Source organism: Phocoena sinus, chromosome 9 (genome assembly GCF_008692025.1).
Source record: "Phocoena sinus isolate mPhoSin1 chromosome 9, mPhoSin1.pri, whole genome shotgun sequence".
NCBI lineage: Eukaryota > Metazoa > Chordata > Mammalia > Artiodactyla > Phocoenidae > Phocoena > Phocoena sinus.
Window position 1 is genome coordinate 102,324,417 of NC_045771.1, and position 72,089 is coordinate 102,396,505.

The window sequence follows — 72,089 nt, forward strand, 5'->3', positions numbered from 1 at the left end:
TGGCATGCAGTTATTGTTAAGGTTGTTGATTTTGTTCTCTAAACTTGCATTGTTCAATATGGTAGATTCTAGACAAATATGGTTATGTAAATTTAAATTAATTACAATTAAATCAAGTTAAATGTTTATTTTCTCAGTCACTGCTTGGCTCATTAAAAAAAAAAATGTCTTCAATGATAGCCTGCATAACCAGAGATTCTTCATCTCAATTCCACCAGAGATTTTTTAGCATGCTCTCTCGCATATATTGAGGCTGTTAACTCCTGACATATCATCTTGCTCATAGAATACTTATGACCCTCTTCCTGAAATAGACACCCGAGGGATTATTTTGTAACTTGGTTTGCGTTGAAAATCTATACTCTTTAACTTTTTGAAATATTAGCTTCCCAGGAGTGAAAATCAAAGTCATAAGGTATCTTAGGACAATGCGACTGAATATGTTCGAAACTGAAATGATCTCTTCTACAAGGTGGGAAAACCACCCTCACAATCACGTACGTGATTAAAGTCCTGCCTCTCCCTCATCCCCCCAACTAATCAATTTTCAGTTATTTTTCATTTTACTTCCAAATGCTTTCCCCCCCCGACCTGGTTTTGTGCTCCTAGAGTAGCTAACTTTCTAAGTTGTTACTTGTGTTTCCTGATTTACTTCTCTGCAAACACCTGCCAAGTGTGAGTTCAAGAACACTGCCACGTTTTAGCTGGCATATAAGCTAAGCTTACCTGCATCATTTTCATCTTCTGCTAATCCCCTTTTATCATATTATACTCTAGGGATGCTGGGCTGTGTGGGGCTTCTGTTCTATTTTCACTATGTTGTCTGCTCAGGACTCAACCTTGAAACACCCCTTATGCTCCTACTCTCCCAGTTGACTCTTAACCATTGTTCATGATCCAACTGTAACATGTGGTTGAGATCTTATCTTCCCAAAGCCCTTTCTGCAGACTCACCCCTAATCTTTCCAGTGTCCAAAGTGAGGCTACACAGAAAACCACATATCAAATTATTAAAATATTTAAAACTATCAACCAAACTAATAAAGTCTTAGTTAAAAAAGTATCCCACCCTACTAGAATAACCACAAATCCCTACATATAAAAAAAAATGAAAAATATGTGCAGATCTATACTTATGTCACCAAAAGTTGGAAAAAATGTTACACCTATTTATTATTTATTTATTTATTTATTTATTTATTTATTTATTTCATGTGTCTGGGTATTCTATTTTTGAACAGGAGATATTGGAGTGAATAGTAAAATAAATACCTACATAATTCATAAATGTATGTATGCTTATTTCATATAATTTTTTCTTGCTACCTCCACTGTAGCCAATTTACAAATTATGTTATTTTTATCAAGATGCTCATGTAATGTGTATTCTATTAAAACTAATGGCAAAAATAATTAAAAATGCAGATATAGTCCAAGTGTGCAAAATCTGGATATATCTTCAAAAATACAGCTGTTATAGACTTAAAATATTTTATATAGGTTTCCAAAGTCATTTTTTTCTAACATTCTAAATTATTTATTGTATAGAAAGGCAAATACACGTCTTAACTAACAAATATTTAAAATTAGAATTGAATGTAAATAAAGCTAATACTTTTTTATACTTTAATTAGATCTTATTAAGTATTTTATAAAAATAAAAATAGTCACATTCAATGTCAATGTGAAGTCTTGTAAACAATTGGTATGACCCTTCAAGCATGGTAAACGTGGAAACACATTTATACAAATTTAATAGTATACATATTATTATATTAAGTATATGTATTTATATTATTAAACAATAATCTTCAGGAGTATTTTTCACAAATACCATAAATGTACTAGGTTCTTAATAATGGATCATTTCAGAGGAAGGCACAGCACCCATTTTCATGCTTCTCTACACTTTCCTATTTGTGAGCTTCTAGAAACTCAGGAGTTGGTGTGGTCATCACAACAGTTGTGGTGAAACAGGATTTAACAAGTTAAATAATTTATCTTTCCTCTTAAACACACCTGCCATTCAAAGCTTCTCAGTGTTCTCACACTGCCCACTTTATGAGCCTGACATATATAGGTTTATAAAATTAATTGTAGGTTGACTAGACCTTCATGTTATCATCTATCTGTATTGGTACAGGCACAATGCCCAAACTTTTATGGCATTCTTTTTTCTTTAGGGGACATAGGGCACAAGATGTGGAGAAGCAATTACCTGGGGACTGAATGGTATTTCTCACTGAGCTAGCAGTGAGCATGAGATGCTGAGTAATGGTACTGCCTGTGAGTTCTATGTTATCTTATTATTTATTTACTGACTTATCCATTCTTTCACTTATTATTCATTTATTTATTTGCATGAGGAGTAATTGGTGGTGATTGGTGGATAAAGTGCTATCAAACAGCATTGCATTCTACAGAGAAATTATTTATGAAAGGACGAGTCAACTGATGTGCCAAACTTCTTTGCTGTCTTATTTTAAGAAATTGCTACAGCCACCCCAGCCTTCAGCTGGGGTGAACCCTGATCAGTTATCAGCCACCAGCATCAAGGCACAACCCTCCACCTGTAAAAAGATTACAACTCACTGAAAGCTCAGATGAAGGTTAGCATATTTTAGAAATGGTTGTAAATTTTAATTAAGGTATATGTATTCGTTTCTTAGATATAATGCTATTACACCCTTAATAGACTACAGTAGAGTGTGATCATAAATTTCATATGTACTGGGAAACCAAAAAAATTCATGTGACTCCCTTTATTACAATATTTGCCTTATTGTTATAGTCTGGAAATGAGCCAGCAATATCTTCAAGGTATGCCTATATTACCACAGTCCAAAAATAAATAAATAAATCTGTGTCCTGATGATGCTAGATAAATTCTGAAAAATATTATAACACCAGGAAAAGTAATTTATATACATACAACACACTGTCTTTATCCCACTGTTATCTAGAAGCTCTCAGCCTTTCAAAGAGCACATGCATTTTTAGGCTTTTGTTTATTGGTTTGAGAAATGATATCAACCATGATATATAAGTTCCAACCAGTCAAACTTATAGATGTTTCCTGTACACAATATATGGAATTTTTGTTCCATTGTTTATTAACTTTTTGTCTCAAGTGGTCTCTTATTTTTTCCTGCATGCCCTTCTGTGTCCTACTAATCTTTAGAGATTATTTCAATAAACTTTCACAAGATCATGAATTTTTGACTTTACATTGAACTATCCAATCTCAGAAAACCTATATTAATCTGATTTAATTTTAAAAGGTTATATGTTTATATCACATATATGTGTATATATACATATATAGGACTATGTATATATAAACACAATTCTATTATGTATATGTGATATTATATATACATTCAGGGAGCCAATAAGCAGATTTAACAAATGTTAAATTTATGTCAATTTTTTATTCAGATAAATTGATTTTAAGGAAATAAAAAATTACAGAGACATTAATGCTTTTTTGTACCCCTTCCTCATTTTACTCCTAATCTCAGTTCTCTGTACAAACTTTAGGTTTAGTTAACTGATTAACATAAATATTGTTATATTTTCTACATAATGTGATACACAACCAAATACTTATGTCACTATGCTATTAGATTATTAAACTTTTGTAAATAAAGTCATAGTTGACATGTCATCGGGAAATAATTGTTGAATGATAATGATATTTTCAAGATTTAAAGTTGACACAGACATAGTTTGTTATATTATACTACTCTATTGTAATACAATATTTTAATATTAACATTTAGAATTTTGCTAAATTTGCAATTGCTAGAATTGGAAGTTTGAGGTAATAGTTACTTTCATCTTAAAAACATTTATTAACTCTTGCCACATGGGTCTTCAAAATAGCCCTCCCAAATTACAGTCCTTTCCACAGAGTATATGAATTTCTACATGTCTGAATCTCTTCCAAACTTATGCATGTGGAATGGAACTGCTTTTTGCTATGTTTTCATTTTCTGACTACTATTAAGTTTAAGCATAATTTCATAGGTTTATTGGCCATATGGTTCTCCTTTCCTATAAATTATATGTGTAATAATAATCTCATTTTTCTAGAGATGGTATTTTTTCTTATTAGTGTCATTTTTTTCTTTATATATTCTGACTTCTTCATTATATAGATCATAATGATATTCTCATATTTTTTTCTAATATTTAAAAAGTTCACCAGATATTTATGTCATTAATTAGTCTATAACTCATTTTTTAAATTGTGTGAGGTAGGAATTATACTTCTTTTCTCCAAAGGATAAAATTTTCACAGAAAAAATGTATTTTACTCTCCATTTTTATCAGCAGTGCATATTTCAATATCTGGTAAAAAACAGCTTTCCATCGTTTTACTTATTTCTATGACAATTCCATGCTATTTTAATAATTAAAGCTACAAAATAAGTTTTATAATATTGTAGAACAATTTGTAATGATGGTACTTTTAGACTAAGCTTAATATGTGTGTGTGTGTGTGTAGATTTTAAATCTTTAATAGGTTTACTAATTATAAGTCTGCTTGATCTATAAATTACTAGGAAAGCAGATTTAAATTTCTGTTACATTTATTTATACATTTCTTTTCATTATTTTGAACATTATCTATTGCTTCTTTACATATGTGATTTGAGGAGGGTCTGGAAGCTTAGTCTGACCTGTTGCCTGATGTCTCACTCTTATCTTTTATACTAGATGTCTTGGCTCCAAATATGATATTATTGCTTTCCATATGTCTATAACTCTTTTCCCTAAATAAACATTTAATTTCTACAATTCTGGGGTCATATTATCACACTCATATTGCCCCAAAGTTTTGCATATACAAATTACAATTATATACTTATTATATGGTTAGATTACTTGAAATGTAGAACACAGAAATAAAACATTGGTCCAATTCCTGTTCTGTAAATATAGTATTGAATCTTCATTATTTTGTGTGGTATTCTACACAGTTAAATTCCATTGGGATATAATATAGCTATATGGATATCTGAATGTAAGCTTCATTATTAATTGCAAAATGAAGTGAATTGGTTTTGTGTACATCACACACATACTGGATATAAACTGTGATAAAGAAAAAAAAGTAAGGTGAGTAAATATTTCATTTAAGACAAATTAACACTCAGCACAATACTACAGAATCAAAATTTCAAAATAAAGAAGTTGTTTTCCCAGGAATTGGTAAAAAAGTGTTCTTATATTAATCTATTCTATTTAACTTGTGAATTGGTAGGAATAGGGGGAAATTATATTTTGCTTCCTCAGAGATGAAACTCCTCTATATAAAATTACCTTTACAGAACATTTCACTTTTCTTTTTTATCTTCTTTCATTCATCTAGCTGTGTTTTGCAAAGCTGATACAGTTGTGATTAAAACAAGCAAAGAAACAAAAATCTATTTCAAGCACATGCTTCAAATCTGTTAAAGACAACGAGTTAGAGAACAGATCCCTTGGCCTGGTATTTTGGGATCTGCAAACTTCATCTTCTAACACCATTGCTACAGATAATTTAGATTCCAACCCCACACTATCCTGACACATTGCAGGACACACTCCCAGGCCCGGGTGCACTTGGTGGTGATGAGTTTGCCAGGGTGAATTTTGTTCACCCTGTCACCCCAGAATGCACTCTAATAAGTAGTAAGGTATAGATTAACATCAAAGATTGCCATGAAAGGGGACACATGCCCACTGGAATGGCCAAAGGTGTGTCAGATGAAGAGAAATTCATCCTTTGCCAATTTTAAGCTCAGTGTTCCTCCTCTGGAGCCTTTTAATTGCTGTTGTCAGCCATGGACATGCCCATCACAGGCCCAGAATGCATGGGTTCCAGAGGGTTTGGCTGCCTCCACCTAGGTTTCAAGGGACAGGACAGCATGTGAGAGCAATGGGGTCCCAGCAATGAACATCGAGGTGGGCAGGGCCCAGGAAGAGAGCCTTCCCACTGAAATATGAGGGTGAGGTACCACCTTGGTAGGTCCAGAACATCCATGCAAAGAGGAATATTCTCAGGCCTTAATATTGTTTGCCTGTTAGGTTTTGAACTTATGTGGGAATTGTTACCTCTTTCTTCCTTCTTATTTCCCACTTTTGGAATAGATAGGTCTATCTCATATCTATTGCACCATTGTAATTTGGAAGCACATAACCTGTTTGGTTCACAGTGTCACAGTTGAAGAGGAATTTGCCTCAGGATAAATCACACCTCCAGTCTCACCCATACCTGATTTAGATGAGACTTTTGACTTAGACTTTAGAGTTGATGCTGGTACAAGGTAAGAATTTGGGGATTGTTGGGATAGAATGAATGCATTTTTCATGTGAGAATAACATGAATTTGAGGGTCTGGGGTGAAATGTTATAGACTGTGTCCACTCCCCTGAATTTATAATTCCCAGCATGGTGGTATCAAGAGGTAAGGACTTTGGAAGGTGTTCAGGTTCTGATGTTACAGCTCTCATGAAGGGGATTAGTGCCCTTACAAAAGAGACCCCAGAAAGCTCTCTTGCCCTTTTTCTTCTGTGTGAGGATACAAGGGAAGGCCTTGCATAATTTATTTATCCATCTATTCTGCAAAAGGGAGGGCATACTCTTATTGTACCCTTGAAAATAATTACATTGCCATGATGAGTAAGGAGACTTAGTAAAAGTCTTTGAATTCTGGAACAAGAGTGAGAATCAAGTCTCATTTTAAAATCAGTTATTTTAGTTTTCAAAAGTAGACCCTACTAAATTACTGTGGGTTACCACCAGTTTAAGAAGAAAAAGGGGTCTCTTATACCCAGAAAATAGAATCTTAAAACAAAATCAACTGTATTTCAAACAAATAAACATATTAAATTTATTTTATTCCTCAGTTCATTCAGACTTCCACAATTAATTCTTGCCCCACTGGATCTTGGATTAGTAATCTTCTATGAAAGCCCTGGAAAAACTCACTCAAAACCCACTGTTACAATGTGAAAGCTGTGTAAGCATACTGACTCCAATGTACTATTTGAAGGGCCAGTAGCTTGGAGTAGCTGGGACTGTCACCTTCCATGGGGCTCTGAGCTAGTACTTCGTTGAAGACAAAAAATCTAACCTATACTTTATAGCAGAGTGTGCAGGAAGCATCAGAGAAAATTAAAAAAAAAAAATTAAGTCCCATTCTCCCAGCTTATTAATGGAGGTAGTTTATTCATTACCATAACTTCAAATATTAAAACAAAGGAAAGTACAGTATCCTTTTGGGAATCAGAACATAACTATTCGTACAAGCTTTTATCTATAATTCACCTTGGGGCATAAACATGTTATAGATGGTGAGGATACTGAGAAATCTCTAGGGACTTCTCATGAAGCAGACAATCTCTGAAATATTCATGTTAGTAAAATTTTGCCTGTATAAAATTAGGGAGGGCTGAATATGTCTTCAAATTTAAAACTTCCTATGCATATCTTATACTAGTAACATGTAAAACAAAAAAGCCTAATTTTTGTAGCATCTCTTTCTATGAGGTGAAAGAACAAATCTTTGTTACATTTAGATGCCATCAGGGAAATCTCAAAGCTAACTTTAAAAAAGAAATCCAGAAAGTTATTATTGTTATTAATAATATTATTATTAGAATATGAAGATATTAACTGTCAAAGAACATGTGGGCAGTGGACTAAGAAAGGTTCACAGGTGCTAGAGAGAAAAATACTCTCACAAGTATTGAATCAATGTGACAATAAACAATTAAAATTAACATAGACTCAGATAAGACAGATTATGCTTTGCATTCCATAGGACAAATAGGTTTTTTGTCTGGTTGTTTGTTTGTTTCTATTTCAAAATAAAAACAGAACTGAAGAATTTAGAGTAAAGGTGAAAAGAAACTATGTGTTGGAAAATAAAATCCCTCTCTATACTATAATCTATATATAATATATGGAATATATTAATGTTCAACAATATTAAATATCCATGTTAATAGTATTTCTTAAATATGTGTATTTCTTTTCTTATTAGCCCAGTAAATAGTAAAATAAAATATGACCAATGGAAATAAAATATGAGCCACATATGCAATTTAAAATATTCTCATAAGAATGTTTTAACAAGTAAAAGGAAATGGAAAATTAGTTTTATGATATCTTTTTAAAGTTTATCCCAGTATATGCAAAAATATTACAATTTCAACAGTAGTTATAAAAATATAATAATAAAATATTTAACATATTTTGCACATCTCAATATTTGGTCTGTATAGAGATTTCATTGATTTTACAGTCGAAAAAGCAATTAGCATACCCAATTTTTTCCAAACATACTTCAAAGTTTTCCAGTAACTGAAATGAGTATTTGTTTTTAAATTTAAATTAACTAAAATGAGAAATTCAGTTCTTCAGTCACAATAGTGAATTTCAAATGTTCAGTAGCCACATGTACTGGTAGTTTCCTTTCTGGATGACCCTGAGCTGTGCTGACTTCCTTTCTCTGTGTCTCCTTTATCCCTCCCCAGCTGAATGCAGGGGCCAGGCTTCAACAATCTAAGAAAAACATTGTGAATGAAGCAGAGAGCATGGGAGAGAAGAAGGGAAAAAAACAAATCCGTCTAATCCACTTTAAATAGAATAAAACCCAGCTTTTTGCAAAGTCAGAGGATGGTGAGGGATTTTCAAATGTGGGTGTGAGTGGGCATGTGCGCTGTCCATGCTTACACTCTGGGAACTGCTTCAACACAGGCAACAACTCTACACGTGAGTCCATGGATGTGGGTTTGAAGCCCAGCCTGCCCCACTCTAGCTCTCTGACCTTGGGGAAATTAATTGTGCTTGTCTGAGCCTTAGGGCTCCTGTCTGTAAGTCGAGGACAATGATATCTAATTCTGTAGTTTGTTTTGACAATTAAATGTGATGATAATGACCTGGCTTTGTAAACTGTAAATGCCTCTACAATTTCGTTAATGCCTTTATAATCTCCTACTCCTTAGTCACTCTTTTTTGTGAATATACAAAGCTTTTGGGACAAAGTGACACCTCATGTCCCCCAAACTTCCCAATAATTTCTCACCTCTTTCAGCAGGACTTTTGATTCCAAAAGAATCCACACACCCCTTCAGTACAAATGCATAATTTCAGGTTCTTCAAAGGGAAGGGAGACTAGGAAAATTATACCATTTGTTGATTTAACTGTTCTTTCAGTCACTAGCTAATAGCACTTCCTAAATATCTCTCAAGGCTTTAGGAGACACTTAGAAAACAGACTCTTGTCTCCCCTCACTGAGGCCACTCATGCAGTGGAAAGAATTTGCATGTGTAAGGCATTGGGAGATCCTGGTCCGCAGGCTGTTTGTTCATGATTGACTTTGTGATTTAGTTCAAATAACTTAACCTCCTTGTGAAAACAAGCAGGACTCTGTGGGGCTCCTGCACATGGAAGCCTTTCAAACAGCTGCTAATCAAGGAAGGGAGGGGATGCAGAGAAAAAGGAGGAGCAGTCAAGAAACAATAGTGCAGCCTTGGGGCAGGGTCCTGGCTCCCCACAAAAGGATACACATAACCATATCTTTGAGCTATTCTGCAGAACTGAAACTCCCACCAAATGGAAAATGTTCCAGAGAGAAGGTCACAGTTTGCTAACCTTGACCACCAGCATCCAGGTTAAAGGAGTGCAGGCCCTGCACAAACCCTGATTCTTATCAGCAACCCCACCCTTGAACCATTGCTATAAAACTCCTCACCAAATCCAACCCGCCCCCCCGCACAGGTTGGGACACACTGTTTTCCAGGGCAGGAGTCCTCTGTGTTTCCCTTTGCCTGGCAAAGCAATAAATCTATTCTTCTCTACTTCACCCAAAACTCTCTCTCTGAGAACTGATTCAGCACTGGTGCACAGAGACTGAGTTTTCAGCATCACCTGGGCTGCAGCATTTGTTGTTCATATGTGGTGGTGGTGGTAGTATTTGTATATTAAGAAAAGTAACAACTGTCCTCTTTAACTCTAAGAAATAACATGAAAATCTGATAAGACGGTGGATAACAAAGTGTGTTGCCTGTTTGTAAAGCCCTCTTCAGGAGGACACTTTAAAAAAATTTTCATTTTAGTTGTATCAGAGGCTCCATGAGGGCACCCACTACGTCCCCAAACCAGACAGCCTCTTCTAAGACACAGTACAGACAATGAACAGAAGGTGGATTATAGCTCTACAGAATAAATCAACACAGGGCCTCTGTCCAAAGGAATTTCACAGCCTGCTCTAGGCTCTAGATCCTTATCCATATGCTTTTTTCCATGTAGCAATGAAATGAAAACTGCTGTCAAAAGCACTTCAATTGCAAATGGACTGCTACTTGAATTGTAATGCTTTGTTATAATTTTTTCAGAGCAAAACTTTATCTATTCAAATGTGTCTTTTATAAAAGTTCATCAGTGAAGATCATTATAGTCTCCTTAATTGAACCTTTAATTCGTCTGCAGAGATTATTTTAAATGTTTCCTTTGATTATGTGTTGAGTACTGTGACTTGTTGCCCTATAGAAATAGCAGAATTGACATTTCCTTCCTTATCTCCTTTAGAGCATTCAGATAAGGATAATTTCATTAGTTCCTGTCTAAATGATGTTTGGATCTAGGCCCTAGAACTAAGAAAATGATTTTTAATAGGCTGTACCATTTAATCTATTCATGTAGACAAATTGGATTAAGCACAACCTTTTTGAAAAGCCTCTAAAAATCCATAATTATGAACAATAAAAATTTTTTTTAGGTTTTCTTTGCAAAAGACTATCACATAAAGAAAAACAATTACAACTGACATTCAGAAGAAAAGTTTGAGTTCTTATCAATCTATAAAGAGTGTGCCAAGGGGAAATGTCAATTGCATGCTGTTTTTTTTATCTTTAGATAGTTGCTTCATTATCCACATAATCAATTATTTATTCTGTAGCTCAAACTAATTAGCCTTTTCATAAGAAAAGTATCTTGAAGTTGTAATATTCTTCTAATATTCATGTGATTATATCAAACATATCAAGCCTGCATGTGTTGGTGAAACATGGGAGGTTTTGCATTAAGTGATGAACAATTAAAAGTCTGTGAAATCCAGCTATCAAATTGCCTATGACACATTAAAGCAAATGTGTTCATTGAATTTTAATGAGTTGTAAAGCAAAAAGTAGAAAACGGTTTAATCTATTTTGCTTTATTTTGACTTAGGGGTGAATTGTTAATCATGAAATCAGGAGACATTCTGGGTTCAAGTTGTTATACAAAATATTTGAGTCAAGATATTTAACCACAAAACTTGTACTTAAAATTAGATGCCATGACTTAAAGACTTAAATATAAGACATGACACCATAAAACGCCTAGACGAGAACATAGACAAAATATTAGCTGACATAAATCATACCAATGATTTCTTAGGTCAGTCCCCCAAGGCAATAGAAATAAAAGCAAAAATGGAACCTAATTGAACTTATAAGTTTTTGTACACCAAAGGAAACCATAAACAAACAAGAAAAGAAAACCTATGGACTGGGAGAAAATATTTGCAAATGATGCCACCAGCAAGGGCTTAATTTCTAAAATATACAAACAGTTCATACAGCTCAATACAAAAAAACAAACAACCCAATCAAAAAATGGGCAGAAGACCTAAATAGACATTTCTCCAAAGACATGCAGATGGCCAACAGGCACATGAAAAGATGCTCAACATTGCTAATTATTAGAGAAATGCAAATCAAAACCATGATGAGGTACCACCTCACACCAGCCAGAATGGCTATCATTAAAAAGTCTACAGAAAACAAATGCTGGAGAGAGTGTAGAGAAAAGGAAGCCTTCATACACTGTTGGTGGGAATGTGAACTGGTGCAGCCACTATGGAAAACAGAAAAGATGTTTCTCAAAAAAGTAAGAGGTGCCATATAATCCTGCAATCTTATTCCTGGGCATATATCTGGAGAAAACTATAATTAGAAAAGATGCATACACCTCAGTGTTCATTGCAACACTATTTACAATAGCCATGCCACAAATGAATGGATAAAGAAGAAGTGGTATATATATATATATATATATATAGGAATATTACTCAGCCATAAAAAAATGAAATAATGTCATCTGTGGCAACATGGATTGACCTAGAGATTATTATACTAAGTGAAGTAACTCAGAAAGAGAAAGACAAATAAATACCATATGATATTACTTACATGTGGAACCTAAAAAATGACACAAATGAACTTACCTATGAAATGGAAACAGACTCACAGACATAGAGAAAACAATTGTGGTTACCAAGGGGAGTGGTGGTGGAGGGATGGATTGGGAGTTTGGGATTAACAGATGCAAACTATTATACAGAGAATGGATAAACAACAATGTCCTACTGTATAGCACAGGGAACTATATTCAATATCCTGTGATAAACCATAAAGGAAAATAATATGAAAAAGAGTATATATATAATGAATCACTTTGCCATACAGTTGAAGTTAACACAACATTGTAAATCAGCTATAATTCAATAAAATAAAATGAAAAAATCAAATGCCATTGTATATATATATATATATATATACATATATACATATATATGTGTATATATGTGTATTTATATAGCATATAAACATATGTTATATATATATTATATGTAACATACATAATTTTTATATATTAAATATATAGCATATAACACATATAAATAATATAATATATAATTATATATTGTATAATAATAATTATATGACCATATAACAATAATATAATTATTATTTTATATAATTATTATATAAAATATAGTTATTATATTAAAATATATCATAATATAATATATAATATAATAATTATATTTTATAATTATAATATATATATAATTATTGTATGTTACAATATACATACATTTTGAAATATGGGCATCTCTATAAGAAATAATTATAATAATATTTATACTAAAGTCATACAAGAGTAGGAAAGAAAGACGGAACAAAATAAAACATATCAATTTTCATAAGAAATATTGTTTCAAAATAGTAAAGAACAAAAGAGAGAGAGAGTGAGAGAGAGGGATAGAGAACAGAACCAGTTATGAACGAGTGAAGTTCTTCCAAGAGTGAATGGAAGTTTCAATATTAAGAAATCTGTTATTTTAATACAGTTAAAATCAAATATACCTAAAGATGCCCAAAGGTCTGTGACAAAATTAAACAAAGATCCCTGATTTAATTTTAAAAAATGTAAATACAATAAATATATTGTGTGCACATTGTTAAGGACAAATGGATATGCCCAAAACATGAAAGAATATACCTGTTAACCCAAAGCTAGTAATCTGCTTAATGGGGACACATTAAGCGAAGTCCCGTGAAAGTCAGAAAGAAGAATGAAACACTGATGCTGACCACAGCTATTGAATGTTCACTGGAAATTTTAGACAATCAAACTAGAAAAATGAAAGGTATTGGAGTATGAAAATTGCTGAAGATATGAGATTTTTTGCTTAAAAAGAAATTCAATAAAATGCTAATATTTAGTGAAAAACAGGGTACAAAATTAATGTATTTAAATCTATAGCTTTATCAATAGTAAGGTATCAAACAAATACAAATTATAATTCAAGAAAAGATTTTTAAAAAACTACTGAAGGATGAAAGTGAAATAAATTTAAATACATCATTTTGCATAAAAATTTCCTCTTTATAAAGATTAATTTGTAAATTCAGTAAAATCCCAATGTAGATAACAAAGGTATCTTAAAATTGGAACTAGAAAATCTTATCCTAAAATCTATATGGAAATATAAGTAGAAAAGAACAGTCAGAGAATTGTGAAAAAGAAGATCAATAACTAGGACTAACCCTATCATCTATGAAGACATATTAGTAAACAAACTGTCAAAAGAGTGTTGTACCCATGTACAAAAAGAGGCAAAGACCAACCAGATATAGCAAAACTGCAGAATTATACACAATTACTGATAGGAATTTATGGTATGATAATTGTGCATACAAAATCATTCAATACAAGACGTAAAGATAACCAGATAGTAATTTGGAAATTAAAACAAAGTGAGATTTATATATCATACCATGTAACAAAATAAATTCTTGACTGCATGAGCAATTTAAATATATAATATGAAGCCATCATATTGAGGAAAATTTGGGAAAACTTCTTTATGACATTGAAATGGGGAAAACTTTTCTACTATGACACACAAGTCCAGAAGCCATCAAAGAAAATGATGGCCCCATTAAAACAGAAAACATGAAAAAAAAACCCCCACAAACTTTCTATGTGTTAAAAACACTATTGACAAGAGACCTTCAAGATGGCGGAAGAGTAAGATGTGGAGATCATCTTCCTCCCCAACAGACATCAGAAATACATCTACACGTGGAACAGCTGCTACAGAACACCTACTGAACGCTGGCAGAAGACCTCAGACCTCTCAAAAGGCAAGAAACTCACCACGTACCTGGGTAGGGCAAAAGAAAAAAGAAAAAAACAGAGACAAAAGAATAGGGACGGGACCTGCACCAGTGGGAGGGAGCTGTGAAGGAGGAAAGGTTTCCACACACTAGAAGCCCCTTCGCGGGCGGAGACTGCGGGTGGCGGAGGGGGAAAGCTTCGGAGCCACGGAGGAGGGCACAGTAGCGGGGGTGCGGAGGGCAAAGCGGAGAGATTCCCGCACAGAGGATCGGTGCCGACCGGCACTCACCAGCCCGAGAGGCTTGTCTGCTCCCCCGCCGGGGCGGGCGGGGCTGGGAGCTGAGGCTCGGGCTTAGGTCGGAGCGCCGGGAGAGGTCTGGGGTTGGCGGCGTGAACACAGCCTGCAGGGGGTTAGTACACCACGGCTAGCCGGGAGGGAGTCCGGGGAAAAGTCTGGACCTGCCAAAGAGGCAAGAGACCATTGTTTCGGGGTACACGAGGAGAGGGGATTCAGTGCACCGCCTAAAAGAGCTCCAGAGACGGGCGCGAGCCGCGGCTATCAGCGCGGACCCCAGAGAAGGGCGTGGGACGCTAAGGCTGCTGCTGCCGCCACCAAGAAGCCTGTGTGCGAGCACAGGTCACTATCCACACCGCCCCTCCCGGGAGCCTGTGCAGCCCGCCACTGCCAGGGTCCCGTGATCCAGGGACAACTTCCCCGGGAGAACGCATGGCGCCTCAGACTGGTGAAACGTCACGCCGGCTTCTGCCGCGCTGGCTCGCCCCGCATCCGTGCCCCTTCCTCCCTGGGCCTGAGGTCTAGCCTTGCGGGTCTGCCGCCCACCCAGCCACAGGGACAGTGTCACCCCAGGGTGCAGATGCTCAGCTGGACTGCTGGATGCAGCCCCCCGCTGGGGCCTCGGGCAGTCTTCCAGAGCACTAGAGCGCACTCGCCGAAAGCATTTAGTTTAGCCCGAAGGACGCCTAGCCGGCTGGCCCCTTTGGCTCCCAAGACTCAGGACCCTGCTATCCACCTTCTGAGACTCAAGTCTACATATCTGTTCTCATCTTGCAGAACCCTTGTTCTACCCCAGCATGGGACTCTGACATTGCTGCAGCCCCCACACCGGCCAAATCCCCAGAACCCCAGTCCTTATTCTGCAGAGCCCACGCTGAGGTCGTTGATATCAAAACCCTTGCCTCCCCCTGCCTGCCCACTCCTTCCTGCCTCTCTTTCCTTTTCAGGAAGGAATACTTCATTTCTATATACTGAAAACAAACAAGGGGAAAGGAAAATAAAAGATGCAATACCATTTACAATTGACCCAAAGAATACAAAGTGCTTAAGTACATATGCCATTGACATATATACACTAACAAATAGCTAGCTAGTGGGAAGTAGCTGCATAGCACAGGGAGATCAGCTGGGTGCTTTGTGACCACCTAGAAGGGTGGTATAGGGAGTGTGGGAGGGAGATGCAAGAGGGAGGAGATATGGGGATATATGTATATGTATAGCTGATTCACTTTGTTATACAGCAGCAACTAACACACCATTGCAAAGCAATTACACTCCAATAAAGATGTTAAAAAAAAAAAAAAGAAAAAACACCATTGACAATATTAAGATAAAATGGCAAACTAAGGGGAAAATATGTTCAAATATATCACCAAGAGATGATTCCTGTTTAAAATATTAAGAGTTCTAGGGGGCTTCCCTGGTGGCGCAGTGGTTGAGAGTCTGCCTGCTGATGCAGGGGACACCGGTTCGTGCCCCGGTCCGGGAAGATCCCACATGCCGCGGAGCGGCTGGGCCCGTGAGCCATGGCCGCTGAGCCTGTGCGTCCGGAGCCTGTGCTCCACAATGGGAGAGGCCACAACAGTGAGAGGCCCGCATACAGCAAAAAAAAAAAAAAAAAAAAAAAAAAAAAAAAAAGAGTTCTAGGGAATCATCAGGAAAACAAATGCTCCAAAAGAAGATCAAGAAAAATACATGAAAACAGCTCACAAAGAGGTAAATAGCCATGATATTTAAATACAATATGATACTGATCTTACTACATAATAAGAGAGATGCACATTATGCTCACTCAAGGATATAAAGTGGAGGGTAAAATTGAAATATGTTGTTATGTGGTCAACAAATATTCTCATGCTTTGTTGTGGATGTAAAGTTTGGCATAATACCTGTAGAGAATGAGGGGATCAAAATTATAGGTTAATTTAATCTTTAGCTTAATAATCTAACACTTAGGAATTGACTTGGCGGAAATACATTAATGCAAGGAAAATGATATTTTGTTTAAGATCATTCCTTCACAACCTATTCTAATGGCAAAAGTTGGAAACAAAATATCTATCAAGCATTGATAGGTTAAACATTTTTTGTTCAGCCTTACAATAGAATAGGAGAATATGAAAGGTACAGTAAGGTTATGGAAACTCTCCTTGTAATGTGTGTTCTTGTTCACGTGTGTGTGTGTGTGTGTGTGTACCATGTTATAAATAAAAGGGTGTGAGTGTGAGCATATGTGGTACTGTGGGAGCTTTGTGAAGAATGCATTACAAGGAGGTGAGAGCAATCTGATTGGGACTCAGAATTGATTACTGAATTGAACAACACAGAAGTCATTTGGGAATATTATCACAAGAGGTTTCACTTGGTTATCCCAAAGCTTTAAGTGTAATGGCTTCAAGAGAAGTGAGGGAGAGGAATTACAGAAAACTGGTTAGACAGTCCTTGAGAGGAAACTGGCCAGAAAAAGAAGGAGAAAATGGGGCAGGGGCTGGAGAAGGAGGTGTGGACAAGACAGAGATTTTTATTTCATAAAAGACGTTTACATGCTGAAAGAAATGAATCAGTAGACAGAAAAAAAAGTGATGATGCAAGAGAGAAAGCTATCTATGTTTGGAGCAATGCCTTTGAGTCGGGGAGCTAGAATGTTATCACTAGATATCATTCCACTGAGTGGACTGGAGTGTAGAGGTTGGTCTTAGATTGGAACATTAGTAGCTCTCCTGAAGAAGCAGGAGGGAAGGCCAAGTTGATGAGCTCATATGCCTGTAGCGGATGATGGTGTGGTGGAAACTGTGGATTCCTCTTGTAATTGCTTCTGTTTTCTTGGTGTGATAAAATGTACAGTTTGCATCAAGAGGAGGAGATGAAGCAGAGAGCTTATCTCTATTATTTTGCTTCTTTCTGTACTGATTTATGGAAAATACACTTGAATTTTAATAAAAAGAAGATTTTCAATGAGAGAAAATAAGTCTAAAGATTTTCAATGTGAGAATTACATTCTGAAAAAATCTGGTATGGTTAGGTAATTGACATTTATTTTTAAACAAATTATCAGGATTTATTCTCACAAACCCTTCCACTGGCCCTAATTGTTTACTTATTTTTAAATAAATGAAACCCACACATCAATATAATTCTATTTCAATTAATAGCCCACCATTATTGTTAAGCTTTTACACTTAAAATAGTTAAAACATCTTTCAAGTTATCTTTACTGAGTCTATTAATAAAAGAAACTGTCAGTGTGCTGTGTTCCATTCTTCTTTCCATGTGGCAGATTCTCAACAGTAGACAGAGTTGTATAATATTTGAGAAGCTCTCTCTCCCTCTCCATTTCTGCAATCCTTTTCCCTTCTCTCCCTCTGTGTCTATCTCCCCAGTTTAATATTTCTTAATCTTTCAGCAAACAAGCTCTTCTCTAGCCAAGGTAGACCCTGAGTTAAGAACCATATCTCAAATAGCATATTACACAGAACACAAACTTGAATCCTCTGGGTCTTACTGAATACAGTTCTCACAATGGTGTGAGAACATCTTAGCAAACATTGTTTTTCCTTCAAGAATGCGTGTTCACGTGGACTCCGGAAAGGCACACAAACATCACCAGTGTAAAACATCATTAATGTAAAACATGATGGAGGGGAAACTGGATTTTGCTTAAAGTTTAACCAACTTAGCTAAAGAACTTAGGGAAAAATTAAATCTCAAAGTGGAAAATAATTTTATCTGAGCACTACCCTTATCAATTGATTTTATTGCATTTAATTTTACTTGATATTGAAATTAAATGTAAGAATTTCCTAGAAGACAATCTGACTGAGAATATTAGCTATTTTTACAAACCTTGTACTGTAAATTTGGGTTCAAAATTTAGAATATGTGATTTTGGTCTCTCTAAGTAATACAGGTAAAGCCCACTTTTTGAAAGTTTGCTTTATACCACCTCACTTTTATGAAAGACCTACTTTTATTAAAGTACCTGTTTTTGCTAAGGAGAATAAATCCAAAGAGGATTTCACTTTTATGAAAAAAGGTGAAAATAGCATTGTTCAGCTTTTCATGTGAAGCTGACACCTAGAGCAGCCAAGCTCCTTCCCTGGGAACTACACTCAGCATCTCAATATCCAGCCACCATTGCTTTGAATTGTGTGAGCATCTCTGCTTTATCTGAACTTATTTTGTGCATCCATTAGCAAAATGTGTCCTAAGGGAACTGCTTCTTTGCTTTACATCATTTGGGCTCATGAAAGTTCTCCCAGGAACACCCTACTTTCTGATCGCAGGGGAAACCTGTATGTTTAGTATTCTAGTTTTTAAAATACCAAAGAATTTGAAACAACATTTTAATTTAGAACTTAAAAACAATCAATGATTAAGAGTTAAATAAATACAATCTGAATTTCATTTTTCTATTTTGTATATTTCAATTTAGTTTCTATACGAATGAATGCATTTCAAATGTGTCCTTTTTTTTTTTCATTCTCAAATATCAGCATTGTTCTTTTGAAAACATAAAATAGCTTCTGGAACTTTTAGTCTATTGAGATAATGCTCAGTCTGACTCGTCATATTGTTTTTGACTATGTCACATATTATCTGTGTCATTTAGCAATCAAGTTGTGAACATAAGGGCTGTCTCCACAAAGATAAGAATTGTTATGGGTTATTTTAGTTTTTTCTACATTTTCAGAGTGCCCAGAATCTTGCCTTACTTTCTTTGCCATCTTAACTACCTTTTGCTTGCTTTATCATAGGCCCAATAACCATTTGGGTTTGCTTCTTGTTTTACTCCACTAGTATACTAACAATTTTTTTCAACTGAAAAGTGTTTTATTTTTAATTGAAATATCATTAGTTTCCAATGTTGTGTTAGTTTCAGGTGTATGGCAAAGTTATTCAGATATATATATATATATATATATATATATGCATATATGTATGTATATATGTGTGTGTGTGTATATATATAGTATAATTATCTCTAGGTCCATCCATGTTGCTGCAAAGGGCATTATTTCACTCTTTTTTATGGCTGAGTAATATTCCATTGTGTATATGTACCACATCTTCTTTATCCATTCATCTGTAGATGGACATTTAGGTTGCTTCCATGTCATGACTATTGTAATTAGGACTGCAATGAAGTCAACTGAAAAGTTTTAAATAATGCCCTGAGAACATATTCTGGACTTGCCTGTCTGCTTATATGAAGAATATAACGATTCATATAAAGAAACGGGACCAGAACATAAGGCACAAGTAGCATATATTCTGCTCACATGACCTAGCAGAAATCCCCTAGATACTTCCTAGCTGATACTATGAAAAGCCTTTGACTTAAAAAGAAACTAGGGGTTCATTTAATCCACCCAGAAGTAGCAATAGTTTGTATTTACATAAAGATGCTCCCTGCTCCCCACATCTTTTTCCAGGGACACATCCAACATTTCCTCTCCTCAAGAGACTAATTTTTACCAAGAGGGAAGAAGAGAGATAGGTATATGAGGGTGCCACCCCACTGAATTCATCCCAATGGTCCCTGAGCGTTCACCGAGCTTAGGCGCCTTCTTACTAATCCAGTCAGTTTGTGTTTGCATTTGAGCAATTAGATACATCATCAAAAAGAACATAGGGTAATAAATAGATCCCTACAAGGCAATCACAGTGTATACAAGAGACTAGAGAAAGAAAGACAAATACATTGCGAAACTGAGCAATGATCTGGGGGCATAGAGCCAAATCTCAAATCTAGTCCACTGAGTTTGAATTCCTACTAGACACTTACCCTTTACTCTTGCACAAGTTTCTTAACCTGTCTCAGAATCACGTTCCTTCTCTGTAAAGTGAGGAAGTTAATAAATACTGGTTTTGAGTGTTAAATAATTGTTTGTAAAAGTTTAGCACACTGTTAAAAAAAAGCTACTCAATAAAATACCACTTTGCTTTTTAATTCAAGGTTATTCACTCTGTCTGAAGTAAAGCTGATTATGCAGTGCCCCTGATAACGATGAACTCATTACACACAAAAAAATATTGACAAAAACTATGTAGAAATACATGTGTCAACTGGAGCACAAACTCTGTAAGAAGAGTAATTTGGGCTTATGCTGTATCCCCAGCACTCAGCCCTAACAAACACACAGTAGGGGCTCAATAAATATTTATGGTCTAAATGAAAGACTTGGCCTATGTAAAGGATCCACCAATTTGTCTTTGGCATTGGTACAGATACAAATTGGTATCTGTGCTCAAGCAAAGAGCTTTCAGAGACAAATTAAGCAAGTACATAGATTTGTCATTAAGAACTCTGCCAAAACAGGGACTAAAGGAATCCTTGGGTTGAACAGAGCAGAGGTTTGTAGGGATTATATGCCACAGAAATAAATTGCATTTACATCCCTAAAGAGACTAAGGCCAGCTGTTAGTCCTGGTTGCAACAAGAAATACCACTGCATTCTCTCTACATCAGGGATCTGCAGCAACACATTTCTCCCTCTCTGGCTCTGTCTTTCTCTCCTCCCTCAACTTTCTTCCATCTCCTTCCCTTTCCCTTCCCTCCCTCCCCCTTCCTTCCTTTCTTTGTTTTTCCTTTCCTCCCTTGCTCTCTCCCTCCCTCCCTCCCTTCCTCCCTCCTTCCCTTCCTTCTTTCCTTCTTTCCTTCCTTCCTTCCTTCCTTCCTTCCTTCCTTCCTTCCTTCCTTCCTTCCTTCCTTCTTTCCTTCCTTCCTTCCTTCCTTCCTCCCTAATTATAGTTTCCAGAGCTATAAGGTGTTGGGGGAACCAAGAGAGTGTGGCTGCCATAGCTGCTTTGGTGTTAGTGAAACTAGGAAACAGAAAATCCAAAAAGACCCTAAAGCACACCCAGGGAGGAAGTTTTCTGCATGTAGCAATATAATTTGTGTCAGTCGTCCTAAGATACTTAACTAGACAAAACAGACTCTAGCCTACAGGATAAGGCTTCCCAACTACAAGGGGAAAAAATAGGTAAGCAAATAAATACATAAAAGAGCTAATCTGTATGCTGGCTACAAATTTAGAGAGGTTTCATTCTGAAGCATCAAGAGAACTCATGCAAACAGGCTTTATATTTTCATCTTCTGAGCTTCTATAAGAAAGGGTATTCTTAATGTTTTAATCAGGAAAAATCTACAAAATTATGTGCCTATAACATAGTTTCTCTTCTACTAAATTTTTGTAATAAATAAAAAATAGAAAGTATAATAGATTTATTCTAAGATTTATATAATCATGTAAGCTCTCCCTTAAGTACATAAGTTTTAAGTTTCTTCATTTAATATACCTTCTTGATTTCTCATGTAGACGATTCCATGAAATATATACTTCTTTTAAGGACTTTAAAATAATCATTATATATTTTTTATAATATATATATTTATTTTTATAAATATATTTAATATACATATATATTACTTCATAATACATAATATAGAATATATAACATATATATAGTATATTAATATTAAAATTAATATGCATTATATGCAATATATGATGTAATATATAAAATTATACATATATTAATATATATTATATTATATATACACATATAATATGTATTATATATATTTTATATTTTAAATTATACATAATATGTATTATATAATGTATATATAATACATAATATAGGCATAATATACTATATACATATATAATATACATACATATAATATATGTATATTATATACATATATGCATATAGTATATACATACATATATAAAATATAATCTATGTATTTACATTATATGCATTTATATATATATTATGTGTATATCAATATATATTTGTATATTATGATATATAACATATTTATATATATTTCATATTATATTATGTATTATTTATATATAATATAACATAATATTAAGAATTATTATTATATAATGACATTACATTATATTACATTAAAATAATTATTATATTATATAATAATGAAAATTAGAAAATCAATCTTTAATAATGGAGATTAAGGATAAAAGGAAAGTTAAAATCGGTCAAAATGGTCTGGTTTTTAATAATTTGTTTAAAATCCTCTTCTAAAACATTTGGTCCTGCTGCTGCTTTTATGAAATAGATCTTAAAATATAGGTTGATTTACAGGATAATTTATATACATTCAATTTTTTTGAGGTAATTGCAAACTTACATGCATTTTTAAAATTAGTTTCCTATTGCTGATGTTACCAACTATCACAAACTTCCTAGTTTAAAACAACACAAAACTTACCATTCTACAGGTATGGAAATTAAAAGGTCAAAATGTATCTCGCAGTGTTTAAATTAGTCTATTCTGTCTATGATTGGTATAGCTAGCCAAGTTCTCTTCTGGTTACTACTTACATGAAATATCTTTTTCCAACCTTTCATTTTCAACCTATTTGTGTCTTTATATCTAAATTCAGTCTCTTGTAGACAGAATATATTTAGATCACTTTTTTTAATTTATTCTGTTAATATCTGCTTTTTTACTGGAAAGTTTAATCCATTTACATTTGAAGTACTTACTGATAAAGAAGAGCTTACTTCTGTCATTATGCCATTTGTTTTCTGTATGTCTTATAGTGTTTTTGTCCCTCATTTCTACCATTCTTGCCTACTTTTGTGGTTGATTACTTCTGTAGTGACATGTTTTGATTCCCTTATTATTTCCTTTAGTGTATATTCTGTAAAATTGTTTTGGTTACCATGGGGATTACATATAATATCCTGAAGTTATTACACTCTTATTTGAGTTGGCAGCAATAACATATTACAGTTAGAATAACTTTAAAAAAGTAGTAGTAACAGATGTTAATCTAAGGTATGATGTTCTGTGGGACTTTCTGTGAATCAAGAATACAGATGACAATTCATTTTAATGTTCTTACACAGTGTCCATGTGCAGCAAGTTATAATTCAGCTGCCTTAACTTCTGGGTGCATGTTTCTTCCATGACTAATCATCTCTTCTACATCATATCAAAAATTTTTCATTTGAACAAATGGGGAAAACATTGTTCTTCAGAATATAGAAAAATATAATGTGATAAAACAGATCTTTTCAACCTAAAAATTGTTATAGTTTTCTCCTTCCGTATGATTACATTTTGATGTCAAACACAAATTATCTCAACAAAACAGAAAGAAGAAAACGGTTGTACACTGTTGGGAGATAAATCTCTCGTTTTCTCAGAGCATTGGTTGCCTTTGCTCAACACTATATTTTCAAAAGTATTTGTATAGTGGAGAGCTTTAGAAAATAGAGATAGTGTCTTCCCCAGAGCAAAGGATAAGCATGAATAATGTCTAATATAATAAAGTTGACGTCTTCCTCCAAAGTGAAGGGTAGGCATGCTTAGTTCCCATAACAAATAATTCCAGTTGTTCTCCTGTAATATAATTTACTGTGGGTGAAGATGTCACTTGCTGTTCTTTATGTCACGGTGGGAGTGGGGGCTGGAAAACCAGTGCAAAGCAAAGAAAATATCTGGTGTTCTGGCTGTCACCATTACAGTAATAAAATCATTTGTCTCTGATACAGAACTCTTGTTTCTTCTAATAGCACCAATGAAACTGTGGCAGTTAATTTGTTAGCTTGAAAACAATATAAAACATCAAGGCTTTCGTAGGTCTTGACCCTTTTTTCAATAGAGGGCGGTGCTGAGAGAAACACGACTTCCTGGATAAGGAAGGATGAGCATCCAGTGGACATTTTCATAAAATTTGAGGAAAGACCATGGGAATCAATAGAAACAATGTAACCGAATTTTATGCCAAACTGGGTAATAAGTGATTCTCCCCTTATCGCCTCTTAATAAGAAAGAATGAGGAAGTGCTTGGAGCTAAACACAGGGGAATAGGTGCAAAGACAGCTGTCCTAACTTTGTCCTGGTTATTGTTCACCTACTCCTGGCAGGAGGACTTTATTACCAAGCTGGCAGCCAGACTCAGACTTGTCTTTAAGTAACAATTAGTGCTGAGAATTGCCCTGTGTGGGCAGTAGGTTTAGACTTCTTCCAGACAACAGTTTCTGAAATGCATACCACACTGAGCTTTAAAAAAAAAGAAAAGAAAAAGAAAAAAAAAAAGTTGTGGGGGAGTGGAAACTATCAGTAGAAATCAAGCAAATTGTTAGAACCTTGGTTTGCGGTTTGTTGACCTGGGAAATGATGGGCCAGGTCACAATGCTTGTTAAGGGAGAATGGCAATGCACGGGCCATCTTCAGCGCTTTCTCCCGTCCATCTTACAAACCTTAGATCTATTCAGATAAGACATCAATAATTCTCAGAGTTTTGTTATTATTGCTGATGTTGCAGTGGGTTTCAGCTGTAAGGGAGTTTGACCACGGCAGTGTGATTTTCCTGAAACAGACACTCAGCTGTGGGAAACCATACGTGAAGAAATGACTAGTCCTACTTGTTTACTTTATTATGATGCCTGTGCTTTAGATGTCAATCCAAAAATTTATTTTCAATACCCATGTCAAGGAGTTTTTTCTCGTTTCATCCTAGGAGTTTTATGCTTTCAGGTCTTACATTTTAGTTTTTGATCCATTTCAAGTTCATTTATATAAGTGGTATAAGATAGGGTCTAATTCCATTCTTTTGCATGTGAATATCCAATTTTACCAGCACCATTTTATCAAAGAGGCTGCCTTTTCTCCACTGAGTATTCTTGGATCCCTTGCCAAATAATAGCTGACCTTATATGCATGGGCTTATTTCTGCACTCTTGATTCTGTTCCAGTGATCTCTGTGTCTAGCTTTATGTCAGTACCATATTATCTTGATTACTATAGCTGTATAATATAGCTTGGACTCAGAAAGTGTGGTACTGCCAGCTTTGTTCTTCTTTCTCAGGATTGCCTTGATTATTTGGGGTTGTCAACTAGTTCTGAGCTCCCTGAATCTTAAGATGGGAAGGGAAGTAAAAAGACAGTTTTCAAAATCCTCACTCCATCTGTCCTTCAGCTTAAAGTCTATTTCAGTGTTTACAAATTCCAGGCTTCTTCCCCTCAAAGGCATTCTGGTCTAGCCAGAGGCAGACAGAGGCAATGGAAACCACATGCAGTTTGATTTCATCCTGATAGGCTGAGATCCCAGCTCTAACCTCACTGGCTACCTAAATGCTCGCATGGCTCAATTGGTTTACTAGAAAAGAGCAATGAACAGCAACGTAAGTATAAGTAAGTATTTAAGTATTATTTTATTTTATTTTTTTAACATGAAGGCAGCTACTTGATTTTGAACAAGAACATGGCATAATCAAGCAAGGGTCCCCCTAACACGCCAGTTCATCCCCCACGGCACCTCCACCCAGCTTCCTCCGTGTTTTGGGAGAAAAACATCTCTCTGCCCAGTCCTGTCATCCACAGTCACTCCTCTGCACAAAGCAGGCATGGCCTCGCCTAGTATCCGCTTAAAGTCCAAGAATCAGGTCCAGATGGGGGCAGCCAAGTGGCTCCGTTTGGGGAGCTGAAACTCACCAGGTCACAGCTGAAGCCACGAGCTGACACAGAGCCACTGACCACTGATCCTGAATCGGAGAAAATGAGCGGATTTGCCCAGATTTCCACAGGTGCTTCCATGTACAAACCAGTTCTATAGCTACTTCCATTAAAACGTATTCTGATCAAATAATCTTGCAGAGGAAAGCTCACCTAGCCTCAAGTCTACAAGACAAAAGCAAGGAGAATACGACAGATTTTCTGCTGCCATCACGTCCCGGACCTTCACAAGGAGGGCCAGGGTGCGCGATGCCCCAGGGCACCACTAGGCCGTCTGCGACAGAAACTCCAGGTACTGCTCAGGGGCCTTGAAGTGGTCAGCCAGCCAGTTAAACGCGGGCCACACAGGGTCTCCCACAACAGCCGCATGGCCTTCAGGTAGTTCTTCTCGTCCAGCATGAAGCGGTGGTATATGCCGGCGAGGAGAGAGGTCATGTCTCCTTTCTCCCTGAAGATCCGGATCCACCTGTCCTCTTTATCCCTCACGTCGAGGTACCCACTGGCGTCCAGGATGCAGCGAATCTCGTCATCCAGGTGTAAATGCTCCTTGTAAAACATCTTAATCTTTTCTTCATAATTTGGTAGTTTGTCTTTGCATATGGTTATTATGTCCATCCAGGAGTAGTTTCTCTCTTTTCGGATCTTTTCTAAAATTCCGACAGGGCGCGCAGGCTGCGCGTGGTGGAGCCACCGTGAGTTGTCGGCTGACTCAACCAAGTACCAGGACTGCACTACGGTCGGGCCGGGGATGCCGCGCCTGACGCCGGACCTGCTCCGGCCGGTCTGACCCTGGGACCCGCGCAGGCCCCCCCGACCCAACGTACTATTTCAATATTATGTGAACAATAGCTAATAATAGTAAGTCTAAGTATTTACTGATTATTATGTGTGAAGTACTGTGTCAAGCATGCGTTGCACCTTAGGAGATCAGTAGACTATTTCCTCAATTTTGTATTTTAATCATTTAAGTAACTTTTCTAAGGTAAGAGGATAATTTTGGGGGGATAGCATGGACTTGAGTTCCGGGTCTGTCGAGACGTGGAGCGCCTCTGTGCCCTGCCTCTCACAGGGCATTTGACACAGGTGTTTGAGACATGGCATCTTCACCTCCTTCCTGCCCTTCAAGATACTTTGACTTAACTCTGAAATACATCAAATCAGAAGAACATTATGCTACTTTTTTCACAGTATTATCTGAACAGAAAAATGAGATATTATGTCCAAGTCTGTAAAGGTGTCTGATTTTGTTTTTAAATTTTCTCTTAAGGAAAGTATTGTTTTTGTTGTCTATTACCCATATACATGGATCCAATAACACTATCCTTTCAGAAGATACTTATATTTCCTGATAAGGTAATGTTCTTCCCTATGATTCAAAAAACGCTGAATAATATTGATGGTTATCTCTAATATTACCTATTAATCCTAAGTAAGGTAAACTTATACATTGACAAAAGCCATAGACTTCACATCAAGCATACAGAACTGAGAAATACTGTCTTTGAATTGAAAACATGGTTCTCTCTTTAGCTCTGTGTGCATGCATGCGTGTGTGTGTAAATTTAACGAACCGAAAAAACGCTCCCATCCTAGGCATGCTCCCCTAACCTTTTATAGGTGCTGTGTTGGTGTCTTTTATTATTAATTTAACATAATGGGTTATCTTCCTTATGAGCACAGGCTTTAAAGCACTGCACTGAACCTTGACATGTTGGCACTGACACATGACTTGTGCCTCAAAATGTCCAGTAACAGAGAAATGCACCCAAATATCTCAAGGACATCACATAAAGAAGGTTAAGTGATTCTTTTTGGTTAGTTTTGGAAGAGAAGAATGTAATGAACAAAGACATTCAAAACATTAAAGAGTCAAGGAATTTCTAGTACAAGGTGCTAGAGGAACTAAGCCATGCAACATGACACTGTGCTTTAGAACATAAAGCCCAGCACCCAGTCAGGCAGGTGGGGAAAATTTGGTTGGGGCCCTCCAGAAAATTTAGAGGTTGTCCCTGTCCCACGAATAAACAGCTTCACTTTTTTACATTCCTGGAGAATAGCCATGGGTTTCTAGCAAAGTTTGGCAGCTAAGAACAGTACAAAAAGATTCATTTTCACAAGTCCACTTGGATTTTTTTCAGCATCAGTGATTTCTGCAATCCTGTGGAATCCTAATGCTGATTCCGACAGCAGTTATGCAGGTATCTAGGATGAATTTCCTCCAAGGGAGGGAGTTACTGAGTGATATGAGATACACGTCACTTTTCCTTAATTTGTCATATACATGCATATACTAATCCTTTAGTGAATGCATTTTCAGTGTTAATAATAAAGGGAATACAAAAATGAGGTTGATAGGATGGAATTTTTAAAGTGTGCTGTTTTGTGAAAAGGAAGTGCATTCAAACAGGGGACTGCTATTTTATACTCCCTTTGGTTCATAATGGTCACTCACTGACTTATCTCTTCCCAGGTTTCTTCTAATATCAAACTGAAGCCACAGGACACCACTTCACTGGCCAATGAGAATTCTCTCATATTAGTTGTGTGTGCTTAGATGTGTATAATTACCTACTTCTTATCATAATAATATCAATTTGGGAAATTTTATGGGAAACTTTACTAAGAAAATAAAGAACGACTTTGATACTCAAACTTCCTGGTCTAAGGGTGTATCCTAAGTAATCAGATAAATGCACAAATATGTGTTTGGGATGTCTAACACAAGAATGGTAAATGGATAAAATGAAATGCTAAATAGGCATAAAATACAATTGTATGCAGCAATACTTACAGGAAATGAATCAACAATGTACTGAAAGGTAAGAAAGGTAGTCTATAAATTATTATGTATTGAGTCTCTATAATTGTTAAAATTATATATGTATATACATATATAGTGATAGAGATTGAAAAAAAAATACTCACCAAAATGTTAAGAGTTGGTAATAGAATTATGGATGATTTTTAAAAGTTCTCCATTACACTTTTAATGTACTATTAGAATTATAATAAGAATACATTAGCTTTGTAATCAGAAAATTAGAACTATTTTCATTTTCCAAAGCCAAAAAATAAAGAAAATAAAAGTAAAGAAAATAGGTATAAAAAGATAACCACTGAGTAAAAATTATGATCTTTAGAGTCAAAGACATCAAAATCTCTTCTCAAGTTGAACTAATACCCACAGATATTGATGTCATTTCCACGGTGTTTCTGGTACTATATAAAGTACTTGTACAAGGATGAATTGAAATTGTGTATTGTAATGGGTTTTCTAACATGAACTTGGGAAACAGAGCATTGTTCCCTTATTTACCTGCCATGTGGGATCCTGATCTGTACTTTTAAGCCTGAAAACCTCTCACTATGGTGATGACCAGTCTCCTTACCTCCTCCCAAGTCCAGATGACAATTCTGGGTCTTCTGGCCTTTCCTGATTACCCCTGTTCCTATTATCTTTGGAGACAAACTTTCATAACCACCCTAAGCGGTCCACGCTTGAACTTGATGTCACATTTGACCATGACTTCCAATGTACCTAAGAACTCAGAGGGTCTTGAGCTTGCGCTCAAGTTCTTGTGAAACAAGAACTCAGACAAAGGTTTCCAAAAGGAATGGAGGTTTCCAGAGAATCAGGAACAAAAGTAAAAGTAAAATTCCAAAATGAGGATCAGTTATGCACATATTTAATCATAATTTTGGACCATTTTCCAGGGTCTGGAGAACAGATGCTAAGTGAAATTTGAAGGGAATTTTTTCTGATGATATTTGGATCCATTGGCTAATTATTAAAGAAATATTTTTAAAAAAACTCTAACTTTCTAGTTTGCCTCAGATCCCTACCTGCAGCTTCCAGGGAGAATCAACTGGTCCTCATGAAGTAATAAGTGTGAGAATAAGGAAAGGGTGGTATGATGATCTTAATTAACTGCCTTGATTGGGAGAGTCCCCCAGATAAGCTCAGAAACCCCTGGAAATGTTGAAGCAGGGCTGCAGAGCAGGGCAGGCACTTGTCAGTCAAATATTCAGCAGCCATCAGAGAGAAGCTGGTCCCCTTGGCCATGCATACAGGGCTAAAATACGCCTCCCATTTATTCTATTCTGGCTCAAATGGAGGATTGCAAAGTGAAAAGCCCTCCCAACATTAGATATTTAGAGGAAATATCAGTGTCACAGAGGATTGTCAAACTCATTACTTCATTTTAAATGATCAAAATTACTAATGACTAGAACTTTGATAATTCATTCTTTGTAGAGTTAAAAATAAAGAAAATATACAATATCAAAATTACAGAAGGAAGCTTTATTTTAAATCCCAATGCTTAATAAAATAATATTTTGTCTTTCCCTACCATTTTGATATGCTTATCTCAGTAGCCTAATAAAATGTCTTTGGAAGCTCTTTACCTGTGATGCATATTTATACTTCAATAATATCTTCACATTTCACATGTGCAAATTAGAACAGGTACAAGAATTGTTGATTAGAATGTCAAATGGGCTAGTGATAATATCCTATATGGTGCATTGTCTCTGTTAATACCTTAATTACTTATGCAAAATAAAGCTCTGAAATACACAAAGTAGCATAAGTGCTTCTTTAGCTTTAGTGTGTGTGAGAACCAACAAGGAAGCATGTTTTCTAGGCTGCACTCTGAGATGCTCAATTGGCAAATCTACATGAAGATCCTGCAATCTGCAACTGTAGCAGCACCTTTAGGTAATTCTAAGATGGGAATTCAGAAACCAAAGTTTGAGAAATGTTGTTATATAGATTGATATATGATTCCTTTCTTGAATGTATCCACAGAGAAACTTTTATTAAAATGACATGCAGGGCTTCCCTGGTGGCGCAGTGGTTGGGGGTCTGCCTGCCAATGCAGGGGACATGGGTTCGTGCCCCGGTCCGGGAGGATCCCACATGCCGTGGAGCGGCTGGTCCCGTGAGCCATGGCCGCTGAGCCTGTGCGTCCGGATTCTGTGCTCCACAACGGGAGAGGCCACAGCAGTGAGAGGCCCGCGTACCGCAAAAAAAAAAAAAAAAATTTAGGTACATATTATGAGCAAGGCATTGTGTGGGAATCTGGAAGAAATACAAGGAGAAAGTCTTAACTATCTAAATTACTCTGTGTAACTTATAAGTTAGTGCACACACTATAAGGTTTTATGAGTACAGTCAGTTATAGAATAAATGCCATGGAGATTTAGAGATTGGTTAATTCCACTTGATTAGGAAATAATGGCTCCCTGTAAGAAAGAACACCAGATGAGACCTTCATTCATGGAGGTTGGATTAAATTTTGTGGAAGAGATAAAGTAGGTGAAGAAGAATGCAGAGACTGAAATTTCAGGGCGGGTGTGGGAACTGGATGTAGTCAATTGTGTCAAAGTTATATTTAGAGAGTGGGTTTAACTGTGATTTGTAACAAGTGTCTAAAAGAACTTTAAATGCAATATTCAAGAATATAAAATTTATAGCTTAGAAAGTGCGAAAATATCAGATATTTCTTAGCAGGAAGGTGAAAGATTCCATGTTGTGAGATTTCTCATGTGAGAAGAAGATTTCTCACATGTGTGTAAGAGGGATTAGAAAATAGAAAGACGAGATCACAAGTGGAAAGGGGCTGGTGGCGGCAGTAAGTGTGGGGATAAAAAAGGGAAAATAAACATCGGTATTCAATTCTGAAGCAGAGTTGAGGCATGCTGTGACTGATTGAATGTGAAAAACATGCAAATTTGGCAATTAAGATATACTCTTAAGTTTCTATCTTAAGTTTTAGAAAAGATGTGTATGCCATTACTCTAAATAAGGGAGCATTAGGGGGATTTGGAGGCATGATGACAAACACAGTGGGGCATGCTGCCTTTTGACCTCATGCCTTTTGCACTATTGCAACTCTATCATGTGTAACTGAGCATCATTTCATTATTCAAGACCCAAGCTGAAGGATCCTCTCCTCTCTGGAACCTTTGTTATCCTTGCATATCTTGATTGAAAACCTGGATATCAGTGCACTTACAGAGCAGAAATAAACTTTATAATAAACTCTATGGAAGAGGATACCATGTAATGAATGCTGAGGATTTGTATACCTCAAAATCATCACATGAAATATTTTTCTCATCTTTGCAAAAACTAAAGAAATGAGAACTGTTAGGCATGGTTATTGTGTATATCTCTTATAAGTAGTTTCTCTAATTAGAAAAACACAAATTGCATATGTATACAGTTATAAAAACTTACTGTTAGTTTCCCATCTTCTGAAAAGTAAGAAGATGTCTATGAAGATTTTTTTTTTTTTCATTTTTAAGTTTCTTATATTGCTGTGACTTTGATGTCAATATCCAGTAAAGCACCTTCTGGTGCGTGTGATATGAAAATGTGATTGCTATTGAACATTAGACAAGGGATGCTGGTAATTTTATGACAATTACGTTTTAGCTTTCCATACAAAAACAATGGTAATCAAATCTCATGCTTGAGAACTTTAGCTGATTGTCACAGGGAGAAGCATCCTGCCACCAATGGTGTAATTATAGAGCAACATTAACGGGATATTTCACCTTCCTTTGAAGGGTAGGGTGAATCATTGTAACCGGTATAATGCAGCTATGGGCGGATAGGCTGATGTAGCTTATCAAATCTTGTACTCAGATGTGCTGGCATTATATTCCATTTAAATGTCATGTATTATAATTAAGTTACATTTCCATGTTTAAGAAAATGAGCTTGATACTCCCATCTGCTACAGAGTAGATGCATCTTCTGAGAATAGAATATAAATACTTTTGTGTGCCATTCACATTTCCTTGGAGTGAGACTTGCTGTCATGTACGTAGGATTCTAATCAAAATGTCTGCTTGTATTGCTTTTCCTCACCTCTCATGCCAATAGAATTCTTAAACCCAGCTCACTGGAGAAGAGAGACCTTTTCTGTTGTCCAATAAATGCTTCAGATCCTGCCGAGACACTGAACATGTGTGAAAGCTGTGTAGGAATCAACACCATACAACCCAGAGGTTACCACAGAATCTATTTTTATAATAGAACAAAAATAAAGCATGCAAGAAACCATTTGCCAAGGCTTGGCCTGCATCTTAAGTGTCCCCATGAGCCCATGTACACCCTTGTGACAGCAGGGCATGAAACTTGGCAGTGCACCTGAACAAAACAACTGGGATTCTTGTGTCAAATTTTAAAGGTGATTTCAGCCAGAGAAGATTTCAACTAGTGAGTAAAAGGAAGGTTGCACCATACATACACACATGTCTCAGACTTTAAGCAAAAAATTTTAAACAATAGATCTATATAGTGCAAAAACATGTCTAATCTTACCACACTTGTCTTTAAAATGTTAGAGGTAAAATGAAGGGCAAACACAGTGAAAACCTTATTTGGAATGATTCAATACCTAAACTAAAATACTGAGGCTCCTCTGCTGTTTCTTGCTTTTCTTCTATAGGTTAGATTTTCATGAACCCAGGTGATTCCAAGGTACACAGAAGTGAGGACCCATAAATTAGGATTAGTAGTCATTATAAATGGCAGCTCTTGCCCTATGCATCTTAGAAGGAAAGGAAGACCATATTCTATCAGTACACTTATATTCTTTGGCTAAACAGTGGAGAGTAATTATTAGGAAAAAGAAAGAAACTGGATACACCTGAGTGCTAACTTTAGCAAAGGAATTAAAAAACTCTCAAGAAAAATAATCCTAATAGCTAAGATTTAAGAATTTGCAATGTATCGTACAATTGACATCATTGTATTGACATTACAATACATTATCTCATGAAATGACCCTATGAATCCTATGAGATAATTATTATTTGTACCCATTCTATAGATATAGGAGCTGAGGCTCACAGAGGGATTAGTAATGTGATGAAGTTCATTCAGCTTATGTGGACAGGACTCAACCACAAGCCTGTCTCACTCACTGGTATAATGCAAAGTTAGTAACAACTCTCTCAAAAAATATCTTTTTTATAGGCTTTTGCCAATTTCTATGGTGTAAACACTCTTACCATGACCAATGAAAATAAGGAAGAATTGCACAAAATCAGCTCTCCCAAACTTTGAGTCAGTCCTTACACCATTGAACCCTGACTCCAAAATCCCTAATCTCCACCATTAGGTTATAGCATGAGTCATAAAAGAAACACGACAAAAGACAGAAACAGCGAAAGAAAAAAAGGGTAAACTCTTAGGTGGACTTCTGGCCATGTTTCTCCTCACACTAACCATTTGGGTTACAATCCTTAAGAATTAATATATATTGTAGAAAAATATGTCCATTTATTAAAGATAAACACATATAGGAGATAAAAAAGTGGGTCAGTGAAAAAGAAAGGAATAAAACTTGAGAAAGCCTTCCTAGAAAATTATCTATGATCGGGTTAGAAATGTTTGAGCATCGGGGATGTAAAGGTGATATTTAACTGATGCCACTATTTATTGTAGGCCCTTTATATTGATTAGATAATATTTAAGGTATATATTATGATACCGAACTTTATAGAGAAACAAAATGAGGCTTAAGGTTATAGACTTAGGAAAGTAGCAGAGACTGTCTCAGATTTGCCTTAATCCTCAACAGTGTGCATTGTAAACCTAACAAAACCCAAAGAATCTGTCCAGTTTGTGTTGTGTTGCGTCCACACTCTACATTCGCCCACATCTACTTCTTTCCGGTTGCTAGTTTACATTTTTTACCTCTTGATGCAACTTGGTCCCAAGGTTTATGTAAGGTTATCTCCATTCCTTTTCAGAGAAACCTTGTGTTATAGCATTCTTCTATTTTCCAATTAATAAAATGAGTAAAAAGTACATGGAAAATGTACAACTATATTCATTAAGGTGGATGATTTTCTCCACTCTGGTCTTCATTCCATCAGTCTTCAAAGTAATAGAATTTAATCTTTCCAATTACAAATTCCTTTCTATTTGTACAGCATCATAGTCTATTGTAACATCTGTAACAACATGCTCTCATTTATCTGATGAGATTTTGGTCTCCTGTGCTGTTAGCCTGACCTCATTACTCTTCCTCTCCATCCCTATCCCCCATCTTAGAGTCTGTAAATATATATACAGAATGTGCTAAACAAATGTCACCTGGTCAATATGAGACTAATGATTAAACATTGAAGAGAGGACGGCAAAACTATTAAAATGCAGTGTATTTTAATGGAATCATAGAACATGCTCTGTCAAGGCAAATGGAGAAAGCCTGTTTTAAACTTTTCATTGAATATTGAGGAAATGGAGAACAGGGAAGGTTTTCTTGCTACAAATTAATTTTAAGAATATATTGCAAAGGATTAAAGATTTCAAGAGGGAACTTTTAAAAGAGAACACAAATACATATAATTAAGAAAACACATTTTTCTGAGATTATATGTATTTGGGAACAAAATGAGATAATGATCTATATGTGAAATGTATTGAGACTTTATTATTTGCCAGACACAGGATGGGTCCTTTAAAGGAAGTGCTACTATTTTAGAGTACGTCTGCTGGCAACACATTCTCTTAGTTTTCCTTCATTTGAGAATATCTTGATTTCCTTTTCACTCCTGAAACACATGAAGTATTATTTTACCTTCACAACATGGTGGATACGGTTATTATCCCTTCCTTTAAAATGCAGACACTGAAGCTTAGAGAGATTGACTAAACCCCCAGTGATTAACCAGATCATAACTGGCAAAGCAGGTATATAAATCCTCATCTGACCTCCAATCCCTGATTTTGAGCACTTGTTAAAGTTGCTACATTTTGTTTGTTTTAACTACATTTGTCTGAATTCCAGCATCAGTTAAGTTCTTTCTAGATGATTCTGGGTGGCTCCAGGAATATGCCTACCTGGAGCTTTGGTCTTGACCCTGTTCCCTATCCCCAGATTCTCTGATAACATCTCTTGCTAAAGTGAGTGCTAATGTCAGAAGTGTTAAGTGTGTCATCCGTGCCCACAGATGGGTCCTCACCAACACAGACTCTGTTAGAACCCTACGCAGGTAGCCAATCCTCATGGTCTAGAGGCAGCCGATGCCCCGTACTCTTCTAAGGGTGATGAGAAGTTTGCCTCCAAGCTTTGCCCAGCAGTCTTCCCGGGAAGAAGCCAATCTCCCTACTGCAGCCTTGGGGTACAGAGTCAGTTTATTACAGTGTTCTTGTAGTCAAGGACTCAGGAGCCCCTGGACCTACTCTGCTGGTACACATACCTGCGTTCCAAACCCAGGCAGCTCCCTTCGGAGGCCTTCTTATTGGGGGCTCAGCTGGGACAATTTGCTTCATCCTGACTTAGCACTTTTCCACCCCTGGGTCTTCTTCTCTCCTTCTTCTTGGCCCCCCACCCATAAAAAGGCCTTTTGTTGGGGTCTCCCTCTGCAGTGAGATAATCCCCGACTACATCATGTGTCACCCATCAGGTGCTGTCCACGGAGAGCAGTGGGACACCGGAGAGCAGCACTTCCCCTCTGGCCTCTCCCTGCACCACACTGTCTGCAGTACGGGATGGGGGCTTGACTGATGCTCTCAGTTTAGCTTGTACTAATTGACACCTGAGGCTCTACAGGTGACACCACCGTTGCCCACACCTGCTATCTATGCCTAGGATTTGCCACCTGTGTCTTCAACGCTTTTGACATGAGTGCTTTTGAAAGCTTTTTCTTCTCCATATCCTACGACAGTTCAGGGAAAATCTCTTTCTATTTTACTGACTGTTTTATTGGTCACCTTCCTCACCCTGAGACTCTCAGGACCGGCGGCTGGAGCAGAGGCCAATCTGTTTGGCAGATCCAGTTTTGTGTTTGAACCACCCCTTTGCTCTGGCCCTCTTTTTCTTGAATTTATGTGTGCTTTTAGCATTTTCCTCCCTTTGGAAGTGCTGTGGCCAAGAGTTTTCATAGGAAAGATGTATTCAGGATCGTCTGCTTCATTTGGATTCAACAGTTCTCCTGTTGGGTTCATCCTAGATCCAGGGGAAAATTAGCTCTGTGCAAAACCCGGATCCTTACTACATTAATTAATCAAATTAGTATGTTCTTATATAGCTTTGCCATTTGTTTATAAAGCTCTTTTCTACCGTTTTCTCGTTCAGCTTTTAAAACAACTCTGCAAGGGAGGTAGGAAAATATAATTTTCTATAAAATTGCAGAAGGTAGGACCAGGCTCAGTGCTGTTAGCACATTGCTTATAGCCTCACAGTTTGTGAATAACGAGCCATGGGTTTGAATTCGGTTCTGTTGAATAAAAGCCCATTTTTATTCCATTTCAACCATGCCATGCTGTTTTCAAAATGCATAGTTCCCCAACCTGAAATGAGCAGCAGAGCTAATTTTTTTAAAATGATAGATTTGAGAAGTATGAGGTAGCAGGAAAGGACTGTGTAAAATAGTATTTTCTAGCTAATCTTTAGAGACCCTGTGCAGAACACTAGGGAGACTTACACAGCAAGTGGAAGATATGATTTCATTTTCAAATGGTAAAAGAAATGCCGAAAAGTAAAACACGGAGTGAACTCCAGCTATTGGAACATACAATTGCACCCGTGTTAATGCTCATTGACTGATGGACACTTTGAGGAATTGGATTGTAGGTAACAAGTGCAGCTCAACGTGCACATTGAGATCAAAAGGAATAATTTTGATTTTCCAACTCTTTCTTGTTCCCACAGCTCATGTCCTAGGAAGAAGAGTAAATTGGTAGACGTTGAGAGTGTCTGAGGACACCTCTTCCAAGCTAAGTTCTAGCAACTCCCTCTGTCATTTCTTGGTTAACCTAGAATACCAATACATTATTCTCAGTAATACACATTAAATCAAGTCACTCTTTTGTTCCTTATGAATATAGTAAAAATGCAAAAGGGACATTGTGAAATAAAATCACGTGAAATTAACCTTAGCTTTAAATTGTCTACATTTTACCTTGCAATCACATTTTAAAAATATGTCCAATGAAACACATTATCAAAAATGGTGAACTACTTGGGGGTCCTTAAGGGTAGATGTTTTGTAAAGTTTCCTTAACAAAGCACCTATTTTAAACATTAATTGTCCTTCTTTCTGGCAGATTAAATGATGTATTAGACCACTGAAGGCTATAAAAAATTGTCAGAGATATCAACTCATAAAACTAACTAGAATAAATGTTTTCTAGCATCTGTTCATTTTTCTCCCTACTCCTCCCATACCAAGCTTAGACATATGAGCCATCTAAACTCTTTTATTGTATAAAAAATACAAGTTTTAAGGAGGAAGAAGCATCTGTTGCTATTATTCTGTGACTGTGTTAAACAGATTTAACTAAATAAACTATCTCTAGTTTTCAGGGAGCCAACTTATTAAATAGTTCTCAGTAACAACAGGCTGGATTATTTAAACCGTAAGGTAGATAGCTAGTGGGAAGCAGCCGCATAGCACAGGGAGATCAGCTCGGTGCTTTGTGAACGCCTGGAGGAGTGGGATAGGGAGGGTGGGAGGGAGGGAGACTCAAGAAGGAAGAGATATGGGAACATATGTATATGTATAACTGATTCACTTTGTTATAAAACGGAAACTAACACACCATTGTAAAGCAATTATACTCCAATAAAGATGTAAAAAAAATAAATAAACACTGTATATACTGCTATTCCCATCATGCCAGACACCAGACATTTTTTCCCCAACTTTTTAGTTTGGTATACTGCAGACCTGAAAAACAAGATTTTAGCTTTAATACAAAATGATAGAATCTGAACAGGGAAACAAAATGATGAATACATAATTTGTTTTATCAATTCATGCTTTGAATGTCTTTTATGTCCCCCAAATTTACTTGCCCAAGTTTATAATTTCTCTAAGTTTAAATACTCAGAAAAGTCAACAAAAATATTACAATGAGCTCATACTTACCCTTCAAACATACACTAATTATTTTTTTCTCTTTCTCTTAGATATTGAAAGACTTTATTTTCTGCATACTTTAGGCTTTATATTTTAAGAATAAGTATACCCTCCTACATAACCATGTAAGATTCATAGGGAGTGGCAAAAACCTATCGTCTCATGAACCCTTCGCCCAACTTCTCCCCAATGGTGACATCTTGTATAACTGAAGTTGAATATTAAAGCCAGGAAATGGACAATACTGTTATGACACTGGTATAATACTATTAATGAGCTTACAGACCTCATTCACTTTTCCCCAGATTTTACATGCAAACATTTCTGCACATGTGTGTAGTTCTATGCATTTGCTTCCATGTATAGATTTATGTAAACACCACAAACATCAAGTCACATATCTGTCCCATCCCCACAGTAGAATTCCCTCATATTATGACAGCTCTGTACCCTGGCAAGCAATAGTAGTTCTTCATCTCTATGGTTTTGCTCACTTAAAAAAAAATGTTATATGAATGTTATATGAAAAAAAAAATGTTCCATGTCACACTGCATGGAAATTTTTGAGATTGGCCTTTTTTTTTTAACTAAGCATAATGCCCGTCCAAGTTATTGCATGGATTAATAGTTTACTTCATTTTATTGCTAAGTATTATTTCATTCTATGACTTTTTTAATATTTGGATTGTGTCCACTTTGAGGCAATTACAGCAAAATCTGCTATGAACATTCATGTACTGGTTTTGGTGTGAATATAAGTTTTCATTTCTTCAGGATAAATACCAAAGAATTTGATTGCTGTTTATATAGTAAGTACAGGTTTAGTTTTATTTTAAAGAAAAAGGAAAGCCTCCCAAACTATTTTCCAATGTCACTTTTACATTCCCACCAGCAGTGTATAAGATATTTAGTTTCTCCACATACTTGCCAGCATTTATTATAATTTTTAAAAAACATTCTAATGTAGTGATATTTCATTGTGGTTTTAAGCTCGATTCCCCTAATAGCAATGTGCTTATTTGCTATCTGTATACTCTCTCAAATGAGGCGCCTGTTCATATCCTTTGTCCATTTTCTAAATGAGTCATTGCTCATTTTTTAACTGTTGGTGCTGAGAGTATCTATGAATCTAAGATTTGCCCTTTGTCAGATAAATGATTTGAAAATGTTTTCTAGTCTGTAGTTTGTCTTTTTATCCTGTTAACCATATATTTTTCTTAGACCAAAATTATTAATCATTATGCTTTATCAATTTTTTTTTTAGTGATTATGCTGTTGGTGTTATGTCTAAGAAGTTTTCATCTCTCACTTTAGGTTCTAAAATTTTCTTCTCTATTATTTCTAAAAGTTTTACAGTATGATCCATGTTGAATTACTTTTTGTATGAGTGATTTTTTTTTTTTTTTTTTTTTTTTTTTTTGCCTATAGATGCCCAATTGTTCCAGCACCATTTATTGAAAAGATTATACTTCCTCTGAGTTGCATTTGTATCTTTGTCAAAAATCAGTTGGGCAGGCTTCCCTGGTGGCGCAGTGGTTGAGAGTCCGCCTGCTGATGCAGGGAACACGGGTTTGTGCCCCGGTCCAGGAAGATCCCACATGCCGCGGAGCGGCTGGGCCCGTGAGCCATGGCCACTGAGCCTGTGTGTCTGGAGCCTGTGCTCCGCAACGGGAGAGGCCACAGCAGTGAGAGGCCCGCGTATCAGCTGGGCATATTTATATGGTTCTATCTCTGGCTTTCTCTTTCATTGACCTATGTATCTATTCATTCATCAGTACCATACAGTGTTGATTACTGTAACTATGATAAGTCTTAATACCAGTTGAATGATTTTTCCCTATTTATTCCTTTTTCCAAAATTATTTAGCTATTTAATTCCTTTGCTTGTCCATATACTTTTAGAGAAGCATGTCTATATCTGAAAAAAAAAACCTTTCAAGGATTTTTAAAAATCTATGTAAATTTTAGATTAATTTTGGGAGAATTAACTGTATTATCATGTTGATTTTTCAAACCATGATTCTCTAACCCATTTATATAGTTATATAAGCTCTTTCATGTGTGTTTTATAGCATAAAAGTCTTGTACAATTTTAGTTAGATTTATACATAAGTTTTTATTGGGGGAACTATTTTAAATGATACTGTATTTTTAATTTCAGTTTCCACATGTTCACTGTTAATATAGAGAAATAGAAATGATTTTGTGCACTGTTTCATGTGTTGGTTTGTTACCTCGTTGAATTCATTTATTATAAATTTTCTTTCATTTTTTGGAAGATTTCTTGAGACCTTATACATACACAAATATGTCATCTGTTCACAGGGACAGTTTGTTTCTTCCTTTTCAATCTGCGGGCAATTTATTTCTTTTTCTTGCCCTATTGCCTTGACTATTACTTGCAGTATTATGTTGAGTAGGAGTGGTAACAACATACATTCTTGCTTTGTCTTGCCATCAGTGAATGGGGAGATGCATTTATTCTTCCATCACTCTGAATTATGTTAGCTGTATATTTGTGCAGATGTTTTTTATTAAGGTGAGGGAATCATCCTCTATTTCCAGTTTGCTGACAGTTTTTAACATGAATCAGTATCGAAATGATGGGTTTTATGATCTGATCATGTGTTTTTCTGCTTTAGCCTATGAGTATGGAGGATCATATTGACTGACTTTCAAATACTTGAAAGGCTTGAATACCTGGGAGACAACCCCACTGATTGTGGTTTATAACTATTTTTTGAACTGATGAGTTTTATCTGTTAATTATTTGTTGAGAATTTGTGTGTCTAGGTTTTTGAGAGTTATTGGTTTGTAATTTTCTTCTGTGTATGTATGCAGTCTTTGTCTGGTTATGGTAGCTTCATAAAATTATTGGGAAATTAATATTTCCTCATATTTTCTGGAAGAGACTGTGTGGAATTGACATTAATTATTCTTTTAAGTTTTTGGTTGGATTGAATTTCTTTAATAGTTATAGAGCTGTTTACATTACCTACTACATATTTAGTGAAATTTGGTATATATCAGGCATTGGTTCATTTCATTCTACCTGTCACATATATGCATATAGAGCTGTTTATAATATTCTAGTACTATCATTTGAATAACTAAAGGACATGTTGTAATATTTCCTATTTCATTTCTGATATTGATAAATTGTGTCATTTCTCTTTTAATCCTTGTCAGTCTTGGTAGAACTTTATCAATTGTAACTGAGCATTTCAAAGCATCACTTTGTTATTATCTTTTCTATTATTTTCTGTTTTCAGTTTAACTTATTTCTTCTCTTATTTTATTATTCCCTTTCTTCTGTTTGCTTTGAGTTTATTTTGCTCTTCTTTTTCTATTTCCTTCAGGTAGACACTTACACAATTGATATGAGACTTTGCCCCTTTATCTGGTATAAGCATTTAGTGTACAAACTTCTCTCTTTTTCCCTTTTTTTAACGGCATCCCACAAATTTTGTGTTTTATTTTTATTCATTACTATGCATTTTTCCTTTATTTAAATTATTTTTTTGACTTATCGTTAACTTTAAGATTCTTTATATATTCTCAATACAAATCTAGATGCAGAGATAAAAAACACTACATATACTGTAACATCTCTTACAACTGCAAATATTCTAATCCCTGTAATAAATCCTTAAATCTAAATCACTCATAGTGGCTCTTCTCTGATGAAACTGTTAATGATATGTCATATTTTCTTCAGACACCATTCAAGTTTTGCTAGTTTTCCAAATAGTACTCTTTAAAAACAAAAACAGAAACAAAAAAACACACTCCAGAATCACATATAGTTTTTGAATTATCCTGAAAATGTATTCTCCACACAGGTTGGAATAGTTCTATGATGTTTCCACAAATTTCAAAGCTGTGTTAGTTTGTATGCTGTGTAACAAATTACCGCAATGCTCAAATTACCATAATGCTCACTCATCATGACATGACAGTTTCCATTGGTCTGGCATGGAGTAACTAGGTTCTCTGCTCAGGGTCTAGCAAGCTCGATTCTCAGTGTTGTGTGGGCCATGCTCTCACAGGACCCTGGGATCTTATCCTAGGCCTATTCTTGGTAGAATTTAGCTCCTTGTCCTGTTTATAGGATAGAGGTCCCTGCTTTCATGCTGCCTGTTGACCCAGGGCTGCTCTCAGCTCCTAGAAATCATACAGGTCCTAGTCACATGGTCTTCTGTGACCATGTGACACATGGCCACTTCTTTAAAGTTAGCAGGGGAATTTATTTTTTAAAGTCTTTCACATATTTAGGTCAGACCCACTCAGGATTCTCCCTCTTTTGATGAACCCAAGTCCACCTAGTAGGAACCCAATACATCTGTAAAATCTCTTTATGTTTGTCATATTCTCTTTGCTAAAGACCAATCACAGGTTCTGTCTGCACTCAAGAGCAGGGGATTATATTAGGCTGTGGCTCACAGGGAGCCCCCTTAGGGTATATCTGTCATGATAACCCTGAGTCTTCTTAAGATTTCAGGCCTGCTACCCTTCTATTTACCTCTTTCCTCTCACATTTTACTATAAGCAGTAAGAAGAAAGAAAGCCACTTCTTCACAATTTGCTTACAAACCTCCTAAACTAAATACCTAGTTTCATCACTCACAGCTTCTACCTTTCAAAGAAAAAGGCTAGAACACAGTTCAGGCAAGTTTGTTGACACTTTATTACAAGAATCATCCTTTCTCTATTGTCCAATAACATGTTCTTCATTTCTGAGGGCTCACAAAAAAGCATCTTTAATATTCATATTTTATCAGTGTTCTACTTAAGATTATTTATTTCATCTCAAGAAAACAGAGCTTTCTCTCCAACTCTCCTTTTTTTTTCTGAGCCTTCAACAGAATTGCCTTTAATGTCCATATTTCTACCAACTGTCCATTCGAGATAACTAGGCTCTTTCCAGCATGTACCTTGAAACGCCTTCATCCTCCACTGTTACACAGTTCCAAAGATACTTCAACATTTCTGGGTGCATGGTGCAGTCACATCGGGAGGAAGTAGAGACTGGAGCTTCACCATGTGAATTTTGGGGGGACATGATTCAGCCCATTGCCATCACGTTTAAAACACTTAAACATTTAAAAAAAAATAAATGGAGAAGATAAGTTTGGTTTTTGTTTTGATTTTCTCTGAAGAGACCTAGCCTTGCCTACAGAGAGTCATTCAATTACAAGAGGGCAATCTAAACAAGCACACTAACCTGAAAGTGAAGGTTCAGGAAGAAGATGTGGTTATCAATAAATGAAACAAATATATAATATATTCTAATTTAGTACAGTAAATCCTTTTTTTTTAATTTTATATTGGAGTAGAGTTGATTAACAATGTTGTGTTTGTTTTAGGTATACAGCAAAGTGATTCAGTTATACATATACATGCATCTATTCTGTTTCAAATTATTTTCCCATTTAGGTTATATATTTAAAATAACCAACAGAACCTACTATATAACACAAGGAACTCTGCTCAATATTCTGTAGTAACCTAAATGGGAAAAGGATAGTAAATTCTGATGTGATTACTTAAAGAAGATAACCATCTCTCTGGCATGTAGATAAAAGTATGTGCCCTCACACATGCAGAATACAAACACACATGCACAACAGCTAATGATCCAGATCTGTAATCTAAGCAGCCTGGGTGCTTAGAATGGAGGACAGGAATGTGGATGGGAACCTTTTACTTGCGCATTGTTTTATTTTTTCATGTATGTATTATTTATATTATTAAAAACTGGTTTATGTTTTAAAATTTTCGATCATGTATCATCTTCAGAGCACATATATTTTTATTTTTAAATAAACAATATTTCTTATGAATAATTAATATTAAATGATTTATAAGCAGTTATTACCAACTATTTTATTTAGTTGTTTCAATATTTGTTTCCATTTTTTAGAAAGTATAATTACATGGCACAATCATGTGATGGTTCCTTCGCTGGTTATTCATGGGGTAGTACTCAACAGTTTTCAACCTGTTCATTCACAATTATGATCCACACATGATGTTATTAGGTTCCTGAGGCTGCTGTAACAAATGACCTCAGACTCAGTGACTTAGAACAACAAAAAAGTGTTTTCTTAAAGTTCCAGAGGCCAGAAGTCTAAACTCAGTTTCAATGGGTGGAGTCAAAGTCTGGCAGGGCCTTGCTCCCTCCATAGGTTCTGGGGGAAAATTCAGCTGCCCAAGGAGGTCAACAGGACTCTCTTGGCTAGAGGTTAAATCACTCCAATTTCTGCCTCAGTGGATACACTGCCTTTTCCTCCTCTTTATGTGTCAAATCTCCCTTTGCCTCTCCTATAAGAACTCTGTGATGGGGTTTGAAGCCCACCTAGGTAATCTGAAATAGTCTCCCCATCTCAAAATCCTTAATGTAATTGCATTTGCAAAGACTCTAGTTCCTCCTAAGCTAACGTGTACAAGTTGGAGGGATTATAACCTAATGTCTTCAGGTGGTTATTATTCAGCCTACTACAGTGGCTGACTGAGTAACCAGAAGAAAGCCAACCTTGACAGTAAGAGGCAAATACTCTGTCAAGAACTCAGTCACACAACTATCTAATAACATACATGATTATGACTGGAGCGAATTCCCCAAACAAAAATTTTCGCTTTGGCAGAGAGGACTATAGAGAACTCACATCTAACTGTAACTTAAAAGCAATAATTTTGTTGTTCTTAAATATTACCTACATGATTATCCTTGTTTTCAGTATTTGGGGGAAAAATAGTTCTTCAATAAAAGCTAAAATTCTGAATAGTACTATCAATTATTAACCAAACATTTTATAATATTTTATATAATTAAATTAAGTACTTCAATTTAATATAAATCTTATCTATACAGCATAAAAAAGAAAATTGAAATTTTCATGAAATTTTTTTTCCTTAATTTTTCTTGACCCCAGAAAAATTCAAGAATTTCCACACCATTATATAATTTCCAGCCAAAAGTACTTAATACATATTGTTACTGATAACTAGTTTGGCAAATTTTATTTTCAGGGAAGAGTTTATGATCAAAAAAGAATATCAATTATTTTATAGTTTCCAGAAAAAGAATAAATGGTAATACAAAGAGTATACTTACTCATAATTTTTGACCTACTTATCTTAGATCAGAGACCTGTCTTTACATTTTTACTTATAAATTTATACATTTTAGTGGCCAACATTTAATCAGTACATTGGAAGCAAACTCCAAGAACTAATGTTAGGGTAATTAGAAATGATGTGTGCTATAACATTCTGAGGTCCCCAGGTTTGAACTCATAATGGATCAATGATTGTTACCAAGCATTACCAAGATGGAGCTAACAATAGCACTTTTAAAAGCAGATAATAGATGCTGAAGCTGAAACTAAATTATAAACCTTTCTTTGGAAACTCTCTGTGGGACATTAATACTGAGCCGTTGTACAATAACCCAGTGAGCAAAAGAACAGCAAACAATACGTTTGTGTAGTTGCTAAGGGGCCCCCCTATTCCATATCCATATATATAAGTTCTTCCAAGGGCCAGACCCTCGTAGAAAAATTATTGCATTTTTCTTCTCAGGTAACTCTAAATAAAAAGTAATTAACCTCATAAATAAAAGCCATGTACAGAAGAGAAATGTCTTCATATATAAAGTAACAGGAAAGGCAAAAATATCTTGTCAATTAATATAGATCAATACTGTCTTAAAATATCTACTAGGATTCAGATGTTTGCATGGTAATATTAATAACTTCAACCATCTTTCTTACTAGACAGCAAATAACAATTTCATTTCTCATTTTAATATTTGATTGTTATCTATCAGAAATATAAGATAATTTTTTATTTCCCCCCCTTCTATCCTTTCCCTGTGGCCTGGCATGTAAACACTGGATAAATTCATGTAGATGCCCAGTCTAAACAGGCATTGAAACCGAACCCTCAAGAGTGAGGTTTTTCACTTTCACTCCTTTTCCTGCTTATGTGTCCAAGGATTTGCTTGTTATTAGTTTTTGTGCATGGCAGCTTCATGAGAGAAAAGACTTTTCTGTGGATGCTAGACAATGACTACAAGTTTGGGGACTGGAAAGCCTCCTGGTGATGCTGCCAGCAGGTGATTATGTTGTTACGGAGGAGAAGACAGAGCACACAGTTGGGTGAGAGAGGCTGAGAAAAGACAACCACACAGGTTGTGCTGTGTGAATGAAAGCAGCCAATCACATGCAGCTGAAGTCAGGGATGTTATTTACAAATGGTATTCATTAACTTGAGGGTCTGAATTCATCCAAAATTTCAGGAAGTGCTTCATTCTTGGAGGAAAAATAGGTGTGAATGGGCTGGATTTTCATGTCCTGCATGGTTGTAATCTGCTTTTTTTTCCTCCTTCTCCTTCCTATTCTCCTCTTCCTCCTCCTCCTCCTCCTCCTCCTCCTCCTCCTCCTCCTCCTCCTCCTCCTCCTCCTCCTTCTTCTTCTTCTTCTTCTTCTTCTTCTTCTTCTTCTTCTTCTTCTTCTTCTTCTTCTTCTTCTTCTTCTTCTTCTTCTTCTTCTTCTTCTTCTTCTTCTCCTTCTTCTTCTCCTTCTTCTCCTTCCCCTTCTCCTTCTTTTTCTTCTTCTCTTCTTTTCCAAAGGATTGAGTTGAGCTAAAAATAATAGTTGTTGAACATAAGAGCCATAATTCCTTTTTGAGCCACAGCTATTTGAAGATAACAGCACATACCTATGGCAGTGGTTGCCTAACTTTAATAATAAGATAATACGTCATTAATTAATTTTCAAGGGAACTAAAATTTGCTCCACTGTAAGTGGAAAATAAAGAGTGGGTAAATAGTTTACCCAGTTTTTGGAATAAATGGGTGAATCTATCACTAAATTAACTATGATTCCATGATAGCTGGTGAGAAGTCAGAGCAGACATCTTTAGTTACGAATGGGAGTAGGGATTTTGGGGAAATAATCACATGTGAGAAATAAAAGTCATTACAAAAATACTTTCCCAAATACATTTTAACAATTCAAGTTTTGAGAACCCAGTTTGAAAACTGTTTGAACTACTTCACTGTCCTGTGAAGCCTGAAAACACCCTGGATAATTTAAGGTGATCTGGCACTCTCACTCCTGCTCCACTTCTAAAACTAAAGGAGATCAAACAAAAACAAAGACCAGATTTGTATCATCTCTCTGGACCTGTTACACTACGTGTGGTATCTGTGGCCATAACAGTCTGAATCTTCAGAGCAAAGCTGTGAGACTAAGAAACATCGTGCCCTTATTGGCCACAACAAATAAGCTCTAATTTTAGGCATGAAAGAAGCCAAAGTGAGCTACAATAATGCATACAAAGTAATGCAATGATTTATGTTCCTTTCATAAGCATCAGCATCAGTCTCAATCAAGAGTCATGACCACAGTACATATTCTATTTGCAGCCTTAATTTTATCATGAAACAGTTGGACTAATTGTCACAATAATCATAGGCTGTAATTAAAGATGCAAATGCTTTCTTCTGGACTTGAGAAATTTAGTCAAGTTGAATTATCAGAGTGTTGGACACCATTGCCAAGAGTGGGAGACAGTTCAAAAGGGACATAGAAAACCAAATTTGGAACAGGCTCAAAGCATTAGAAATTTCACACATTTTCGAGGGTAAACTTAACGTTGTTGATAGAAAAAATATCAGTGAATCTCTTATAATAGGTAATGAAACAAACTATACAATCTCTTCATGTTACAGCTAAAAGAACTCAGGGATGTCCTCTTCGGTAGCCTTAATTCCTTATGAAAATATGGAAGAATAACACCTCCACTTTTTTGTGTCAACATTTTCAGGGGAAAGTAAATCAAGTTGAACAGAATGTAACAGGTGCAAGTGTTTTATGACTTTGGAAACTCGTTTGGTACTGCTTACAACCTTATTTGACTAAAATTCCAGTAGTAATTCAATGATATCTCTAGAGAAAAATAATTCATTGTAATATAAAAGAAATTTTCAGGCATGCTTCTCCTGTTAACTATAAGTTCACCTAAATGAGGTAGGTGTAAACTCACTTATTTGTCATTATATTTTAGATGCCTCCTTTTAGAAGGATATAAAATATTTGTACCTAATAACAATAGTAATTATATTAATAAAAGTCCTTAGAGGCCAATAACGCAGGGTGATTTTGCATGTGTTACCTCTGATCTCTCAAACAGTCCTGTGAAATACATATTATGATTAAGAAATCATCATTAATCATAATTAATGATATCTTGGTTATTTTTCTTTACAAAAAGAGTCCCGGGCTTCCCTGGTGGCGCAGTGGTTGAGAGTCTGCCTGCCGATGCAGGGGACACGGGTTCGTGCCCCGGTCTGGGAGGATCCCGCATGCCGCGGAGCGGCTGGGCCCGTGAGCCGTGGCCGCTGGGCCTGCGCGTCCGGAGCCTGTCCTCCGCAACGGGAGGGGCCACAGCAGTGAGAGGCCCGCGTAACGCATAAAAAAAAAAAAAAAAAAAAAAAAAAAAAGAGTCCCATTCTTCAGAGGTAAATACTGACACATTTACAAATAAAATTAAAAACTTATTTATAACTCATTTTACACAAGTGAGGAGACAGAAGTTCAGAGAGATAGAACAACACTTCCAAAATTTAATGTGTCAATGACACGATTTTCCATCATTTTATCTACATTCCTATACCACAGTATTTACACATCGTCAGACAAGAGTTATTTACAATATTTTTCTATCTTCTAAGAGAATTTTTCCTAAAGCCCATTTTCTTTGTTCAATTGAGTTCAGGATTAGCATGGATTATGCAAAATAACTGTGTATTCAAACTTTATTCTCTGCAAAAATAATAGGTGAAATTCAGAATCAGGGAATTCAGAGACAGATAAACACAACTTGGGAGAAGTCTGAAGATTTCCAGATAGTAGCTACCACGTAGTATGCCAGGCAATATTCTAAAATTTTACACACAACTTATGAAAACTTTAAAAAGACCCTGTAAGTTGCCTTACTTCCATTTAATAGATGAGAAAACAGAATTGGAAGTTGAACAAATTGCCCAAAGTCTCAGCGGGCAGGACCAGGAGCTCAGTTTGCATTTTGAAGGACTGATGTCTCCTTTATGATACATAATAGCATGAAGGCTGCTCCTTCATTTAGATCGGAGTCCTCCTGACCTCACATACAGGTGTTCTTTCCCACCCACCCTTCATGTAAGTCACATGCTTATGTCAGAGAAGTTCCTGAGATCATACAGGTCCAGAGCCCTTTACACCATCTTATAATCAGTTTCCTCTTTGTACATTAGGAAAATTATTAGATTTTAGCCATTGCTTTTACATAGGATAAACCAATGATGTGATGGAGCTGGTTCATACCAGATCACAAGAGATAACTGACAAAATTTCAAGAATTTTGGAAGTCAGATTTTAAACATAGTCATTATCAAAAAGCAAATCAATATAAAATGAAATAAATTATACTAAAATCAAAGGTAATGAATGATTAAGACTTATTACCTCCTAATTTTTGTACAGCATTTTACTACATATATGCTCCTGAGGGTAGAGATTAGAGACTACTTACGTCTACCGTCTCTGTATTATGAAAACCCTATAGAATGGTGTGCTGCTTGGAAAATTCCCACCTCCACATTAAGTAAGGCCATGTCAGTCACACGAAATCAGCCGTCATGAGTGTGTTTTATCACAGAGACCTTCAAATGCTAAAAATCAAGTGTTAATTCATTGTTTTGTTGATTTCTGGACTTGAAAGAATGAAAGAGAAAATATTAATAATACTGAGTAAACTTAAAATTGTATCATGTCAAGCAATTACATTGTGTCTATAGTTCAAAGAAGTGAGAAAATATTATACTAATATTTGAAAACTACTATCTTATTCAACAAAGAAGTCTCTCTTGTCATAGACAAGCAAATGAAGTTCTGACATACACCCACCTGCTTCACTTTCATCACACTTGTTAACATAAACAAAGGATTCATGTCAGGATTATACCCATTCGTTGATGACATAAGTAACTTCTTTGCTGAACCAGTTAGTAATCAATCATTTATTTGTATTCTAATTTTATCAAATAATGGTTATATTGCACCATAGATGGTTACAAACACAGGAGTTCAGACAAAATCAGTGAAAGCCTTCAATAAGAATTAATTGGCTATAAGAATTTACAATAAAAGTTATTATATATATTTATGATTATTTGTAAACTGAGTGCTATACATTCTTAATATCTGTAAAATTTATAATAAACTGCTTTATAATAACACACACACTTTTTTTTTTTTTTCTGGAGAGTCAGTTGTTAAGCATTTGTCACCACAAAGCTGGATATCTACCTCATATTGCCTGAAGAGGGAAAATTCTCATTTAATTAGATTCAGTGCATGTGTGTGTGTGTGTGTGTGTGTGTGTGTTTGTGTGGGGCTTATCAATTTATACCACAGATAAGGCAAAAATAAGTTGTAATTGAATTTCAGTAACTCTACCCTTCTAAGAATAATAGTTATCCAGAAGTCTCTGCACTGATATTGCCAGTAACTTGATGTAGATTGCCAGCAAGCTCACTCTTCAACTCCACTCACATAGAGAACAATGGCAGCTCCAGAGTTGAGAAACGTACCAGCTAATGTATATCACCAGCTCAGGTATGGCTCAATATTGCTTAGTCATTGCATTTAATAGAGACCAAATTTTTAGAAGATTGAAAAACTCTGTCTCATTGTTTTCACAAAAATGAAGGAATCATTGTTATGTCAGGCCAAGAAAAGGGAGAAACGAAAACATCAGCTATTCTCTACCATAGCCTGATCACATCAACATAACAATTGTGCCAGGAATTATGTGCTTCTTTTTTCCTTTTTTTAGAAAACAAAAATATAGTTGACATACAATATTATGTTAGTTTCAGGTGTACCACATAGTGTTTCGATACTTGCACACATTATGAAATAATCACCACAATAATTCTAGTAACCATCTGTCCCCATACAAAGTTTCTACAACATTATTGACTATATTCCTTATGCTGTATATTACATTTCTGTGGCTTACTTATTTTATAACAGGAGGTTTGTACTTCTTAATACCCTTCAACTATTTCACTCAAACCCTCATCCTACTCCCCTCTGGCAACCAGTTGTTTGTTCTCGCTATCTATGACACTGTTTTGCTTGTTTTGTTTTTTACATTCCACACATAAGTGAGATCACACAGTATTTGTCTTTCTTTGTCTGACTTATTTCACTTAGCATGATACATTCCAGATCCATCCATGTTGTTGCAGATGACAATATTTCTTTAATAGCTGAGTAATAGTACATTGTATATATACACCGCATCTTCTTTATCCATTTATATATCTATGGATGGACACAAATTAGAAAACTCTTTTGTTGAGAAGCCTCCAGCACTCTCTCACATGGAGGTAGCAGCTCTTGCTATGAATGGGCTCCTACAATAGACTTCATCTTCCATTTAGAGACATATGACATTACTTTATCATGTAAACTGCTTATTTAATTCTGTTTTCCCTCAAGACCACAAACAGCATTACAGTCTCTTTTATCAACTTCACTGTCTACAATACTTAGCATAAAACCTTGAACATAAAATGGTTAATGAATACCTGCTGAATAAAAATGGCTTAATTTTTCAGAACTAAACTGGGATTATGCTACCTAGAGTGAGTGAGGAGGTAGAATCTTAGAGTTGAAATGAGTTAGTGAAATTTTAAGACAAAGATTATATGTGGGTTCCTTAGTTGCAGCTTGCTGACTCCTTAGTTGCAGCATGCGGGCTCCTCTGTTGTGGCAGGCAGGCTCCTTAGTTGCCCACGTGCCTTAACTAAGAAGTTGGAGAGCTGCAACTAAGGAGCCCACTTGCTGCAACTAAGAGATGGCACAACTAACTAAATTAATAAATCAATGTTAAAAGAAAGGGTATATGTGTACCTTGCTCCTTCCACAGCTAAATATTTATGTTATTTTTAATTATTCCTATTCTATTTGTTTCACTACATCCGACTTACTCATTACATAATCCCAGTACTTGTGGTAATTATTACTTGCATATTGATTGAAAAGAGCAAAATGTGTACAAAGAACACCACAATGTTTTCCCCAAATTCTTCCTTTATATTAAAAAGAATCATCTAAATTTTAATGTTTTGCGTTTAGAAATCACTTCTCCTTATAACTTAGGAAGAATTCAGATGTGTTTTCTTAGCAAATACAGAAAAGCACAGATATATTTATTGTCCACCAATAAATTTTGAGGTAATTGTAAGCCATGGTCCAGCAGCTTTAGTCAGTAAATGTAAACTGAAGGATAAGATTTTTACCTAAGCCAGATGTAAAATAAAATATGTGGATAGAAATGACCTGTAATATTTCACAGATGGCTGTGTACATTACATCTAAAATGCTTCCCAGCAGCCAGGACGCTCACCACTCTGGCTCTGCTGCCTGCCTAGGGATCTTTTGGAGCCAGGGGCAGATGCTGTGTTTGTCACCTTCACAGCTGTTTGCTTTCTCTCCATGACTCACTACATTAGCTCCCGAAGGAGAAGTCAGTAGGGAAAAGCTTCCCAGTACATGAGATCCAGCACTTGTGAAGCTCCCAACTGCCTCTGCTCTTGCAGCTGAAATTTTCCTGAAGAAGGGAATCCATCAAGAGGATAATAACCGTGTTATTAATAGTGTTGCACAAAGCTATGAATTGTCAGGTTATGCTGACATTTCAAAAAAACCTCAATCTGCCATTGCCTGGGAGAATCAAATATATGACCTCTTCCCTCTGTGGCTGCACACAATTTTAAATAATGCTCAGATGAAACTCACAACTAAATGCATCTGTATTTTTATCAAACATTCTTACCCTCTGGAACTGTTTACAAAATGTTTTGGTAATGAGCTGATTTTTCATTGTTGCTCTTGCATGCATGCTTTTCAAATATAGCAATCAATTTGTAGAAATTAGCTTATGTTAGAAATAGAGTTCTTATCCTACTTGGAACTAGCCCCCAAAATTTGTTACGTCATGTAGAAAATGTATTAAATTACTGGTATCATTATACCCCTCCCACTTCAAATGCTTGTTGACTTTCACAGCACCTTATAATTTTCTTTGGAATTTATTTTTCCCACTAAGAACATAAGTTTCATGAGACACATATCTATTTTGATTAATTTATTTGTAATGTGCTATCTAGCATAGTGTATGTGCTGAATAACTATTTTTGGGTGATTGGATGCATGTTAGAACAACTGAATCTTCAAAGGAATACATATTTCCAATTTCTTTCAATCGATGTGGTCACAAGCAGAGAAACAGAAGTAATCTCCAAAATAGTCTTGTTTTTCAATTTGGAGACATGAAATATCGTGATCTTGTTTTAGAATGTGTCTAAATGTTGTCTCATCAGTTAGTATGACTGTAAAGATCAAAGGAAATCATGTTCTCAAACTTCAATTTAAAAAGGTGAGATTATTAAAAATAAACAGGCATTGAGTCAAGGGTTTTTTTAAAACACATTTACATAGTATGAACATAAAAGGTTTGAATAAACCTTGAGTTTTTACTTTATTTGAAAAGAGAGAGAGAGAGAATATGGCTTTCAGAGGGCAGCATTATTTACCTTTATAGTAAAGATATGTTTCTCAGTAGTCCAGGAGACATAAAATTGCAGGCTTCAGCTCTGTTGCAGGTGGGAGGACTGTGGGGAATCTCTGTGTCTCCTTAGTGTTGGATGAGGTGACCCATAGTGGATTGGCCTGAAGGGACTCAAGTTGGCATCTGTATGTTTCTTTTTTCCTTTATTTTGCCTTGATCTTCAGTCTAAAGCAACCAGACTCTGTCAAAAGATTCTGGGTCATTACCCTCTGTAAATAAAATTGACTAAATAAAAATTTCATCTTAAATGTTACTCTTTCCCAACCTAATTATCTTTTCGGTCTTGCTCCTTCAATCATTTTGCCAATCTGATGCAACAGGCTGTATTTTTGTAGTTGTTTTAGTTTGTTTACATAATGAGGAGGCAGCTCTTAGGTATGGGATTCAAAGCCCCACCATCCCCTTAACTAGCTCCTACATCACACACCCTCGAGTATACGTCTTTTCCTATTCACACATAACATGTTCTCTCCCGTCTGGGTGATCCCAGGAATACCTGCCCCTCTTGAATAGAGGGCTTCCAAATGACTCCTACTCAAGTAGATAGATCACTGTCTATATATGCTTCTCTCTAAGAGTATCTATACTATCCTCATCCATTATTTGGGTCCCCTTGCACATCTCAAAATTCTAGGCATCCATTAGATAGATTAACTTTGCAAATAACTGGCAATGGCTCTGGTAGGAGCCTAACTATAGAAAGATGTAAAAAATGGTGAACTTTTAGACCATTATTTAGGGATCCGTGAAGAAGAGTCTAATGAAATTAGTTTCCATCAGAAACAAGTATAGCTGAAAGGCACACTGCAGGATACCACCAATGGGGGTGGGCAGTTCCCAAACACATCATCATTATGGGATCGCTTGCAGCATTTCATAATGAGCCCTTTGCTTTTACCTTAATGAAAACAGGTCATGTAGATAATGTTGTTAATGATCTCTTTCCCCAAAGAACAAATTTAATTCTATTCCCAAAATACGACCATTCATAACTTAAAAATAAGATCAGAAAAGTAGGAATAATAAAATGGAGGGCTAACAGATACTACAAAAAGTGATAAATTATGACTAATATATATTATGTATTATAAATAATATGCATAATATAGAATATATAAAACACATGTTAAGAATTTTAACTCTACATTGAGGGAACCAGGAAAATTTTACAACAGATTCAAAGGAGAAGTAAAAGTGGGACAGAGAGAGAGAAGATGAACGAATAGGAACATGACAGAGAGTAAAGGAAACATATTTATAGGTAGACTCAAAACTGAATTTTTCAGGGAGGAGCAGAGGATTTGGAGGAGACCCAAACCCTGGATGGGGAGTTAACAGAACTTCTAAAGAACAGAATTGATTTGTGCATCCATAGGCAAGAATTATTTTGCATTACTGTCAGTTACCTAAAACTTACAAAATTATTAAATAGCTCAAAGGTAATGAAGAGCAACCTGAAAATGTGTGCTTTAAATGATGCATAATTATCCATTGGAGACACCTAGTAATGTTTTCAGTTTATTCCAAACTTCTTTGCAGAAATAAGAATATTATAATTTAATAAACACATTTGAGAGAGCAAAGACTTTTACAGCTCTAACTGAACTACACTGAATGATGTCCCTGCTAATTGCTTAACAATACACTGATTATATTGGAACTAGCTTCAGCTTGCTCATTTTGAACAAAGACTGTTCAGAAAACTGCTTGAAAACATCATCCACCCTCAACCCTGCTTAAAGAGATCATAGCAAACAGTGCATAACAATATTTTAAATACAACTAGGTGAATACATATGTAAATGTATAAAGTTATTATGCCTCAGAAAGCAGGTGAAGGCATATAAAATACATTGTTTTCCTTATTTTTGTTTTAAGGAGTGGGAACACACGCTCATAGCACAAAGCAAGGCACCTCAGAGGCTCACCTGCAGTTACACATAAAGCTGAGGAGCTGGGATGTGGGACCTTTAAGGGATGCTCCCCAGATGGCCTTTCCAGACTCCTTGGGGCCCAGTCAGAAAACACACTTCTCTTCTCACTTCTCCCCGCCTCCACATTGCAAATCTCTGCCACAAACCCCCATCATTAGCGTTGGAAAGGCATCGTCACCCTGTTACCATAATTTTTAACAGAATGAGTGAAGCTTGAGAATCATGGTGCAAGAAAACATTCCATTAAAACCAGAAACAGGCATAAAAAAATCCATTATCATCATTAATTATCATCTCACAACACTTTTAAGATGTTAAAGCAATGCAAGCAACAAGAATAAAAAATTGTCCAAACTCATTAATAAACCAAAGATTTAAATAAAAGTACGATGTCATCATTTGTCTATCAAGTTAGCAGAGATTCTTGTTTGTTTATATGTATATATTTTAGATTATTTTAATGAAACTATATAGTATTTCTAAAGTGGTAATTTTCAGACATAGTTAGGGAATTATGTTATTCTGATCTACTTGTGTGAATTATTTTCTTCTTAAAAATGTATCTTGCCTTCTATCTCTTCATTTCGCTTTCAGGAATATTGAAGAAGGATATTTAATCAGTGATAAAATATTAATATATAAGAATATCCATTACAAAATCATTTATAGCAGTTAAAAACCAGAAACTATCACATGCCCCAGAATATTTCATTAGATGAAAACGTCAATAAAAATTGTGATTAAAAAATATTAAAAAATGGGTCTTCCCTGGTGGTACAGTGGTTGAGAGTCCGCCTGCCAATGCAGGGGACACAGGTTTGCGGAGCGGCTGGGCCCATGAGCCATGGCCGCTGGGCCTGTGAGTCCAGAGCCTATGCTCCGCAAAGGGAGAGGCCACAACAGTGAGAGGCCCGCGTACCGCAAAAAAAAAAAAAAACATTTAAAATTATGGGAAATGTTCATGATACTGTGTTAAAGAAAAAAAAAAATCAGCTTCACAGTATGATTCCAAAAATACATTACTGAGGAGAAAGTGAGGCCTACAGTTCCCTAAACCCACTCCCCATGTGGACTAGAGTTGGACTCTCCGCAAGAGGTGAGCTGTCCAGAGTTTCCTGAGAACCAGGTGGCTCGCAGGTCGGCTCTGGAGAGACACCTGCTTTGTTGATGCAGGCGGAGGAGGCTGGTGCTGGCCTCCTGACCTGCCGTTCTGCAGCCCTTCCCATGGTTACACATGTCTTTTGAGTACCTTTATTAAACCCTTGGTTCCTGGTACACATAAGGAGGCCTCTATCATACTGTTCAAACTCTGACTTATAATATCAGGATTGCAAAGGTAATGATACTTAAGTTTGGGCATTCAAGAAAAAATGCTTCTCTTGCATTCTCAAGACACCCAGTCATTTATTACAAATAACCCTGAGGAATTTCAGGGCGCATTTAGATTTTTCTGAGCATACTTCTTCAGCGTTGACTGAATTTAATTCAGAATTTCTCCTAATTCAAACATTCTGTCCATTCTAATTTCAACAACCTCCTAAACGGGATGTTTTGGATGATCTTGTCCATTTACAGCAATTCTCTCTCCTTTATATTTTATTCCCTTTCTTTTCCTCATGATAGATAAATATGTGCAGGACAGAGACACTCTTTGTCCTCATGGAAAAGCAGGAACAAAGGGATCTCCGCTGTCTTTGTTACTAGCATTGATTGGCCATTTTGGTGAGATGCTCTGTTGGTGAGTGTATGGGGAAAAAGCCACTTTCCTACAGTGGAGACAGTTTGTTGAAACTTTTTGCAGGTAATTTGGTAATATCTTTAAATTATAAATGCATATGTCCTTTGTCTCATCAATTCCACTTCCAGAATTTTATCCTACAGTTATACAGTATTGGCAAATGGCATATGAACAAAAATATCCCATTCATCATTTTTTAATAAAAGAAATATTTTAGAAAACATATAAAAGCATATCATAAAAAAAGAAAAGTACATGCTTAAAGTAACTCTGGGAGAGATAATAAGTAACATACAATGCTGGTTGCATCTGGGGAGGGGCATTGCAAGATGGGGTACAGAGTCAGGAAGGGGAATTTTAGTGTAAGACCTTTCTATTTTTTGAATTTTGAACTATAGAAATTTATTTCCCTGCCAAAATAAATTAATTAAAATTTTTAAAGTTAAAAATAAAATTTCTCCCCAGTGTTTCCCCCATAGAAGGGTCTTGTGGTCACAAGAAAACAAAAGGAAGAAAATTGATTCATGACCCCCTTCTTTCATGTTTCTTTAAACAATCTTTCAGGATAAAAGACACTGGAAATTCCATATTGGCCAGCAGCTGTCTTTTAGGAAGCTGGAACGCTTTTTCTGTAAAGGGCCAGAAAGCAAATATTTTAGGCTTTAAGGGCTATGAGTTTCCTTTCACAACAACTCAAGCTGGGCCACTGCAGCATTAAAGCTGCAAGGGGCGAGGGGTAAGGTTGTAGCTGTGTCCCAGGGACTGTTTTACTTATTGTTTCCTTACAAAAGTTAGCAGGCCAGATTCCACCCACAGGATTGCACTTGTTGACAGAAAAAATACACAACCTAAAAGCTGAGAATTATATTTTATTTGGTGAACAAAACTGAGGACTTGAGGCCGGAATGCAGCCTCTCAGATTGCTCTGAGGGACTGCTCTGAAGAGGTAAGGGGGAACCAGGATATTTAAAGAGTTTTTGCAACAAAGACCAAGTAGTTGGAGCTTCAAAAGATTACTATTAATTAAAAAAAAAAAAGATATCTCTAGTTAATGAATTTAGCACATTTCTACATATAGGAAGATGCAGGAGTCGGCTCATTGAAATCATTCCTTGGATCTGCATCTTAATTCTCTAGGTCCAGTATCCTATGTTTCTCTATCCTGAATGCCCTCAGGGTGTACACTGCAGGGGCTGAGGGCTTGATGGATGCAACATCATTTGTTTATTGATATGGCAGGTGATGTTTTTCCTTCACACACTCCAGTTACTATTCTTGGCTCTTAATCTGTGAAATGGGAAAAGAAAGGAATTTAAGAAGGTTTCTAAATCAACAGTCTAGTTTTTAACATTATTACCTTATGTAAATTTATAATTTGAATGTTAGCAGCTAAATATTAACTCTTTCTACTTGAATTCATACATCAATAATTCTAAACTTTCCTGAAGGAAATGGATGCTTCTAGCCAAACAAGGGGAAATAAATAAGGAAAAGCAAAACAGAACAGCTCTTTTATCCGTTTTGAACTGTAATCTCTCTTTTTTACTTAAGAGTTTTATTGATATAATTTACATACCATAAATTCACTTATTTTAAGTGTACAAATCACCTAAGTTTAGTACATTTATGTAAAATCAATTGTAGAACATTTTAATCATCTCAAAAAACCCTGGTACACATTGGCAACTACTTCCTATAGCCAATCCTATCCCAGGCAACCACTAATCTACTTCTGTCTCTGTAGTTTTTTTGGTTTGTTTTGTTTATTGGAGTGAAATTGCTTTACAATGGTGTGTTAGTTTCTGCTGTATAACAAAGTGGATCAGCTATACATATACATATATATGTATATATGTATAGGGTGGGTCTCCCTCCCACCCTCCCTATCCCACCCCTCTAGGTGGTTACAAAGCACGGAGCTGATCTCCCTGTGCTATGCAGCTTCTTCCCACCAGCTCTCTGTTTTTTTGTTTTGTTTTTGTTTTTGCGGTACGTGGGCCTCTCACTGTTGTGGTCTCTCCCGTTGCGGAGCACAGGCTCCAGACGCGCAGGCTCAGTGGCCATGGCTCACGGGCCCAGTCGCTCCGCGGCATGTGGGATCTTCCTGGACTGGGGCACGAACCCATGTCCTCTGCATCGGCAGGTGGACTCTCAGCCACTGCGCCACCAGGGAAGCCTTGATCCTATTTTTTAAAACTATACCTTAACCCCACATTTTAAACTGTGAAAAGCCTTTTATAATATCTTTCTCCTCTAAGATATTTTTAACTCACTGTAACTTTAAAACATGCTGTCTTCCCTAATGGAACATGTTGCAAAACTGCTTAGGTCATGAGAAGTAAGGAAAGACTAAGAGATTGTCCCAGGTAGGGGGCTTCTAAGGAGAGATGATGATTTAATGCAACAAGGTACATTGGACTGGATCCTGAAAGAGAAGAGACATTGATGGAAATGCTGATGAAATCCAAGTAAAGTCTGAGCTACATTTTCAATAGTATACCAATGTTACTTTCTTAATTTTGACCAATATACCATGGTTCTGGAAGATGTTAACATTAAGTGTAGGTGCTGAGTAAAGATAAGTGGAAACTCTTCTATAAATCTAAAATTATTTCAAAATAAAAAGTTAAATAATTTGGGGGTTACCAGTTTTGCTTCAAAGTTATGGGCCTCCACCACAGGCCAAATTATAGGGCTGGAAACTGAGCAAGCCACACTGGGCTAAGAAAGACACAGTGGGCAACCACCCAGAGGCCTGGGTCAGGAAAGTGAAATGAGCACTAGAGTCTACTCGGGAAACAGAATTATGGTTATGAGAGGTCACCAACCAGGAGGCAAAACTAGGGACCCCTAGCAGGAGTACATTTGGGAGAATCTGGACTCAAAGCCTCAAGAACAACTGTCAGACCTGACATAAGAAATAGGACTTAAGAGCAGACTATTTGGAGCAATATCCCTGGGTAAGGTTTGTTTACATCAGTGTCCCTGGAGGAGGAGTGAAGTTCTGATTCTTGAGGACACATGGACCCACCTTAAAGGCACAGCTACCTGCATTTCCCCACCATGCATTCTTTCCTTATTTTTTTACTGCACCGTAAGTCCCCTACACATGAACCTTCAAGCTGAGAACCTTCAAAGATGCAAACGTGCATTCGCATGTCCGATCACGTAAGTTATTTCAAGTGTCTGGCGTACATTGTCACATGTGTGCATCCTCTACAAGTGGTTGTGCTTTTGTGTACTTTACTGTACGGTACTGTATAGAGTACAGTAGCACAGTGTCTTTATTTCAAGCCCAGGATGTCTGGAAGCAAACATGAAAGCAGTGGTGATGTAGCTGGTACTGTTAAGAAGTGCCAAGTGATAACTATGGAAATAAAAGTGAAAATAATTGAGAGAGTTGAGTGAGGTGAAAGGATGACAGACCTCGCTCAATTCTTATAACCTTGAACTCCTTGCTGTGCAACATGAGGAGGTTACTAATGAAGACCTGATGGAATTGGAGGCCCAGAGGAAGGATGAAGAGAGACAAGAGGAAGAAGTAACTGAAGAACCGAAGAGATTCACGATGAAGGAAATGGCAAGGGGATTTTCTTTATCTGAGGAGACACTGTTAGTTTTTGAGGCACAGGACCTGAATGTGGAATGGTATACGGAGGTGGCAGCAGCCATTCAGAAGGCAATCCAGTGCTACCGTGACATCTATGATGAGAAAAAAAGAGCTACTACCCAGACATCACTGGATCATTCTTTCAAGAGGGTAGATAGAATTGAATCCAGCAAGGAACCAGAACCTGTGCCATCAACGTCAGGCATGAGTGAAATTGCAGCTGGCCCTCCGTCTCCTGTTGCTGACGACCCTTCAGCTCTACCATCTCCCACCTCCTCTCCATCCTCCAGTCAGTAACTCTTCTTGCCTGTTCACTCGATGCCAGCCCCTGGATGCCAGCTGTTGTACTGGACCACTGTACTTTTCAAGGTACTGTCCTGTAAGACTAAAAAGGTTTCCTTTATTTTTGTGTTTGTTTTTTATGTATTATTTGTGTGAAAAGTATTATGAACCTATTACAGTATAGTACTATATAACCGATTGTGTTAGTTGGGTACCTAGGCTAACTTTGTTGGACTTACTAATAAATTGGACTTACAAACACACTCTTGGAGCAGGACTCGTTTGTTTATAGGGAACTTACTGTATATTTTATAATTAGACCATCTGATGCATATCTCTGTTTCAAGGCCACTTAAAATTGATCCTGCGTGAATTTAGAGAAGACAAAATGCAAAGAGCAATGAACTTTACTGTTGAGCTATCTGGGGCTGACCCTGTTAGGCTGGACCCCTCTCCATGTTCACTCATTTTATCAGTGTTACTGCCCAGAACACGTGGATAAGGAGAGACAGAAATTCAAGGGAAGCACGGCAATATTCTATAAAAAAGATTACTGAATTAAATTAAATTGTACCTTCCAAAATAATGCATTCCAAACATTTTACTATATTGCTCTACATATTCTTTTTGAAAGTTTAATTAAAATGTTTAATTTATTAGAGCGTAAGATAGTGAGCCAGTGATGTGAGCTATTATCATAATTATTATTTTCCAAAATCAAGAAATGTTGAGGGTGATAATTGCTTAAGTAATTTTTATTACTTTTGCTATTCATATAATAATTTTGCAATCTCTTAGAGAAATGTCATGTATTTAGCTAGGAACATCACCTTTTAAGTTCATGTGAAAGAAGCCATTTTTGATATGAAAAATTATTGCAGTTTTCTAAAGTATAACAATTCTATTTTTTAGAACTTCTATTTTTCTTGAAATTTGCAAAGGAGAGATATAAAAGTTTGCCTCCGAAAAGACTTTTCTCCTTTCTGAAAAAAATACAGCCACAAAACTGTGCCTGTTATGACATAACTAATAATAAGATTTGCTATGTAGTCTCTGGTGGAATGATAGAGTTTGCTAATAAAAACATACAAGACGTCATTAGCCTATCACTTGAGTTACAAAACTAAAAAAAAAATAACCAAGAAAACAAATTCTGAGTTAATACCATAATCAAAAAGTAAGGTGAGATTTTTGTGCTGTTTTTGCTTATTTCAATGCAATTATTTCCAAACATTTAATATTGGAGCAATATTTGGTCCTAGCAAACATGTAAAATCCAATAAAAATTCAAAATAAAGTTTAAAATTTGAATGTTAAATTTTCTTTAAGAAATATTGTTATTCACTCTTTGTTCATAGCTATAAATAATCCCTGGAGCCTTACTCTGACTGTATTGACTTTTTAAAGTATTTTTTTCCTGATCACAAGATATATTATTTCTTTTTATATTCTTCCTCAATGAGCTAATTTAATTCTATGTCTTGGACTATCCATTTGTCCCCTGATGATTATGAAATTTCTTATTACTCTGGCGTGTTACCTGACTTTAAGTTTATATTCATATCTAGAGTATGTGTATATGTTTGTACATACTGCTATGTATAATGTGCATACAGATATCAGGAACACACTATATTTGCATACATTTGCATATACATGTAGTTCAAAAGCATGCTATATATCTGTATACACATTTATATGCATATAATTATCACAATCTATTGACACATGTACATATAAGAATATAGGTACGTAACTAGTACTCAATTCTCCTTTGCTACAGGCTGTCTTTAGTATTCCAGTACACTTACACTTCTATTAATTTAACTGCATTTTTATCATAATTTCAGTTGAATATGTTACCAATCAATCTATGACAAACTTTACAATTATGTAACTCATGTAATCATTTCATAGAAGAATGAAATATAAGGGAAGAAAGAGAGCTAATAATTTTGAAAAACTTAAGTAGAGAATTGTCCAAAATAATTTGTCCACATTGAGTGAGCAAATTATCTATAAAACACTGGGAAACATCTACAAATAATGTACACTCATATTGTCACTCATATTGTTTTGCAAATACCTAAATACTGGCTACACTTTAAAGAAATAAAGACAGGAAATAAAAGATGTTGTACTGTGGGTATGGATTAGTCAGAACTCCAATTACCAGGCTCTCATGCAAAGAAAAACCTGGATCTCTTATTAAAAATTTGGCAAATAAATATGCATATACATTAAAAGTTTAAACAATATGTTACTTTTGTGCTGCCTCTTTTTAAGCAGTTCTCGGCTTAACCAACCAAAACAGTTAGAACAACAGATAGAATTGTGTATACATGTGTGTGTATGTGTGTATGTATGTACACACATACACACATAAGTATACAATCATATTTATACAAACACATAAACATAAGGCACACATACATATATGTGTGTGTATATAACATGTATACACATACCTACACACATGAACACGTGTGCATATATATTACATATAATCCATATGTATACACACATACACACCCACATTCCACACTGCATTGTTTTGAGTAATGTTTTCTTACATTTTAGATGGAGTAAAGTAAAATAGTACTGTACATTTTCTCATTGAAAGGAAGATCCTTATTTCTTTGAAATCATAGCACACAGGGATGGACGAGTGGCGTCCAGGTGAAGAAATAGGTGTCTAGCTCAAACCAGGACTCCTAGCGCCTCCTTTTGTTTTTGTTTCTTTCTTTGCCCCTTGCTCTGCCTGCACCATCAGAGATTACTGCCAAAGTTAACATGTGGTCTTGGAGGGAAAAGACCAAGGGATCTGGGAATTAATAATGGGGAGAAAACAAGTCCTGTGGTTCATGGGTAGGTTACTGAATCAGTTTTCTTTACATTACATTACATTATCATCAGATAGAATCATTTCTGCTCCACGTGACACATTTTTCAATGCCTAAGTTATAAAAATGCCTGCTCTTACTGCTTTTCTTCTTTTTCTCTCTTTTTTCTTTTCTTATGTATTTGTTTTGTGAGTGTATTTCAAAGCTATGTTATTTGACACATTTCATGGTTTAATCTTTACTGCATTGTTTTGGGGTTTTTTTTTTGCAGTACATGGGCCTCTCACTGTTTTGGCCTCTCCCGTTGTGGAGCACAGGCTCTGGATGCACAGGCTCAGCAGCCATGGCTCAAGGGCCCACGGCATGTGGGATCTTCCCGGACCGGGGCACGAACCCGTGTCCCATGCATCGGCAGGTGGACTCTCAACCACTGCACCACCAGGGAAGCCCTTTACTGCATATTTTATCCTTTATTAAAATTAAATGATGAAAATGCCAAAATAAGAGAATAATTACAAATTAACACAAATTTGTTTTCTAAAAGCTTAAATTTGTCATCTAGTATCTCTAATGAGAATTCTAGGTGTTTCAAGTTATAAAATAAAACTGTAATTTAGTAGGTGCACCACTTGGGGTTTTTAAAAACTCTGTGGTTTAGCATGATGAGTTTTATTACTAGCTGCTATTTTATGTTGGTATAATTTTTAATGATTTTTAAATCTTTAACAATTTAAAGAAACCATAGAAGTCATTTTTACCATTTAAAAACTGCCTGAAAATCCTCTAAAAAATGTGTGTGAGTTTTGTCTTTAGAATCGCATTAACAATGTATTCAGTTAAAGAAAACCTAGTAAGCTCTGTTCTTAAAGATTTATTCTAGCTCTTTCTTTTTTTTTTTTCTTGTAGGTTCCACAGCCTTTAGTCTCTGATCAGTTTATCTGTTACTTTATTAATATAATTTAAAATATTTCTTAAACTATTGTAGAATATACAAAACTATTTACCAAAAGTTGACCCTAGGTCATGCATTCTTTCCTCTGTATCTTCTTGTGACTCAGTGTTCACGGCTTTAATTGCTGTGTGTTTATTATGCAGAGTACAGGAACTTGGCCTGATGTTCGTGTTTGTGCACATGGACATGTTTTGGGGTGTGTGTTAAGGTTGTGGTGAAGCTGGACGAGAGAGTGGGGAGGGATATCAAGATGGTATCATTATGAACTTGATTTTAATAAAAGTGCTTGGGTTTTATTTTTAAGAAATTAAATGACAATGCCAAAATAAAAGAATATAGTTACAATTTTACACACAATGAGAATTTACAATTACTCCATTAACATACTATTATTTCTCCTGCAATCTTGCCAAGGATGGATATTAGCATACCTTGTTTTTGGCAAAGATGGGTGTAACTACCATGTGTGGATGTAGATATATTGAACAGATAGAGAGATACATTTCTTTAGGTAACTAGAACATATTTGAATACTTTGTATATGTTTATTAATAATTTGTATTCTTTCTTTTTTTTTTTTTTTTTGCGGTACGCGGGCCTCTCACTGTTGTGGCCTCTCCCGTTGCGGAGCACAGGCTCCGGACGCGCAGGCTCAGTGGCCATGGCTCACAGGCTCAACCGCTCCACGGCATGTGGGATCTTCCCAGACCGGGGCACGAACCCGCGTCCCCTGCATCGGCAGGCAGACTCCCAACCACTGCGCCACCAGGGAAGCCCTGTATTCTTTCTTATATGAATTATGTAGTTACAGTTTTAGTCATTCCCATTTCTCTTTTTTTTTTTTTTTTTTCATTGCTATTTAGTGGTTCCTTACACTTGTGGAATAGTAATTTGTCATCTGCTCTGTGGGTTATAAATGTAATGTCCTACCCTGTCACTTGCCCTCAAAGTTTTTGTTCTATTTTATTTTAGGGTAGGTTTTTAAAACATTAGCTATCACAAACGTTTCCTTTATGGCTTCTAGGTGCTTAGTCTCCTTAAAGATGCCAGAGGAGATTTGCGGAGGGCTTTTAACATTATCTGTAAAGCTTAAATTATCAAAATTTATTTATTATGTGTGTAATTTAATTAATTTACTCTCAGGAAACAAAGCATTTTCTTCTAATCTTCAGCTAGCTTCATAATTTTGATCCTTACATTTGTGTTCTTGCATGATACAGAAAGCTGTCTTCTATTTCCTAATTGGATATGAGAGGGTCAAGTTTTTAGTAGCTCACTATTATAACACAGATTTTAAATGTTACCATTATCATATATTAAATTCTTACGTATTTGCTTCAGAAATCTCTATTCTACCCCAGGGAGTCATCTGTCTCTTCCTGTCCCATATTGCCAGTCATCTGTGCCACACCAGCCGAAGACTCCCTCTGCTCCGTTGGCAGTGCAATCTCTCAGTAAAACCTCTCCATCTATCCCAGATAAATATTCTATCCTAGAACTTGACGGACAGACCACAGTGCTCTGAGGCACTGCTGTGAATGAGCCCATCAGGCTCACAGTTCCGGCTCCTCCCCCATCCTGTCTCCCATGCCTCCCACTTGGAAGGTGCTTTTGGAAACTCATGGTGAGTCCTTAGAAAATCCCCACAGAGCTGAACCCCTGCAGCATCCTCTGCGACTTCCTGCCCTCGGTCATCGTGGACGCACTGCTCCTCAGCTGGAAGCAGAGCTCACTTTCTCGAATCTCCCGGACTGCCTTGGATGGACGAGGAGCAGGTGCCTTCCTGAGTCATGCTCACTCCTTCCAAACTCTTATTTCCCTTTGGTCCGTCAGAAGCCCGCGTTGCTTTGAGACTCCTGATCTTAGGAACCACATGCCCGCTCTTCGTCTTCTTCTCTCTCCTATTTTGCTACTACCTCCCCTTCATTCACTAAAAATCTAAATTCCTACCTCATGATCTTCATTCTTGGCCCATTCCGGTCACTATTCGTATTTCCTTTAAAATCCATCTGCCCAATTCCCAGTCTTCCTCTAGGACATGGATAGGTTTCTGGTCCCCTCACCTCATTCTCCCACCCCTGACCCATATCATGAGTCTTCTCAAATTGCAAATTCAAAAAATCCTCTTTCTACTCTGTCCTTCCAGCTTGCTTTAGTTACTTTTACAGGACAAATGTTCAACTTCATCAAGACCCCTCGTAGATTGTTCTTGCCAGAGTTTTCATTACCTGTCTCCCTCATCAATTTCTTCTTAACCAGCTGTGATTCCACGATCCAAAGGAAAATCCCTATTTTAAAAACACCCATTGATGGTTAATTTTATGTGTCAACTTGACTGGGCCATGAGGAGCCCAGATATCCTGTTAAACTTTATTTCTGGGTGTGTCTGTGAGGATGGTTCTAGATGAGATTAACAGCTGAATCCATAGACTAGTAAAGCAGAAGGCCCTCTCCGGTGTGGACAGGCCTCATCCAGCCCACGGCAGACCCAAACAGAACAGAAGGCTGAGTAAGAGAATCCTCACTCCACCTGCCTGTCTCTGAGCTGGGACATTGGTCTCCTGCCTTAAGACTTGGACAGGAACTCACAGCATCGGCTCCCTCCTGCCGTTCACCAACTTGCTGACTGCACATCTTGGGACTCAATTTCCACAATCAAGTCAGCAAGTGCTGTCCGTTTTTTTTAAATATATCTTGTGCTCTCTCTCCGTTATACACACACACATACACACACACACACACACACACACACACACACACACACACACACACTGGTTCAGTTTCTCAGGAGCATCCTAATACATACTCTAACTCCCTTTCTTCTTCCCCCTTTATTAAATGCTTTTGGAATATGATAGTAAAAACCATACTGTTTAAAATATTATAGTGGTTAAACCAATTGTGCACTCAATCTTCTATAATGGTTAAAACCAATTGTGCACTCAATCTTCCTTTGTACTAGTTCAGGTAAAATAAGATCGAGAGAAATGCATTCATCTTATTTCCTAGTTTCCCTTTAAGAACCCAAATCTGAAAGGGTCCCTTTATATTTTCTCATAGTCCTACCACTTTGCCCAGCCTGAGAATTATATTTCACATCTGTTTTTGTTTTTTTTTTTTCTCAAGCATCAAAGACTTCCCTCCTCTTCTGTCTTTGCTGACAGTCTTGCATTTTACCTCACTGACAGAGCAGAAGATAGGGGACTGACCTCCCCGGGTCCCAGCTGCTATCATGGATCACATGTCTGAGTGCTGCCCACCCTCCACCAGCACCTGAGTCCCTCCCTCGGATCTCCCTGAAGAACACTTTACTGCTGAAACATTTTCCCTACCTTTTCTGAAAACAAAACTTAATGCCAGAGCGAAACCCTTTCCAGCATCCCACTTGCCTGCTTCACTGCACAACTTACGATCTACCCCGTGGTTTTTCCAGTCCTCGCCTCCACAGCCACATCTCCTAGTGTCTTCTAAGTCAGTTCAGGCCTTTACTTCCAACACTCAATCTCTCCTCTCCAACTCAGTGATGGGACGTCTCTGGCCTTAACTTCCCAGCAGCAGCAGACACGGTGGATGAATCCCACCCTCCAGAATTCTCCCTTCAGTGTTCCTGCTGCTTCTGAATCTTCTCCCACCTCAAGAGCTGTTCCTTCTCAGGCTTCTTATCCTCCCCTCTCCCTTCCTTCACCTTCTAAGCATCGACGCCCTGCGAGCTTCATCCTTAGACCGCTTCTCCGTATTTTCAGCATAGGTGATCTCATGCAGCCCTTGGCTTTAAGCACCATGTACATGGTATATGTGAGCTTCTATGTTCATGACTTTTCTTTCTCTAGCTTCAAGCTCTCCACTAAGTTCCAGGCTCATGTTTTCAAACTGCACAGGCAACACCCCCACTGGGATAACAAAGGTATGTATTTGAGGAAACACGACCAAAACAAACTCTTGATTTCTCCAAATATTTTCTCTATTGGTGTCCCCATCCCAATACATGGCACTAGCATCCTGCAGTTTCTAAGCCAATAAACTAAGACCCTAGGAGTCTTCCACTGTTCTAATGCTGTCATCTGGTACACTAACAAGATACCCACCTGCCAAACATGCCCTAAACTCGGGTGTGTCTTCATATCCATTACTTCCCTCTCAGACCCAAACATCCTCATCTCTTGCCTGAAGTATACAGCACTGAGCTCCTCTTGTTTCGGTTTTAATTGCTGCCTGTGGATAATCCCCTCCTCATTACAACAGACAGAAAGATTTGTCTGTTAATATAAAAATATTAGTCTTTCCTCTGCTTCAAACTATGGGTCTTTAATAAAATCACACTTTTCACCTTCCCTCAATGCCTTACATTGCTTCATCAAAGTCTATGTCTGTAATCAAATATTATCTTTTCTCTCAGTACTCTGGCTACTGAACTTACATGTAGACCTCAGGTAAATAAAAATTGTTCCCAATTCTGAGTCTTTGCGCTTGCTCTTGCCAGTCTGGGGCACACTTTCCCTTTATTTTTACATGAAAATCTCTTTTTAAAATGTTAATACTATTTTCAATAAGATCAAATATTTAACTATGCAAACCGGGCAAACAGGGGAGGTGGGGAAGAAGTATGCCTTCCTGAAAAGCAAAGAGAGGCAGGAAGGAGTGGGCAGGCAGGGGGAGGCAAGGGTTTTGATATCAACGACCTCAGCGTGGGCTCTGCAGAATAAGGACTGGGGTTCTGGGGATTTGGCCGGTGTGGGGGCTGCAGCAATGTCAGAGTCCCATGCTGGGGTAGAACAAGGGTTCTGCAAGATGAGAACAGATATGTAGACTTGAGTCTCAGAAGGTGGATAGCAGGGTCCTGAGTCTTGGGAGCCAAAGGGGCCAGCCGGCTAGGCGTCCCTCGGGCTAAATTAGATGCTTTGGGTGTGTGTGCTCTCGTGCTCCTCTCGTGCTCTGGAGGACTGCCCGAGGCCCCGCGGGGGCTGCATCTTTTCACAGCAGTCCAGCTGAGCATCTGCACCCTGGGGCGATGCTGTCCCTGCGGCTGGGTGGGCGGCACACCCGCAAGTCTGGACCTCAGGCCCAGGGACAGCCTCCTCCTTGCAGACATTGTAGCTGCTGGCGTGGAGCCTTCTGTCCAGAGGCCCTGGCCTGGGCACAAAGGAAGGGACTACTCCGTTTTTAGTCAGTGGCTTGAAGGCGGACGGCCTGGGTTCTGCGGTCTCAAACCAGAGCGGTTCATCAAACTTCCTTTCTCCTTTCTTGCAGCGGCTCAGGGCCTGCAGCACTGTCTCCTTGGCACAGGGATCTGGGCGCTCCTCGACGGGTGCGCGTCGACAGGATGCGCCAGGGCTCAGCCTGTGCTCAGGGGGAGCGATTTTGACCGTCACCGGGCTCCAGGTCCCTGGGGGGTGCCGGGTGCTCGGGTGCAACCGCTTCATGTCACTCTCCCTGGGGCTGGAAACGTTCGGCCCCACGACTGTCTCCAGGGGCGGCTGGGCGGGAAGGCGCCTCCACGCGTCCCCGACCACCCTCGGAGGTGAGGTCCCAGTCCCTCGGCGTCTGGGGAGGGGTTCGGGCGGGACGCACCCAGCGCCCTGGGCCGGGCGGGCAGGGGCCTCGGGCTTTGGTGCGCTCCGGTACCTGCGCATGGGAGCCAGCGGTGGAGAGACGGCCCCGGGAAGGTATTTGGCTTCCAGAAGTTCCCCTGGTCGCCGGACTGGCCGCAAGCGAAGCGCCCAGGTCTCAGGTGACCGTTGGCATCTGGACGTAAGGAAAGCGCGCGGCCAAGGGCACGCGAATGACCACATCCGGCAGCGCGTGCGAACAGCGGCCGGGGTGTGGGATGATGTCAGCGGGCGCAGCGTCAGCCTTGGTGCGCCTGGTTGTCTGGAGGTCCTGGCCTTCAGCCCCTGCTTTTCCCGCT

General features: G+C 36.9%; 1 protein-coding gene across 1 annotated transcript; it reads right to left on the minus strand.

Moving 5' to 3' along the window:
• Positions 1–26,509: 26,509 nt before the first annotated feature.
• LOC116759180 (1,2-dihydroxy-3-keto-5-methylthiopentene dioxygenase-like) lies at positions 26,510–44,134 on the minus strand. The gene is given in 4 exon segments (XM_032642589.1): positions 26,510–26,604; positions 26,607–27,067; positions 27,312–27,386; positions 44,070–44,134. Coding segments are annotated over 4 exon segments (696 nt in total).
• Between the last annotated feature and the right edge of the window lie 27,955 nt (positions 44,135–72,089).